General features: G+C 41.7%; 1 protein-coding gene across 1 annotated transcript; it reads right to left on the reverse strand.

Moving 5' to 3' along the window:
• Positions 1-23348: 23348 nt before the first annotated feature.
• On the reverse strand, positions 23349-42892 carry IRX4 (iroquois homeobox 4). The gene is made up of 6 exons (XM_083186313.1): positions 42529-42892; positions 38870-39019; positions 38171-38422; positions 37411-37517; positions 26604-26929; positions 23349-24577 (listed from the first exon to the last, which is right to left on the reverse strand). Exons 2-6 carry the CDS (start codon positions 38912-38914, stop codon positions 23829-23831), a joined length of 1479 nt encoding a protein of 492 aa, XP_083042439.1. The 5' UTR covers positions 38915-39019; positions 42529-42892; the 3' UTR covers positions 23349-23828.
• Positions 42893-72089: the final 29197 nt, after the last annotated feature.

A 72089-nucleotide genomic window follows, 5' to 3' on the forward strand; every position in this document is an offset into this window, starting at 1 on the left:
GATTGTTTGTTCATAGATTTTGAGGTCAGCTTTCATTTTTTTGAAGCATTCCTGGAATTGCGTATCTTTCTCTCTTGTTTCCAATTTCTTACCAATATCCTCAATTTCTCTCTCACATTCCTCAAGGCTGAGATTGCTGTGTTTGACCAAGATGTTCATGAGGTCTGTAGCACATTTTAATAATGTTGTTTCCCATTCCTTTTTGAGGTTATCACTCGCAAGCTCAAAGGTGGGGAAGACCCGTGGTCGCAGACCCCTTAGGCATAATTTATTTTTGAGGTAATTTTCGGTTGTGATTAAGTCCCAATTAACTCTTGTGTGTTTATACATATTGTTTTTGAGTTTCAGGAAATCTTCTTCCCAGCTGGTGTGTGGCTCACTGCTGTTGGCACCGCTTGGGAAGATATTCTCAAAATTATCCAGATTTTTGCGTCTTGTGCATAATTCTTCTTTCAAGTTGAAACTCATTTTGAATGCAACCACCTTTTGTATGTGTGTACTAAGTAAAAACTGGGTGTACAGGAACTGTAAGGTAATATGTAATAAATATTTGTGCTGGAACTCCAGAAGACTGTGAAAACAGTCACAACTTATGTAGAGGTTGTTTTAAGGGAGGAGGGAGGGGGAGTACTGGAAGGGAGAGGGAAGTGGAGTAGATCTGCACTGGTATTTATTAAATAGATGGGGAAGGTGATGAGCGATCTGTAAATAACTGACTAAATTCCAATAACAAGGAACAGTGGGTCCCAGAGCACTCAGACAATGTATGTCATGTGGTGCCTCTGTACGGGACAGTCAGTGGTGCACCCCGGAGTAATGATTGTAGTTAAACAATGCCAAGGGAGGAGGAGGAGAAAAGAAAACTCTGGGTGGGGGCACCCTTGTATTACAGATCAAGAAAGGTTATTCAACAATAAAATATAGCTTTTATTAGATATGCTTTAAAATACATGGGTTCCTGTACTGAAAGAAATTATATATAAAAAGCGCAGCAAAAATATGAAAAAAATATATAGAGACACTGGTCAGGCTCAAGGCATCGGAAATCCTCATTAATCCCCTGATTGACACCAGGTTGTGGTCTGTTTGTTATGGGGTAGATATTAAATCATTGGATTTTTATCCTGGACCAGTTGTTTGTCTCACAAAAAGGCAGGGATTGGCAGCAGTATGTCATGCAGTTGTGTAAAATAATGTGCTGACTTGTGGGAGCATGTGGATAAGTGTGGCATAAATATGAGCGGTACAGCAGGTAATGAAAGAGTGAAATACAAGAAAAGGAAAGATCCACTGGTCGAGACCAGTGGTTACCTGAAGAGACCCCACCGGTGTGGTACTAGGAGGCCGGAATGAAGTCTGCTGCTGTGCCGGGTATGTATGCGCTCGCTGCTGGCGTCCCTGCCTGGTGAAAGCCGTTCACGTGTGTGCACCACGTGTCCCGGCGGAATCCTCTGACGTACGTTTCGCTACGCTTGGTCACAGAGGTGTGTCCAGTGTACGTCAGCTCCTGTCTACTAATGTACGCTTCAGCCAATCAGTGCGTGGGCAGTGATGGTCTGCCCAATGCGACTGCTATGTGTCAGGGTGAATCCCGGAGCGAGGGTGCGTCCCTGGGAGCCAATGGGATGCCTAAGACGGCGGCCATGACACAGAGTGGAATCATTTACGCATTGTATGTTTAACTGTGCATGGGTCTTACATAATGAACCCCTGTGCGCTGGATAAAGATTTTTTTGGATAAAGTACTAGGAAAGGCTGGAATGACAGGTGGGTGGGTACACTGTATAGCGGTTGGGTAAGCTGTTAAAAGAAAACGGGTCAGTACACACTGGGGGAATTGGGGTAGGGATGATGTGGAAATTAATCCATATTCCATCTAGATGGTTGCAAATGATGGATAGGGATAATGAGTGGGAGTAAAATTGGGAGTAAAAGGGGAAAGATAAAAATATATAGATAATAACGGTTTTATGTGGGTTATAAAGCCTATATTCTACCGTTACATGAAAGGAGACATATAATGGCGGTCCATAAGGATTATATGTGTATATATATATATATATATATATATATATATATATCTCAGTGTGGCTTGTAGATTTACTTGTTCTTGACTGATAGTTCTTAAGATGATTATTTATACATATTTTATAACTTTAACGGTTCCAGGCAAGTCTCAAGGTTGTGGAGATCAGAGTTAAATGGAGATGAATGTCCATAAATTAGTAGGCATTGGATCTGATAATGAGATTTTTAATTGACACAGAGAGCATATCTATAGAGAAGAATTGTGGGTCGTGCAATATGTGACTAATGACACTGAATGGGGATGTGAGGAATGTAAATGGTGATATGGTGTTAGTGCCACAGTGTACTATGTGGATATGATGCTGTGAAAAATAATATGAGGAGGGAAAATAATGTTTATATTATAGTATATATACTCCCACATGGGAGTTGTGCACCGGTCTGTTTAGAGACTTTGAATATACGATACCTGGTGTTTACAGGAGGTCCCCCATCCCATTACTTACCAGGCCCAGTGCTGCTTAGCTTCCAAGGTCGGCCGTGTTTGGGCGGTCCAGCATCGGTTTGATCGTAGTTTTCAGATTCTTACAGGTGGTGGGTGTGGGGTATTGGTGCTGGCAAGAGGGTGATGGCTATCAAAGGCCATCACTAATAGTGATACCAAATGTGACTATAAAAATATTAATGAAACGTGAGAGAGGTGGGAGTACTTTATTTGTGAAGGTTACCTTCCATAGTGCTGGAAAGTGTTATGGGAGGGATAAATAAAAGGGGTGATAGTAGTAATATAGCATATAGAGGTGCCACAAGGTGAGTCTATAGCGCTCTGTTTGTTAGTGTCAAGGAAGTTCAGCCAGGTTGGTCTTTTTATAGGAAAGCACCGTAGTTGATGTTCTCATTCATTCCTATTGGGTGGAGTGAGTTCAGCTTGAATATCCATTTGCTTTCTTTCTTTAAGAGGGTATTCGTAAGGTCTCCGCCCCTAATACCCAGGCTGATTTTTTCCAGTCCAAATATTTTCAGATCCTTCCAACTGTTGTTGTGTTTCTTGTGAAAGTGGCTGGCTACCGTCGTCAGCTTCCTCATCTTGGTTTTGTCAGTGTTGGCATTGCGAATGTTTCCTATGTGCTCTAATATTCTTTCCTTCAGTGGCCTTGTGGTCATGCCCACGAAGACTGTATGTACTGTCTCTGCTTGTATTATTACCTACCTGGCTGTTTCGGCGACCAGTGGCGCCGCTGATGGCTGCCTAGGCGCTGTGCACCTCGGTGGGTATGTGTTCCCCACATGTAATGTTTTATTGTAATGTATGTAATGCCTTCTCCCCCTGCCCCCCCCCTTCATCCCTGCTTGTTGCTGCACTGTAAATCCACAAAAAATTCCTAGTGTGCGCAAGCATACATGGCCAATAAAGTTGATTCTATTCTATTCTATGCCCACGTATCGTTGTTCGCAGGGACAGGTTAGACAGTACACCACGTTTGGAGTATTACAGTTGATGTAATGTTGTAATTCAATTTTTTTGTCAAATTTGTCCTTGATCTGTTTGGTGTTGATGATATGTGGGCACATTTTGCAGGAACCGCAAGAGTAGGTACCTGGTGCGATATCCTTGCGTTTTTGTGATCGAACAAAGTGGCTGGAGACTAGTTTGTCCCGGAGGTTTCTGGATCGTCTCCAGCTCATTGAGACTTGGGGGCTGAGTTTTTGGGAGAGAGTAGGGTCCAGGTGTAGCACTGGCCAGTGTTTTTGGATCGCATTCTTAATTTGTCTCCATTCCTGGCAAAAGTTGCCCATGAATCTAATCGTCTTGTCATCCTTTTTGGTCTTCTTCTTGAAGATGAGTTCTTCATGGCTTCTGGTCGACGAATTCTTGGCGGCTTTTTTGATGGAAGTTTTGCTGTACCCCCTATCCTGGAGTCTTGAGGCCAGATTTTTGCTGAGTGTGATGTATTCTTCATGGTCCGAGCAGTTTCTTCTGAGGTGGAGAAATTCACCCTTTGGTATGTTTTCCACTGTTGGTGGAAAATGTGAGCTGGTTTGGTGCAGAAGTGTGTTGGTAGCCGTTTCCTTTCTATGGAGTCTGGTAGAGATCATATCTTGGTCGTTTTTGTAAATCATCAGATCCAGGAAGGGAAGTTGTTGTTGGCTGATAGTGTGTGTGAGATGGATGTTGAGAGGATTGTTGTTCAGAAGCTGGATAAAATCCAAGAATTCTTGTTGTTCGCCTTCCCAAATCATAAAGATGTCGTCGATATATCGAACCCACATCAGGACTTTCGAAGTTAGGTGTTCATTTTTGTCATTGAATACCAGGGTTTCCTCCCACCATCCGAGAAAGATATTCGCATATGTCGGAGCGCATGCTGCCCCCATAGCGGTTCCGCGAACCTGTAAGAAGAATCTGTCATTAAATGTGAAAAAGTTGTGTTGTAAAACAAATTTCAGGAGTCTGCTCAGTAGTCTATGGAATTCCTTCATCCCTTCTGTCTGCATGAAGTACTCAACCGCCTCAATTCCATGGTGATGATGGATTGATGTGTAGAGGGCCTCCACGTCAAGAGACACCATGTATTGATTAGGTTCTAGTTTTATGTCATTGATTCTACGGAGAACATCAGCTCTGTCCTGGACAAAAGATGGCAGTTGTAAGACATGGTGTCTGAGGTGCAGGTCCAGGAATGTGCTGGCTTTCTCAGTGAGTCCTCCGATGCCGGATACTATCGGGCGGCCGGGGGGGCAGTTGACATCGTTATGAACCTTCGGTAATAGATAAAATGTAGGAATCCTAGGGTTCTCAGTGTGCAGATATTGATGTTCTTTGTTCGTGATGACACCATCTTGTAGGGCTTGGTTGATGATTCCATTGTATTGGCTCTTGTAATTTTGTAGTGGGTTGAGTATGAGGGGTTTATAGCATTGTAGGTCATGTAGTTGACGGTATGCTTCCTTGAGGTAATCGCTTTGGGCCCACAGGACGACGTTGCCCCCCTTGTCCGAGGGTTTGATTATAACGTCTGTCCATCCATTTAATTCGGCCAGGGCAAGTCTTTCTTTGTGGCTGAGGTTGTCATGGCTTCGTCCACCCTGAAGTCCCTGTAGATGTATGGAGTCAAATTCCTTTGCTATGGCTCTCATGAAAACCTGGATCTCTCGACTGAGGTGTTCGTTGGGGAAGAAGGTGGATTTCTTCTTAACCTGCGGACGTTTTGTAATGTCCCATCTGTCTGATGTGTCCGGGTTAGATTCCGAGAATAATTCCTCTAAGGCCTGGAGGGCTTCTTCCTCCAAGTTGGTACCAATCGTGGGTCCCAGGTCCAGGTTGTCAGGCATTGGGATGGTGGTTATGTCTTGATCTTTGCCTTCGTACATCTTGGTCAATAGTAATTTCCTGCAGAAGAGTTTTAAGTCTTTTTCCCAGCCAAAGCGGAAAAAGTGTTCCGTGGGGCAATATGATAAGTATGAAAAGTACACAAGTACCAATTGTTTTATAAAGGTTCAACATTCTTTCCTCGGTACAACATAGAATGTATAACATTAAGTATTCCTCTTGTGCTCTGCTTTTTGGACCAATATTAGGGTCTTAAAGCAACGTATTCCTGCTAATATCTACATGGCTGAGAGACAGTTGACATACTTGTGGGTACAGTGAGCTGAGGAAATACATAAAATGTTTAGCGGTTTATAGACTTACATACTGTATTTACATGTTATGATCAAGGTAAGGGCATGCAGCAATTTGAGATATTTATGTTATTATATGATGTACTGTATAGTGGAACCTGCCTTCTCTATTTATACAAATTTTGTGGCCAATTTAAATGTAATCATTAGTCTCAGTTATTGGAAACTTTGCCACTTTAAAGAGCAACCATTTACTAATTCTGAAAGTATAACATTTTAGATTTCTAAAGCCCCATACACATGCTCCCACGACCTGCCCTGCAATGGTCACATTACATAATGTGTTATTTATTTACTGTTTTTTGGTTCGCTGCGCACATATTTTGATATTTTACAGTTTGAATGCAAGTTTTGGTTTAATTTGTTATAGTGGCTGTTTTATAAAGTTATGTTAAAGCCCCGTACATGTGGGGTGGCGCTGGCCTCTGTTCTAAGCGACATGCACACATCATGGCACACAAGTGATGCACACGCAATGTGTGCTAAGTGATCTGTGCTGATTAGGGTTTTGCGTATTGCTTATAGGCAAAACCCTGCGATCTAGCAGGATAGACAGTGCATGTAGACGTGCGGGAACATGCATCGCCGTTGTCTTGGGCCATACACATGGAGTAATGATGCACCTCTTAAGTCACTACCATGACTTGCTAATGACATTCTCCATCATCTGTACATGCAGCTCAATCAGAGGATGTCTCTAGCCTTGCCATGCTGCTGTCTCTCCGTCATTAATGAGGTTATGCTGGGTACATATCATCTAGTGTGTACCCAGCATTAGTCTAAAGTACATTTTTCTTTTAGCAATGAGTTTTGTAAATATTAATTTGTCTGCTGTGGCTTTATAAACCCTCCCAATGCAGCAGAACTCCTTTTGACAAGATGTTTTAATATAAATTTGGATTATTAATAATTGGATATTTATATTCTATAAACATACATGGACTTTAAGATTATTTCGAATTACACTTACTGTTCATAACCATTTATTACAGACCACAGACCACAAATAGTTAAGCCATTTAGCAATCATAAGTATGGGGCATATTTATCATAATTCACATTTTAATTGCAAATGTTATATTAATTAATATTATATGTCTATAGTAAATATTATGAAAGAGATGTGTCATAATGAAGATGTCAGGACAGAGCTTTCAATATAGCTCTGTACTAGTCTTTCACAATAGTGTATGCAGGGTGTCTAGATGGAGCATGCAGCCTGTGTCAGATGAACTGTGTGGTCAGTTCAGGTGCTGGCTCAGTGGCGCACGCAGGTGGGGGGGGTTTATGAAAATCCAGAAACCCCCCAGGAGTCTAAGAGCCCTATGCTGTAAGCTGAGGGTCCCCTCTTTCCATGGGTACAAGAATTTTAAAAATCGGCCCTTGGGAACCGGAGATATCTGTCTTCAAAATTTTGGTCCCCATCCAAGCTTGTTAATTGCTCTTCCCAGTCAGATATTTCAGGTTCTATTTGATATAGAGTTTTCCTGATGGTATATTCCAAAAGCTGGTACTCTCCTTTGAGGAACACCAGTAGCTTGTTTCTACTGTTCCCAGAACCAGAGATATCAGCCTTCCAGCAGCTGATCACTGCTCCAGCTCCACACACCTGGTATGTAGTTTTATATCCTCCTTGGCAGATTGCTCTGCCTCCTGAACTCTGATCCCTTAGTCCCCAATACCATTTGGTAGGTGGCATTTAATTCCATTAAAATTTAAGAAATCTATTTCCGGGAACTGGAGATATCTGCAGTCAAGCAAACTGTCCTCCCACCAGAAAATTATGAATAATTAGCCCACTTCACTATACACCCCTCCTCTGCATATTAAACATCCTCTTCCACCCTGGAAGTTATGTATCAGTGCCCCTTCATTCAGCCCAATGTCCCCTTCTCCCACCCCATCTCCCACCATCTGTGCAGTCAAGGGGTAATTGGTGGAAATTACTGATCCAGGCCCTACATGCTGAGGGGTTGATATAATACCCCCTACCACCCGCGGGACATCAAAGCTTCCCCCACCCCTACCGCTGGAGGATCGGTAGGGTCCCCAATACATTGCTATGCCCAGGGGGTCTACACTGCTGTTGATGCCCCTGTATGTATGTGTACCAACACACTCGCCATTCCTAGGAATGGGGTGCAAACAGCACCCACATCCCAGGGTGGGGTGCGGTGGCCTGTGACCACACACTAGTAAATACAAACACAGGGGGCCCAGCACTCACTACAACAAACTAACTCACCTTAACATTCAAATAATCAATAAATAAATAATGGGGTTTTAGTTCATGAATTGATCAATGCATTTAAGCTTGCAGCCCATCGCCAAGGGACCCCATTTCACTGCAAGTCCTACACTAACTGGTTTTCTTGGGAACCTGGCACCTGCTTACACATCATAGCTAAAATGAACATGTGTTTTTTCTCTGGGTTAATGCTCAACTGCCAAGTAACATGGCTTTTATAAGGTGAGACAATCCCAAACACAGCACCTGAATTAGTATTAAAGGGGCAGCTGTCACAGGTTTCAGGTAAATGAGCTTATCAAGGGTGCATGAGAAAGCTATGATCACAGTAACAGAGGTTAATTAAAAATCAACCCAAATATATAGATACAGAAGTACCAACACACTCGCCATTCCTAGGAATGGGGTGCAAACAGCACCCACATCCCAGGGTGGGGTGCGGTGGCCTGTGACAACACACTAGTAAATACAAACACAGGGGGCCCAGCACTCACTACAACAAACTAACTCACCTTAACATTCAAATAATCAATAAATAAATAATGGGGTTTTAGTTCATGAATTGATCAATGCATTTAAGCTTTCTCATGCACCCTTGATAAGCTCATTTACCTGAAACCTGTGACAGCTGCCCCTTTAATACTAATTCAGGTGCTGTGTTTGGGATTGTCTCACCTTATAAAAGCCGTGTTACTTGGCAGTTGAGCATTAACCCAGAGAAAAAACACATGTTCATTTTAGCTATGATGTGTAAGCAGGTGCCAGGTTCCCAAGAAAACCAGTTAGTGTAGGCAGGGGCGGATTTAGGGATGATGGCGCCCCTAGGCACAACAATGATGTTTACTAAGTAGGACAGGTTACAGGGGCATTATCTGCATGTCCTATCCATTTACACTCTATTTAAGATGGAATATAGTACAGTACAGTGGATATTTTGCAGTTATTGGTACATTTTGGGCTGACAGTACTATCACAGGCATCCAAGTGCCGCCCCCAAACATGTGCCGCCCCTAGGCCGGTGCCTCACGTGCCTAATGGGAAATTCGGCTCTGAGTGTAGGACTTGTAGTGAAATGGGGTCCCTTGGCGATGGGCTGCAAGCTTAAATGCATTGATCAATTCATGAACTAAAACCCCATTATTTATTTATTGATTATTTGAATGTTAAGGTGAGTTAGTTTGTTGTAGTGAGTGCTGGGCCCCCTGTGTTTGTATTTACTAGTGTGTGGTCACAGGCCACCGCACCCCACCCTGGGATGTGGGTGCTGTTTGCACCCCATTCCTAGGAATGGCGAGTGTGTTGGTACTTCTGTATCTGTATATTTGGATTGATTTTTAATTAACCTCTGTTACTGTGATCATAGCTTTCTCATGCACCCTTGATAAGCTCATTTACCTGAAACCTGTGACAGCTGCCCCTTTAATACTAATTCAGGTGCTGTGTTTGGGATTGTCTCTCCTTATAAAAGCCATGTTACTTGGCAGTTGAGCATTAACCCAGAGAAAAAACACATGTTCATTTTAGCTATGATGTGTAAGCAGGTGCCAGGTTCCCAAGAAAACCAGTTAGTGTAGGACTTGCAGTGAAATGGGGTCCCTTGGCGATGGGCTGCAAGCTTAAATGCATTGATCAATTCATGAACTAAAACCCCATTATTTATTTATTGATTATTTGAATGTTAAGGTGAGTTAGTTTGTTGTAGTGAGTGCTGGGCCCCCTGTGTTTGTATTTACTAGTGTGTGGTCACAGGCCACCGCACCCCACCCTGGGATGTGGGTGCTGTTTGCACCCCATTCCTAGGAATGGCGAGTGTGTTGGTACTTCTGTATCTATATATTTGGGTTGATTTTTAATTAACCTCTGTTACTGTGATCATAGCTTTCTCATGCACCCTTGATAAGCTCATTTACCTGAAACCTGTGACAGCTGCCCCTTTAATACTAATTCAGGTGCTGTGTTTGGGATTGTCTCACCTTATAAAAGCCATGTTACTTGGCAGTTGAGCATTAACCCAGAGAAAAAACACATGTTAATTTTAGCTATGATGTGTAAGCAGGTGCCAGGTTCCCAAGAAAACCAGTTAGTGTAGGACTTGCAGTGAAATGGGGTCCCTTGGCGATGGGCTGCAAGCTTAAATGCATTGATCAATTCATGAACTAAAACCCCATTATTTATTGATTATTTGAATGTTAAGGTGAGTTAGTTTGTTGTAGTGAGTGCTGGGCCCCCTGTGTTTGTATTTACTAGTGTGTGGTCACAGGCCACCGCACCCCACCCTGGGATGTGGGTGCTGTTTGCACCCCATTCCTAGGAATGGCGAGTGTGTTGGTACTTCTGTATCTATATATTTGGGTTGATTTTTAATTAACCTCTGTTACTGTGATCATAGCTTTCTCATGCACCCTTGATAAGCTCATTTACCTGAAACCTGTGACAGCTGCCCCTTTAATACTAATTCAGGTGCTGTGTTTGGGATTGTCTCACCTTATAAAAGCCATGTTACTTGGCAGTTGAGCATTAACCCAGAAAAAACACATGTTCATTTTAGCTATGATGTGTAAGCAGGTTCCAGGTTCCCAAGAAAACCAGTTAGTGTAGGACTTGCAGTGAAATGGGGTCCCTTGGCGATGGGCTGCAAGCTTAAATGCATTGATCAATTCATGAACTAAAACCCCATTATTTATTTATTGATTATTTGAATGTTAAGGTGAGTTAGTTTGTTGTAGTGAGTGCTGGGCCCCCTGTGTTTGTATATATATATATATATATATATATATATATATATATATATATATATATATATATATATATATATATATATATATATATATATATATATACCATGTACAATAAACGGCACTCAAGAGGCAGGGTACATCTGGTTTCAAAGATTTGGTGTATTAAAGCATGACACTCCGCTGAGTGTCATGCTTTAATACACCAAATCTTTGAAACCAGATGTACCCTGCCTCTTGAGTGCCGTTTATTGTACATGGTATACTAGAATCTCCGTCGGGCACCGGGGCCAGTTGGAAAATTTGCTTGGAGTGAGTGCCGGCAGTCTTGTATGGATATATATATATATATATATATATATATATATATATATATATATATATATATTATATATATATATCCAAGGGGTTGGACCGGCACTCAGGACTTGGGTATAGTCCAAATGATGTAGCTTGCCCTGGTGCCAACCAACAGGGCCTTGCAGCCCCTAGTAGATAGATAGACTGGAAATAATGGGCACTCAGGGACTAACAGAGCAGGTGAATGTAGGACAGGTTTATTGCCTAGAGGTCTAAGTTTCGGGGTCTCCCCCGTCGTCAGGACAAAACAACAATTATTATTTTGTCCTGACGATGGGGGAAACCCCAAAACGTAGACCTCTAGGCAATAAACCTGTCCTACGTTCACCTGCTCTGTTAGTCCCTCAGTGCCCATTATTTCCAATCGTTATATATTTTATATATCTATATATATATATGTGTGTGTGTGTGTGTGTGTGTGTGTGTGTGTGTGTGTGTATATATATATATATATATATATATATATATATATATATATATGTATACATTATTATATAATAATTATTATTATTATTTATATACATTTGGTCTATCTATAATACTTTAACTGACCCGGCATATACTGGGTCACCTAAGTGTCCATCTCCGTGCTTTGCTCCGCCCCTCTGGAAACCCCCTTCTGGAAATCCTGCGTTTCCCTTGCTGGCTGGAGACTTCAGATCAGCTGACCACACAACTACTTCCCTATCAGAGATCCATGTGTGCAGGTAAGTGTTTTTTATTTTCTATTATCACCATTTTTTTTAATGTAATCTCCACCTGTAATAAATGTATATAAACCTAAAATGATGGGCAATGGGTGAAAATCAATTAGTTCACATCTGTGTGCTCTCTTTTCATTCAGTACTACCTTAACAAGATGGCAAGTTTACAATTATTAGTTACAGTATTTTAGTCTTTCGAAGTTCATTCAGTTTTTAAGAGCATCATGGATCATCAATTTCAAAAGAATGTGTTGCAAGAATGTTCTTTGTTCTCTGTTATAGGCACGTTCATATGTCCTGGTTATTTCTATAGTACTAGTGGTCACCAATATCCATTTCCAATACCGCACTAACCTGTGTTATTGCTGGGTTAACTCGGGTCGTGGCTCAGTGTAAATGTCAATGAAAAATAACCATGTAGAGTGTCCTAGGAATCTGACCCAGGTAAGGTTGCCAAATAATAATAATAATAATAATAATAATAATAATAATAATAATAGTGATATTTATATAGTGCTTTTCTCCCAATAGGACTCAAAGTGCTGTCTTTACAGCTCGAAATACAAAACAAGCTTAACAGTGGATGTCTGTGAAATGCTTCAGTAAAAAAGTATGTCTTTAGTCTATTTTTAAAGGATTCTACAGTGGGGACTTCTCGCACTGTGCGAGGAAGAGAGTTCCATAGAGTTGGAGCAACAAAGTTGAAAGCTCGCCCTCCAGATGAATTCAGGGAGATTCTGGGTACTGTTAGTAGTCCTTCATCAACGGATCGTAGTATTCGAGTAGGACAGTAAGGAATCAGAAGCTGCTGCAGGTACCTTGGGCCCTGTTCATGTAGGGCCTTGAAAGTGAGTAAGCCAATCTTGAAAACGATTCGCCATTTTACAGGTAGCCAGTGAAGGGCGTAGAGAATGGGAGTTATGTAACTGATTAGTTAATAGATGGCATGATCTGGGTTATGCCTGAAAGCTGCTGACTGGCTGCCTATGCAGAGGTCCTCCACAAAGGAGTGTCTGTGAGTGACATGCAAGGCAGGCACAGGTTTAGTGTAAATGGGGCTGACCCAGAAATATTCTGGGTCCAAGGTGTAGTATAAATGTGGTCTGACCTGGGTGGCAACTGTTTCTAGCAACCAAAGGTAGATCTGAGTTCTTCATGGAAAAGTATAATGGCATCATTCAAATTGACTTTATCAACTGCTATGTCCTCTTTTCTCTTACTCCGATGAACCCTGCTAAACATTTCTGAGTGGTCTCTGCTTTGCCTGCATGAAGACAAAGATTAAAATCTTTAAACCACTAAGTAATTTATATTTCAATAAATATATTTTCATCTTTAAGACCTTTTACTTGTTACTTTACAAAGTCATAGAGTATTCAGTGCAGGGCATCAGGGTGCACCTGAATACATAAACTAGACTATTATACTTCGTATGAGTGGATGCCTCTATTCTAGATGTATTACTTACTGGGGGAATTTACTAAGATCGAATATGGTCGTTAAATGGTGTTCAGCTCATTTACTATCAGTCAAATTCAGCTGAATTGCTATTTTTAAGAATGGCAACTTCAGCCGAATTCGGGTGTAGGAATTGAATACAATATCGATAGAACTCGGCATATATGGCCACAGAGTTCTATCTGATCATCTAATGTACTATAAATCCAGGGCCGGTGCAAGGCACCGGAGCGCCCCAGGCGAGTCGGGGTGGGGGCGCCCCAGTGCCGGGGGGGGGGCGGTGGTGGTGGTACCTGTGTAAAAAACTTGCGGTGCCGGCGTCCCTGCAGTGCTGGAGCGGGCAGGAGTGTCCGTGCCGCGGGGGGTCCCTGCGGCGCTGTCATTATGTATAAAGCTGGTGGCGGCCGGCTGGGTCCCTGCAGTGAATAGAAAATAACTAGCGCTTCTCGCGCCGCCGCGCGCATAGTGATAGTTATTTTCTATTCACTGCAGGGACCCCGCCGGCCGCCGCCAGCTTTATACACAATGACAGCTCCGCAGGGACCCCCGCGGCACGGACACCCCTGTCCGCTCCAGCACTGCAGGGACGCCGGCGCCGCAAGTTTTTTACACAGTTCGCTAACCCTCCATGCTGGGGTTGAGGGGCAAACTGCCGCCCTCCAGGTGCAGGCGCCTTAGGCAAATGCCTAGAGCTGCCTAGTGGTGGCGCCGGCCCTGTATAAATCATACTGCTCATTTCGTCGATGAATTCAGCAGAGAATACAAATGGAAAATACTAATTAATAATTTTCCAGGCATATGTGGCTAAAGCCTGAACGGATCACTCAGATCCAGGCAGGCTTCTCTGTAAAAAGTAGAAAAAAAATAAGCCACTTAAGAAAACAGTATGTCCCCCTACAAGCATAACCAGGGGGGAAGGGGGGGGGGGTTGAGACCAGGGGTCCCACTATATTTTTATTACCAGCACCAGGTTCTTGTCTTAGCACCGGGCACAAACAGCCATCAAGGTAATAGCACAGCTGGGGAACACTTATTATATAAGGTCCTGCAGCCAAAGCATTACCTCTGTGACTGGTAAGCCTAGGCGAGGGTCCCTGGGGCAGCTGTTTGGATCTATATACAGTACATTAAAGGCTAATTACTCTAGGAGGTAAAGTACCGTCACTGACCACTAAAGATCACTTGATGGACCAAATAATTCCTTTGAGCGCTAAAAGATGACATTACAGAAATTGAAAGCAATTTTTGCAGGGACACTGATCTGTCAAACTTGCTGGATATAGAGGGTGGGGGCTGTGAAGACAGATATTTAAGGTAGGACCAGAAAGGGACTGGAGTTGGGGTGGCGAGTTAGTGTGCTAAAAACTGTCACAGCTCAAAGTGAAAGTACATTACAGAAGCCATCATTTTATCAGGCTTTTATCTAGTATACTACAATTTGTTAACACTTGTTCCATCATTCCAAGTATGAAAATCAATGTATTGCATCTTGGATGCTTTTCCTACTCAGTGGTTTGTCTAAGTTTCATTACCATTCTTTCTAATGTTAGTTGATAGGTTGGTAGCTAAAATGTGTGAGAAGCTTGTTCGTTAGGCAGTTATAATAAGGAAACATTAAGCTAAATTTAAGCTATTTAAGTAAGCAGTTGTTTGATATAAATAAATAGGTATTATTTGCAATAAAATAATTTCAGCATATTTAAAAAAATAATGAAAACTGGTCACTTATTCCCGTTTTTGTACATGTGCACATGCTGATACATGTGTATGCGCATGTGCAGTCCCAAACCATCACTCCCCTATGCAAATGTGCAATGGAGCATATGGATTAGTATGACCCTCTATTGGCTTTTCCAACTAGCTCCACTCCCTGCTTAATACTACCCAGTCACCTGTTCTGTTCCATCCTATCCCCTTATTCCTTCTACTCTGTCCCAATTAACACACCCTCTACATCCCACCCTCTGTACCCCAAGGCTATATTAATATCACCAATTCAAAATGGAGCTTAGCATACCAACAATTGGTATGTTAATCCCCCACATTGCTAAGGTGTACCACATCCTCTGGGAAGCCATAACCCGAATGTGTTGGGTGTTGGATTACCTCTGACATCGGATTCCTGACTATTAGATGCCTTATAGTCTGTATCCCAACTTATAGGGGCCATTCTCCTCATGGGCCCTATAGAGGGAGAATAGAACCTGTGGTGAGCGCAGTGAGTCACCAAGCCCACAGCATGTCATGTACAGAAAGCCCGCAAGGGGCTTTGATGCATTCACCCCCTTGTCAGAGTACAAGGTAGTCAGGATTCCAAGCTGATATTCTGACCGTCGGAATCCCAACTGTTGGTTGGCCATACCACACCCATGTAATTTGCTGAACAAAATTCCTTAGGTTGCCTTCCAAACTTTGTCTGGGAACCTTTGATTGCTGGGGAATGGAACATTAATTTATGTGCGGAAATTTAACATCTTGCCCAGTCTCTGGATGTCAAAATCCTACCAATAAGAAATACTATTCAAATAAGCATTATGTTTTTTTTTTTTTTTACATTTTTATTGATATTTTTGAAACTCCCTCTGCGCATACATCAGCCCCATCTGCAGTGCACATGGTTTTGCCCATTTGAGAAAGATTTTACATTTGCAATCAATTCCTAAACTAGCTCCAAGTCCTTGGGACACCAAACATTTCATGTTTTTCTAGGTCAACTGCGGATCTTTACAATGTGAGAGTTGGTAATACACTTGTGGAACTCCTAGTTGACCTGGAAAACAACCTTGGGTTCTGAGAAATTAGTTTGAAAACTACTCGGACATTCTATTTCTTCCTGCATTTAAAAAAATATTAGGCAGCTTAATGTCTCATGGATGAGAATAGCATATAAGGGAAAATGGCATCAGCGATGCATAAGGGTGAAGTCAAGGCATGTGATGGTACAATACAATGGGTATTAGAGAAGGAGGAGAAAAGGGAAAATAAAAGTGCAAGTGTGTACAGAGTAGAGATGTGCAGACTCTGATTCCAGAGATCCGAGCCCCCACGGACGTCATCATTCCGAGCAGCGCTCGGAGATTCCCGCCTGAGTCGGGTCCGTCCGCGTGGTCAGAACATCATCTCCCAGCGCCGGATTTTGCGAGGCTTTAAATAGCGGCTGCTGCGCCCGCCATCTTCACTCCAGTCTAGTAGTGGGTTTGGAGAGGGTGTGTTGGTGCTGCTGCTGGGGCTTAAACTTGAGCTTGACCTTGAACACAATATTTTTTATTCGCTGGGGCTGTCTCTCAGTGCTGCTGTGTAGTCTAACTGTGTACTTGTAGTACTACTGTCTCCTCTGTGCCGTCTACCTCTGGTGTGCTGTGTTGTAATTATTTTATTCGCTGGGGCGGTCTCCCTCAGTGCTGCTATGTACTCTGTTCGCCTCTCTGCTTAGCCACCCTAGCAAGGAGCACAGTCTAAAATCCAAACACAAAACACTTAGGAGGTGTTTTGCCAAAACCCATTAGAACCCAAAAACTCAAGGTAATCAGAACCCAAAACCCGAAAAGTGGCCGGTGCACATCCCTAGTACAGAGTACCTGCCCTGTGTATAAGGCTATGATTGAATTGGGCATTCCTGAGAGATAAAGGTAGTGAACTTACCACTGTACTCTAGTTTCCAGTGGATCTCTCATCATGCAGCTTCCCTTTGGGTGTTCCCCTCTTGTTAGTGCCCTCTCTGTAGTTTTGCCTCTAACAGCCATCATGTTGCTGGGTGTGGTATAGGGTTCCGACAGTCGGCAGTCATTAGCCTGACGTTGGGATCCTGACTGGCCGGACTCAGACAGCATGGCGAGCGCAACAAAGCCCCTTGCGGGCTCGCTGTGCTCGCCACGCTGCGGGCACGGTCGTTCGCTATGCTCGCCACCTATTCTATTCTCCCTCTTTGGGGGTCGTGGACCCCCACGAGGGTGGATAGCCGGTGGCCATCGGGAAACTATCTGTTGGTGTTTTAACAGTCGGGATCCCGACGTTGTGTAAATGACTGTCGGGATCCTGACTGTCGAGACCCCGTTCGTCACACCATGTTGCTGGAGGTCCTACTAATACCAGTCTGTTCTTCTCCAATGGGCATTTTCTGGATCTATCAACAGGTAAAATGTCTATTTGCTTGATTCATGCTTAAAGTAGTACTACCTATTACCAAATGTCACAGTTCATATACTTTAACTTTTGTATGAAATATAGTAAATTTTAATTCAATATACAGTAATCACTAAATACATGGTTTGGGGACTTTTGCTCACAACTGAATTAAATAGCCAGTGTTTTGTATTTTTACAAAACAACATCTATAATGTCATTAAACAAACTGGCTTTCTGCCTATGTTACAGATACCCCTTTCACATCACACCTTGGACCGGTGTAATTGCTCGGTTGCTGACATGTCAACCCCAGGTCGAGGTGAGTGTGAAAGCAACAAAGTTTATAACCCAGGTAGAACAACCCAGCAATTCAACTGGGGTTAGAAGAAGGGTTAAACCCGGGTCTTGGGTTAAACCCAGGTCGAGATCTTGGGTCCGACCCAGCAAAGTGATGTGAAAAGGCTATGAGTCATAACAATTAAAGCAGTATTTTGAATGGGCAGTTTGGAAAATTGGCAGAAGATCAAATTGGTGGCTTTTATTTAATTGGCCAACAAGAATGTTTGAGACCCTGACATTGTGGTTACTTGGTTAAAAAGTCCATGGAATGTCAAATACAATTTGACCATCCTACTCATGGTCAAATTGGTACTTAGGATAACTGATCATGTAGTAGTGTCTAGCTACCTTTATATGACTGCAGTAGAGGTACTTAAGATAACACTGTTTTTTATAATTCTCCAATCACTAAGATGTATCAGAGGGGTTAAGTACAGAGGTGTTAAGAATAGAGTAGTGACCCTTCTTTTCTTAACAATTTTAATTTCATGGTGTCTGTGACCTTATTTAACTTTAACACATAGAGAAGTTGCAGCACTCAGGTAATTTAAAATGCCTCAAGGTAATAGTTAAGCCATAGTTTGGAATTTAGGGGATTATTCTGGTTAACTCATTTTGGCAAATTCCTTCTTAAATGGACAAAACCATGTGCACTGCAGGAGGGCAGATGTAAAATGTGCAGAGATAATTAGATTTGGGTGAGTTATTTTGTTTCTGTGCAGGGAAAATACTGACTGTTTTATTTTTACACTGCAATGTAGATCTCACTTTGAAGTAAAACCCCACCCAAATCTAACTCTCTCTGCACAAGTAACATCTACCCCACCTGCAGTGCACATGGTTTTGTCCATTTGAAAAGGAATTTGCCAGAAGGAGTGAACCAGAATAACACCCTTAATCATACAATTGTACAAACAATTTTATCAAAGCAAAGCAAATGTACAAAGCAAATGTTAGCACTTGTTATATCAAACTGTGCATAAATTAGTCTAAGCAAAATGTTGAGTATATTTCATCACATATAACGGGTTAAATCCTCCTTCTCTTGTGAAGCAGGTAAAGCAAACAACATGTGATATATAATTTGATCTAGAAGCAAAGAGATATATTCACAATATATTCTCCACGTTAGAAAGTAATACAATGTAAACAAGACAATGTAATAATGGTGGGCACTACACCTGGATCTGCATGGATGGCTGATTGCTCACACACACACACACATATCCCAACCATTCAGATATCATGAGTGTATAGAGGCAGGGCCGGTGCAAGGCACCGGCGCGCCCCAGGCGAGTCGGGGTGGGGGCGCCCCGGTGCCGGGGGGAGGGAGGGGGGGGTGGTACCTGTGTAAAAAAATTGCTGCCCCGGCGTCCCTGCAGTGCTGGGGCGGTCAGGGGTGTCCGTGCCGTAGGGGTACCTGCGGCGCCGTCATGTGTATAAAGCTGGCTGCGGCTGGTGGGGTCCCTGTAGTGAATAGCAAATAACTAGCGCTTCCCGCGCCGTCGTGCGCATAGCGATAGTTATTTGCTATTCATTACAGGGACCCTGCCGGCCGCAGCCAGCTTTATACACATGACGTCACCGCAGGTACCCCTACGGCACGGACACCCCTGACCGCCCCAGCACTGCAGGAACGCCGGGGCAGCAATTTTTTTACACAGTTCGCTGGGGGTGAGGGGCGAACTGCCGCCCTCCAGGTGCCGGCGCCCTAGGCAAATGCCTAGAGCTGCCTAGTGGTGGCACCGGCCCTGTATAGAGGGGGTCAATGTGATGTTTAGCACAATTACTGTGTGTTGCATGTTATAAGCAATTGTTAAGGCAAGCTACAGTAAAGCCAGTACTGTATATACAGTAAATGCACATTTGTCACGTTTCAATACAAATAGCAAACATACTATAAACAATGAATATGTTTATGAACAAAATGATATCAACAAAACCAACATATAGGAGGAAGTTGTCAGTAATTAACCCTGTTCATTAGCCCTGTCATGTTTCATTAGAACGATGCTGTATGATACATGGAGCTTGGGGAACAATATTGATACTCCATAAACCTTTGTAAAGCATATTATCAATCACATAGTACCTAGTTCTGTGGTTGCTAATAAGTCAGGAATAAAATAGCTGGACTGATACACTGTACAGTTATTTGTCTTATGCTGGATCAATGTATTGCTTCTATAGGTCAATGTGACCCATGTATAGCATACATGTACACTACATCTCTAGCAGCACATGCTAATGTTATTCTAATTACAGTAGATAAGATATACTGTTATGATTTACATATTTAGCTTTGGTCAACGTGACTCTGAAATGCAACCTCTGTGACATTAATGACATGCATGTTCTCCTAGGACTCATTGGGGAAAAGAAAAAAAACTTAATTGGCTGCCTTTTAAATATCATTTAAAGGGTCTGGTTTCCTCTAGCTCTCCAATGGATAAGGTGTTGTGTCAAAGTCGATTACCTTGCTGGACGACTATCCCTTAAGTTACAAAAAAAATGGAACCATCAGCAGAGGTTTGAGAGGTCGATAAAGCTTTTAGATTTGGAGATGTTTTCCGGGGAGCCATTTCCTGCGGCTAAGAGTTGTTAATGGAGCTTAAGGAATTATCTTATGACTCGGGCTGTGAGAGCAGTTTATTTCTCCGCTGCTGTTCCCTTGTCGGGGCTGAATATGCTGCTGTCAGAGTCGCTTAATGAAAAGTAACGCGTCGCTGATTACAGTTTTATTTGGGCTCTATGTAAAAAGCGCTGTTAATTTAGCATCTTCTCCTCTGTGGATTTGAATTTGCCATGGCTGAGTGATTAAGAGTCTCTCAGTTTCAAAGTCTGCTTCTTACCACCTTCCTCTTTCTTATTCTATATTCAACTCTGAGAATCGAGTGTAATAAGCTGTTATATGCATGCCAGCTCTGCAGTTATATGGGTACTATGCTATGGAGCCCTTCAGAACAGTGTCAGCACCAACATCAGCAGGAGGGGAACTTATTAAAGAAGTCGGGGTCATTTTGCACTTGATTAAATTTGTAGGAATATAAGAATATAGAGAATATATTGTAGGTGTATAGAGAGATATGTAGAGAGAGACAGACAGACAGACAGACAGACAGACAGACAGACACAGAGAGAGAGAGAGATTACATGAACCTATTCAAGTTTTAATTCTAGGCTAGTTGTTATGTGATTCTCATGTTGGAATGTCTGAGTAAGACATCAGCAGTGTATTAATTGAGGAGAGACAAGCTTATGGGCCGTAAGAGATTTTATATAAACCCAGAGCTGTATTTATAAATCAATAAAATCCCACTGGTTTAATATAAGATTTTTTTTTTCTTCAGATCGCCCATGCTATCAGCTATCAGCTCAGCAGGATTATGAGGGTTGGTTAAGAAATATAAGTATAGATACACATACGTTTATTAACATGTACAACTGAATTTATCTGTCAAATAATATTCTAGAGAGCATTCAGCTTGCTTACTGAGGTTAATAAATGGTGTGCTTATTCCCGCACGCTATCGCAGGGGGTTTCAAGTAATCTATGTAGGAACTTTGTATCGCTGCTTAATATTGCTTTTTTTAGATCCTTGGCGTTTTCTTCTTGCGGTTATAATTGAGTAAACCGGTTTGATAATAATGTAAAGAATCATTACCAAGAAAGACTGAGGACAACAGAATTAAACATTGACTCTCATATGCTTCTTGGTGCCTTTTCTATTGTAACTCATTGTAACTTTTCTCTTGTGTGCTCAGCAGTATACAGGGAGAAACATGTTATTTCCGAACATTCTGTGCTGCATATACTGTACAGTGAGAGAGTAAAAAAGATAGCTAGCTAGCTAGCTAGATAGATAGATAGATAGATAGATAGATAGATAGATATTTGACACAGCAGGCCGATTTATTTGATATTTTATGTCTGTATACAGGATTTGGAGGATTAGGAAGCAGAAGGGTTAAACAAGCAGAAATCCAAGTATTTTATAAAGTTTAAAAGTTAACAACAAGGATATCTATCTATCTATCTATCTATCTATCTATCTATCTATCTATCTATCTATCTATCTATCTATCTATCTGCAAAGGCAGCAGGCCTGGCACAAGCGAGTGGCCAAGCTGTGATTGGAGTCTGTGCACTACTGACCAGGTTAGCATTACGATTGTACTTGCCCAAGCAGCCTCCAGCAAGCCCTCTTCTCCCAGGAGAGTACACTTTTTGCTATTACTGTCAAGTACCCTTGACTCTCTTTTTGCCCTTTTATCTATTACAAGAAATTCGAGTTCTCCTGCCCTTTTCACTTGAAGACGTGGCTTTCTGTAAAGCCTCCTCCTGCCACTGAGATCACAAGGTACAGATCCTTTAGAAATTGAGGGGTTTACTGTCAAAATGAAAATTTCACTTCAAATTATCTTGGCTGATGCACGTTTTCCAGGGCCGGGGGCTTCTCCCTCAGCCTTTTGACAGCTAGATCAGCGGAGAGGTTCAGTGATCTCGATAATATCATCCAGGGGAGCGAAAGTCAATACAATGACAGCTTATATGACTGCATACAATCCAATTACAGCTACCTGAACACAAGAGGAAAGAATCTGATCTACTGCTACCAGCTAGATTCTTTAATTGCCAGTCACAGATACATGGAAATAAGTCTTCCCAAATCAATGTATTTATGTGAGTAAGCATTGTCACTTGCAATTACGTGTATATGCCCTCCAGAGCAGAAGAATATACACACAAAAACATATATATATATTTTGCATGATTTTTTGCATGTTTTGAATACAAGTTTGCCATTGTTTGAGAGTGCCGCCTCCAGTCTTCATTTATTTGAAAACACTACCACTATATATATATATATATATATATATATATATATATATATATATATATATATATATATATATATAATATTTATCTATCTAGAGATCTACGTGTACAAGTTCTTAAAATTGATTCATACATTCTCACCAACACATTATTATCCATATGCACTTTATTAATCGGTTGTCAAGGTGTATATATGTATGCAATGCTTTCTTTTACGTGTGCACCACTTAAAAGCTCGATGTGTTTTTGGATTATTAAGAAACTTGGTGATTATCTCCAGTCACTCGTAAAAAAAGAAGGAAAGGAACACCGCAGCCTTCCCCTCTCTCTTGGCTGCACTCTTATTTTAATGTCAGAAACGGTAAATCATCTATCCTGAAGTGTTGAAATATTCATGCAAGTTCATGGAAACCCCATATAAGCTTAGGGAGGCATTAGACTCAAAACGGTGGTAAAAACATCACTTTGGGAGATGCGAAGACATTGTCAGGCACATCTATAGAGATAGAACTGAGGGGACTCGTGCAGGATAAAAAGGTCCCAGCGTTCAGTTGCACTGCATATTTACACACAAGAATACATCTATCTGAAAGGCGTTGGTAGATTTTATTTTAAGGTAGAAAATGTAAAAATGAATATTGTTTGTGTGTGTATGTATGTATGTATGTATGTATGTATGTGTGTGTGTGTGTGTGTGTGTGTGTGTGTGTATGTATGTATGTATATCTATATATATTTTTTTTGTTTGTTTAAACGTATACTGAAGCATGCACACAAAAAAACATATGCTCGTGCATTCTCAGTCCCATTAGCACTTCGCTGATAGTGCAAGCAGACAAAGTTTGCCTTTGTATCTCAGAAACAGACAATTTATTGGAGTGAACAAATAAAAATGCATTTTTTTAGGTACGCCCAACATGTGCATTTGTGTAAACTTGAAAGGAGTGCCGATTGTGAATCACTAATGACGAAAACCCGAAGAAAACGTCTTGATTAATTTACTAATCTAGCATGCTCTTCCAATAGTATGACAACCGAAATGTAATTTCTTTTTTGCTATTGTAAACTTTTGATTTGTAAACTGCAATTACTCCAACACATAGCATAGTCCATACTTTTAAATATTGATATAATTGTAACAACAACGAGACTGTTTATGAAAAGGATTGAAACAAAAAAAACAAGGGTTGAACGTAAATAGAAATAACAGTCAATTTGACGGGTTTACTTAATAACAATCCGATCTGATTGTAATTTTCTCTGCTAGACAGTCTCATAGATTCAACGTATCTAGAAAGTTATGTATGTTATGAGCAGAACATTTTGCTTCCAGATTTGGGGAATGCAATAAATTCCTTGGTAGTGTCATGTCCCTTAGTCATATTACTAGGATTCCCAACAGAACGTCCTAAAGAACCAGCTTCAAGAATGGTTCCTTTGGTGGTTGCCCAAGAAACGGAGGTGTTGGTGAGTGCCTGGTTCAAAGTACTGTGTCTGAACAATGGGTCGTGAAAAACTCCATCAACCCAATTTCTGAGACTGGTTACAGGGGAATCTTGGCGTCTGTCAATAACACAAACTGGGGTGGAAACAGCAGAAGAGGAAGAGGAGGAGGAAGAAGGAGAGGTCACTCCCTGGTGTTTAAGCATGCATGATGGATACTCAGTTTGATTTAAAGAGGTGGCTGTGTGAGCCAGGGACCATATTCTTGGTTTGGAATCCAGAAGTTGACTTTGTTGCTGAAAGCACAATTTGGATTCACAGCCTCTCTGTCTAGACCTCATTAAGTCTTGCTCACATTCATCAACAACACTTTTGAGGCAGTTCTTAGCCCTGTCAAGTTCTTGGTCTACTGAAGAAGCTGTTAAAGGCATCTTCAAAATAACATCTTTACAATGGTCATTGGCACAATCTCTTGTCCTCATTTGGTGTCCTTCTTGGGATTGATGGTGAAATGGCTGCTTTAGCTCACATTCAGAGCTTTCAGACTCTATTGTATCAAAGTCATCGAGGTCACTGAGTTCTAGATCCTTGTCTTCTCTTCCAGTGATATCTTCTACTTAAAAAGTAAACAGTTTCAATTAAAGCTCTAAAAATACTATTATTTTGTATGCAGAGCAAATTGACAATATTTATTACTTTCTTACCAGTTATTGTGTGCAAATATTGAGAACATTTAACCATTTACATAAGTATCTGCCCCAGTGGAATGTACAGTCTATGGGGTTTATTCAGAACTGATCGCTATTGTGCAAATTCAGAATCCTAATAATTATGGAATAAATTTGTATGCATAGGAATCATAGCGTGCATGTGTGTCAATTTGACGGACAGGAAGTTGACATATAGGGGTGGCAACCTGCAGATTTATGGGAGTTTTAAAAAAATGCATGGATGCCCAGGCATTTTAAGGGAGGGTGAGTGATGTCAGTGCTGGCCTCAATCAGCCGGTATCTGTCACAGAGTTGTGAAAGGGTCATATTTGCCCAGGCTGGGAAAATCATTTCGTGGTGAGTGAATTGTGTATGGCTATGCATCAGGAGAGATGATAGCGATATTTTAGCAAATCATTTGCAGCTTTACTCAGGGTGGGTTTTCACTCTGTCTGGGTGAGCAGCTAACCACTTGCAGTCATTTGCAAATTTGTAAATGAGTGAACATCTCTATATTAGTCCCTATATTTCCTACTATATGTAAATACACACATTTACACAAACACACTGCTACACTGTCATTTGTTTTGTACTGATTTTTGGGGGGATCTGGATGGAATCCTGGGTACCTGGAGGAAACCCATACAGGCATGAGGAGAATATGCAAATTCCTCACAGTTAGGGCCATGGTGAGAACAGAGCCCAAAACCTTAGTGCTAAGAGGCAGTAATGCTAACCATTCCACTGTCTGTACATCGTTTTATTATGCGGCACCAAAAAATTTCACAGCACTGTACAGTTGGAATAGCAGCTGACACAGAAACAAATTAAAAATAAAAAGAGCATATTAAGGTGTAGACCGAATAGATAGAAATATTGTCTAACTTCTACATTATCCTTATATACATATATATGGGATGAGGACAGCATCCCATTATTCAGAATGGCAGTGTTCAGTATACCAACCCCAGCATCCCAACTGCAGTCAGAAGACTGGTACTGGAACCTCAAAAGGATCAGGATGCCAGTGCTGGATTACTGACAGGGAGGTGGCAGGAAAAGGGGTGTTGGGTTTAGGCACTAGTGGGGGGATTTAGGGTTAGGCTTTAGGGAGGGGGATTAAAAGGGGAGTTAGGGTTTGGCTGTGGGGAATGGGGGTAAGGTTTAGGCAGTGGGGTATGGGGGTTTAGGTTTGGGCACTAATGTGGAGTGTTACAGTCAGACTGCAGGGGGGAGGGTTGTAGTGTTGAAATGGAGGGTCAGGGTGATGGAAATAGGGGAAGAGGGTTAGGACACTTAATGAGCCCCTGTTGGGATTCTCATTATCAGGATGTTTGGATAGGTATTTTGAAGGCTGGTTTCCCGACCGCCAGGATATCATATGCATCCTTTAATAACATGCTCCATTTTAAAAGATGGATGATAAATCAGCAGTCTTATACAGTGCAATATTAAAGAACTAAGGGGGTTATTCTAGTTCACTCGCAAAGGCACAATCACTCTCTAATGGACAAAACCATATGCACTGCAGGTGGGGCTGATGTAACATGTGCAGAGAGAATTACATTTGGGTGGGGTTTGTACTTCATACTGATATCTATGTTGCAGAGTTAAAAACAAAGCAGCCAGTATTTACCCTGCACAGAAACAATAAAACACCCAAATCTAACTCTCACTGCACATGTTACATCAGCCCCACCTGCTGTGCATATGGTTTTGTCCATTAGAGAGTGATTGTGCCTTTGCGACTGAACTAGAATGACCCCCTAAGACCTAAGGTTCAGATGGATAAAAGGATAAAACAAATGTTGCAGACTAGATGGGCCACATGGATCTTATCTGCCGTCAAATTCTATATTTATATGGTTCTATGTAGGTTTATCCAAATACCATATCATGTCAACTTTTTATAATACAAAAAGTACATACCTTCTATCTTTTTCTCATTCTTTATGTTGTCCTTGGAAGATTCATCTTCCTCATCTTCTTCATCATCATCATAGGGTTTCTTATCATCTGAGGACTTGTTTCTTGGTGGCCAGGTCATCTTGTTCTCTTTCTTCAGCCTCCTTCTGGCATTGGCAAACCAGGTGGAGACCTGGGTGAGGGTCATCTTGGTGATGATGGCCAGCATGATCTTCTCACCCTTGGTGGGGTATGGGTTCTTCCTGTGCTCCTGCAACCAGGCCTTCAATGTACTGGTGGTTTCACGTGTGGCATTCTTCCTGCGAGTACCTCCATCAATTGTGCCATACCTGTACAATACATTATCAATACTTATATTTTACATACAGCTTTCTTACTTTTTACGCTATACAAGGTATGTGCTAGAAAACACAATGACAATGTAGCATGAATTATTGCAATAAATCCATTAAAAGGGTAACATACGGTATATTACATTTTTGTGTAACAGTATGGTTAATATCTTAAAGAATGTATGTCACATTTTCTTGGATGTCTGAAGCCTGTTTTAAGAGGATAAATTTGAATGACCTTAGGGTATAACTGTTAATATAAATATTTTCTTTTGTGCTCCTTTATTAGCCATGTCTCAGGCTTTTGTTGATGAAATTGTAAAAACGTATAAAGACAGTGGATTGCAGCTGAATATTTAATGCACACCATACTGAAAGGTCACCGGCACTCATGTGGTCTTAAAAAAAAGGTTGAAATGGCTTAAGTGGTTTTGTGCTGCTTTAGGGATAATAGACACAGCAAGGTAAAACTGTTTTATATCCCTTCAGGGGAAGCAGATGCAAAGCATTGCATAGCACTGAACGCTGAACATATGAGATTGCGGAATTATGATTCACCTAATACAAAGGCATTAGATGGAAGGTGAGAAGTGTTAAAGTGCCAAGCATTCATACTGTATTATGATGTTCCCCAGCCATTAGGCGTTCTCACTGGGTGCAATGAGAGGTAGTCAATACCCTGTGAAATTCCAGGAATGATTACACTTTTTTTCACAGCAAAGAAAGCTATATTCAACATTCACTATAATATTGCATAGCACTGGATAAATCTAGCAACATTTTAACTGGCTGACAAAAATATCGAAAAAAGCAGAAAAGCAACTATATGGTTTTAGTGTTTTTCTTACAGATATACAGAGATAGATAGGTAGGTAGTGAAAAACTCAAATTGACCATGCGCAATGTCAACCATTTGTATTTCGATCATTTGACCATGTCAACATATTCACCATATTATATTATTATTATTATTATTATTATTATACTTTAATTTATAAGGCGCCATAAGTGTTTCGCAGCGCCGTACAAAGGAACAGTACAGGGAGACAAAACTTGGCATAACATTGCATAAATAACAAAAATAGAGTACAGGTAAAGAGCACCACAGTTCAATACACATTGCAGCTTAAATAGAAGTAGTGAGGACTCAATCAACATTCTACTAGACTGGCTTGTGGCCAATGATGGAGATGAGTATGTGGAAAAAGATGGTCACTGAGTGTTTGAGTATAGGATAGCTGTGAGTGAAATTTGAAGAGAAGAGGGCTTTGACAACAGCCGAACCATGTCGAACTAATGCTTTAAAAGGTAAAATTATTGCAAAACCCCATTAAAAGAAAATTATTTGGATATACAAGAGGTGTAAAAGTGTGCAGCTGCTGATGGGAGTTCTACAGATTAGGGTATATCTTGCTGGATACAGAACAGGTATTCAATTGTACATGAAAGAAAACAAAGGTTTAGTTGTACAGGAATGGGATATGTAAAGGTGGTGGTGTGGGGTACACTTATTTATCTGAACAATCTCTCTTTAACTTGTAGCTGTAAATTTACTAAGATTGGAGTTTTATTGGAGATTGAATGTTGCCCATAGCAACCAGACAGATTATAAATATTATCTTCAAGAAAGTGCTAAAATAAATAAGAAGTAGAATCTGATTGGTTGATATGGGCAACATCCCATTTTTTATAGAACTTCCTTCTTAGTAAATTTACCCCGTAGACTTTCAGAACACACTGATTTTTCCAACTTTTGAAGATGATGTTGTGAACTAGGCCATATATTTTGGGGCATATTAAAAATTCCAAAAAGGTTACCTGAGATGTAGGTATCTATGTGATTGCAATGCCATCATCATCATCATCATCATCATCAGTGTGCACTTTCATTAGCCCTTTAAATGTTGCATGAGAATCATCGAAAAAATGGATTTCTGCATCTGTAAAGTTCAGTTCTAACTACACATCTCAAACACATCTTCAGTCATCTTAGCCTAGGTCTAAATTCCCAGCTGTGCCCCTTCATTCAAAGCTGGACATGTGACGGAGCTGCATGTACTAATCTCCATGGGATTTAGAATATGTTCAGTCTGAAAACACACAAGATCTGTCTGCAGTACTGACTTGCTAGCAACTCAGTGTAGTCTCACTTCACCTAAGGAAATCCTTTTCACCAGAGGCAGAACTACCATTGGTGCAACAGGTGCAGTGTACTGGGGCCCCTGAGGACTAAGGGGCCCACTGCTGCCCCTATCACCTCCGTGCGGTCACCCACTGTTTTCCCTGTCACACTCTGCCATCCCCTGCCTCTTCTTGGTGCCTTCTTCCTATCCTTGTCACACACTGCCATGTTGCATATTGTAAACTTGGCTTGAGGTTGAGTAGAGGGGCTCAAAATACATTTTTGCATCTGGGCTCTCTACTCACAAGCTCCGCCACTGCTTCACACAGACATTAACAAGTGACATTATAAAGAAATTCAAAATCTCCACGGATTCATGTTTAATGTAAGGCATAGGTGAGATTAATTAAAGTTGCACTGTAAAGGTGCCAACACACTAAAAAGATCTACGATCTTAAGATGTGCGCATAAAATAGCCTTGAAATCTTTGCTCCGTCCTGGACAAATGATTTCAGGCAACTGCACATCTTTTTCAAAGATGTCTTAAGATCCCATGTGCGTTCCTATGGATCTTTTGTTAAATATTCTGATCTTTCATGCAAGTAAGATCAGAAGATTTTCGACCGATTATCGGTAAAAGTTTACCGATATATCGGTCGATTTCTCGGGTGGAGTTTGTATATTATTCACATACGTGCAGGGGTGCAAGTGCTGCGGTACGGGGTGTTACGGCGCAGCACTATATCATAAAGTGCTGGTACCCTGTACGCCATTAAAAGACACTGCGAATGCGCCGGAATGCACCATGATGTCATCTTGCATGCCGTGTTGGCGCTTAAACTCTGCAGAGTACAAGTTATCGCCGGCGGGAGTCCAGTGAGTGACGCAGCAAACAGGAGGGGGAAGACAGCAATGCAAGTCGGAGTCAGGAGACCTGTGGAGAGTGACAGATTGGGTATACTTACTAATACTGCGCTGCGCTCACATTATTGGCAATGACTGTCTGCAACTGAGGTGTTTTTCAGGCGCTGCTAAACCCTTTTGGTTCAGATGAAATATTGTTGGTTGGGCTTCGTCTCAACAATTTAACATCTGAACCAAAAGGCCTTGAGCACTGCCTGAAGCCTGTATGCTTTAATTGTTTGGAATGAGAAGACGAGGTTAATAAAGATGGAATGGGTGTTTTGCAGAATAAAGTTAAAAGATACAGATACAGTTTGCAGTGGTGATTAATATTTTATTAGTTTATAATTTGGAGCAAGTGGAACATGGGAACTAATGGTACTTATCCTAGGACTTTCAAAGTACCCACTAGTATCCTCATCTAGGATAAGTACCATTAGTCCACATGACCCATACCTCCAAATTGTAAACTAATAAAATATTAATCACCACTGTAAACTATATCTTTCAACTTTATTCTGCAAACACACAACACCCATTCCATCTTTATTAACTTCTTCTTCTCATTCCAAACAATGAATGTTGAGAGGCAGCGCTCAACTGATTGACTGGTGCAGGCAGACTGCTTTGCAAAGAAAAAGGGCTGTAAATGTGGTTATGCACGCCCCCTTTGTCATGTAGCCACTCCCACTAGTGTCACATGGCCACACCCATTTTGCTGTGCGCGGCACAGTACCACTAGAACATTATTCCTACTTGCACCACTGCGATACTCGCATGAGTTTCCTCCCACAAATGGCTAATTAAACCCCTTCAAAACTGAACTCTAGAGTGTAAGTGTATACATGGGCAGACTAGATGTGCCAATTGGTTTTTATCTGCCATCAATTTCTATGATTCTGTGTTAATGCTAATATGTTTATAACAAAGCAACATACTGTATAATGTCTTCATGAAAAAAAAAAACATTCTTCAACGTACTAATATTATGTAAGCAAGTTGTCTCCACCATAGCGAAATTAAATAGCAAGGATGGCTCTTGAAAAGAAAAAGAAACAAAAAGTAGTATTATTTCCCTTCTTCACCATAAAAATGGTGTTAGTTTGTGACAGCAGAGGGCCACAGTTATGATAGGGGTGGTTTAGGGTTAAGCACTACAGGGATTGTTAAGGTTAGGCTACAGTAGCAGAGATTAAAGTGATGCACTAGAGGGAGGATTAATTTTAGGGGTTAAGAATATAGGGCCTGCTTCTGGTTGGCTCGCTAAGCAGTGGTATTTCGCTGCTTAGCGAGCCTTCAAGCGCAACCCGACGCCTAGCGAATATCCCCGTTGCAGTCTCTGATAACTTAGATTTGTACCATCACGGTCCTAGAACTGGGCAGGCGGCTGATGTCCTGTGATGTGAGCTGCCTACCCCCGGAATCCAGGTGCCCGCCTGCTCTCACATGGGAAGCCTAGTGTTTTCATGTTCACACCCAGTGTTTTTGTGGGTACGCCATGCAAATGCCCCTGCCCGCGTTCATCCCGTTCCCACTGTGTGAGTGCCATGCCGACTATGCAAGTTAGTGAAGGTCCTCGCACAAAAGCCCTGCACATGTGCATATGCGCATACGCAAAAGAGAAACATCAGTCCCCGATGTGAACATGCCGTGGACCAAGCTGACCAGAATTAGGGCCATAGTCAATGCTAGAAGTGATGCAGGAATCTACATAAATCATCTTAATGCCAAAGCCAGACCCAGAAGACACCACTAGAGCTGCTGGGCAGGCTGTACCATGTAAGTCATCATTCTACAACCAGAAATGTCAACACTAATAATCATGTTGACATTTCATTAGTGTTGGCCTAATAAATGTCAATGTGGTCAGTGATGACATGCTGTATCTTGATATCATGATCATATCATGACATTATTAATTTCAACATTTGAATCACAACGATATACATACCTTAACCTTAAAGTAGTAGGAAGTTGGCCTTTAATGAAATATATTTTATTGCTTATACTTTGGACATTTTGTGATTTTTCCACAAACCTTCAAATATTGACACGACTTTTTACAGAATTGTGCCTAGAGCTATTGAAGTGAGTGTACACTTGTACAGAAAACTCAAAATGCATCGGTACATACATTTTTTGCAGTACACAAAGGATTTATGTAGAGCTGATAACTGGTAGAAGCACCGCTCTTTTTAAATACTTGCAGGGAAAATGAAAGGTGTGGGAAATGTGTCTCTCATCTATTTAATTGATGGAGGAAGGAGTTAAAAAAAATTAAACATTTATAGTAAAAATGTAAATGATAGCATGATCAGTGGGGTATTTCCTATTAGACACTTGAGGCACATTCCTAAGGGCAGCACTTGTTTGGGAGAGGAATGTGGATGCTTGAGTTGGCACTGTCAGCCCAAAATGTACCAGAATATTTATTCTGTACTCCATATGCCATCTTGAATGGAGTGTAAAGGCCCCCATACACTATGCGATTTGGGCACGATTTTGCCCGATTCGGATGAATCGGGCCGTAAAATCGGCCCAAATCGCATATGGAGACATGACCTCCGACCCGATGCGCGGCCCCGTGCGCATCGGATCGGAGTCGGCAGGTCGGACGGGCTGCACATAAGATTTTCTAAATCTTATGTGCTGCCCGGAGCCGTGCGGGGACTGCAGCTGGCGGGGGGACCTACCAGAGCCGGGTGGAGGGATCAGGGGAGCGGCGCAGGGAGCAGAACACTTAAAAAAAAGCCCATACAAACGCATAGGAAGCCATTGATCGCTAATTGGCTGAGAGAGGTCTCAGCCAATCAATGGCTTCCTATGCGTTTGTATGGGCTTTTTTTTTTTTTTTTAAGTGTTCTGCTGCTCCCGAGTCCTTCTCCTGCCGTGCCCGGCCTGGCTCCCTCCCTGGTACTCTGGGGGAGGTGTATTTGGTACTGTTGTGTATAGGGGATGCCTTCACCCCTCAATCAGCCGCTAAGCATGATAAATGAAATCAGAGGTGACTTCTGGCATATAATTATACAGTAAATTGCAGTCATTTAAAAATCTCACATAACAGATTATTGTAGGTGGGGCGTAACTAGATATTTGTAGGCCCCATAGCAAAAGTTTGTAAGGGCCCATATGTACAAACCTATAGGTATAAATGTATATAACACATGTAAATTACACAGGGAAGATGGGCACCCCTCAGCTCTAGGCCCCACTGCAGCTGCAGCCCCTGCACCTATGGTAGTTATGCCCTTGACTTTAGATACAGAAGGTTATTTCACATACAGTGATATACCTGATGATAGCAGTAATTTGGCCTCGTTTTGGTTGGAATAAAGGATTGAGACAGCCAGACTACAGCCAAATCATTCACTGCTCAGGCTGACCAACAAGATTGGCTCATGTATGGTTAGTTTAGTGGGTCAAAGGTATGAAGACAATGAACATCACTATGGCAGATTAGAAGTGAAGACAAATCCAGGTAAAATTACTTCTCTGATAAACAGCATGCCTAGTTGTAAAGGCCCCCATACACTATGCGATTTTGGGACGATTTCATCCGATTTCGGCACTTTGTGCCGATAATCGGATGAAATCGGCCCAAAATCGTAGGTATGTGACATTTGATCCGATCCGATGCGCGGTCCCGTGCGCATCGGACCGGATCAGGGAGGTCGGACGGTCTGTACATACGATCACGTCCGACCTCCCTGTATGCATATGCCTGCCACCTGACAGGCATATGCATACAGACACCGGGGGAGTAGTGGGGGCGACCAGCGGCAGCAGTGGTGGGGGCGGGCAGCGGCGGTGGGGACGGGCGGCGTGTGCGGTGAGCGCAGTGTACTTACACATAGCAGCAACGGCGGGGACGGGACGCGCAGTGGCGGCTATTATATTTTTAAAATACTTGTCAAATGACCGGCCGCTCTCTGATTGGCTGAGAGCTCTCCGGCCAATCAGAGAGTGGCCGGTCATTTGACAAGTATTTTAAAAATATAATAGCCGCCACTGCGCGTCCCGTCCCCGCCGCTGCTGCTATGTGTAAGTACACTGCGCTCACCGCAAACGCCGCCCGTCCCCGCCGCCGCTGCCCGCCCCCACTACCGCCGCTGGCCGCCCCCACCACCGCTGCCTGTCCCCACTACTGCCGCTGCCCGCCCCCACTACTGCTCACCGCCCTGCAGCTCCCCGGGTTTTTTTTTACATGGGATAAATCGCATGCGATTTATCCCATGTAAAAATGGCACATCAAGTGCCAAATTGTATGTGAGCCTCCCGGGGAGCTGCCGGGCGGCTCGCAGGTAAATTGGGTCCGACTTGTCCCTAGGACAAGTCGGCCTAATGTATGGGGGCCTTTACAATATGTTGTTGTAAAATGTGTTACATTACTCATCATACAGTATCTTGCAGATATTTGTAGTCTATAAAACTATAAAATATAGAAAACATATAAATATAGAATATATTGCAAAGTGCAATGGAATATACTGCACTTTATAAGAAACTGTAAATAATAAGTAACTGTAAATATTGCACTCATCTATGGGTTTTATTTGTGCAACGGTTTACAAAGAGCTTAATTGTCAGAAAAGAAAATATTTATAAACTTAATAATAAATCACAGTAAAAGTCTATGACAATACAATTTACTTATTGTTGGATTGGCAAGGATATAAATTAGCTTAAGCTTAGTATAGTGGTTGGTGTGGCCAGATACATGCAGTCATTTACACATACACAAGGGGGATTTAAGCCCAATTTCTAAATGAACTGACTAGATAGCTTAGATATTAAGCACGGATCGCTCTGTGGGTATGCCACCAGGCGACGGCCATACACAGTCACGCGTCTCACCATCACTTGAGTAGTTCTTGACTACATCTAGTAGTTCTTGACTACATCTACATCAAGTTCTAGTCAATCACCAGCCTGTGCTAACCAGAACACTGATTTGCACAGATCACCCATACACACATCACTACATGTATATGGGGGATCTAGCCGCTGGGATGTTTAAGGAAAGTTGTACTTCCACAGAATGCTCAGCATGGAGAGGCATAGACATCTCAACGTGAGCATGCCCCTTAAGGGTTATCATTGCTTCATGTAGACAAATGTAATCTTCCTGTACATGTGCTTAGAAATAGACCTACGTGTACTCAGAATAAAATGTTTTCTGTTGTTAAAGTGATAGATTCATATCTATTATGAGCATACACTCCAGGCCTTTATACAATTTGTTACTACCCTTTCCCCACTCCCACATGCCCCTATTGCCTGGCTACAATGACTGCCCACTATAACATTGTCTGCATGAGCAAGCACATCATGGGCCTAATTCTGAGGTGGGAGTAAAGCAAAAATGGAATTGAGCATCTGGACAAACCATCTTGCAATGAAAGGGGTGCAAATTCTTTATTTATGTATGGTATGCAGGGTAAATACTCTCTCTTTTGTATGCAAACCCCAAAAAGGTTTGCAGACACTTTAGATTTGAGATTGGGCGCCCCGTTTTCAATCTGTTCCACCTGCAATGCAAAACACTTTTCCAAGAAGATGCACAGTAATTGGGCCTGCACATGACGAGATTTTTCTGAGCGATCTGAGCAATGGACAGTAGATCACTCAGATCGCTCAGGACACATTGATGTGTCTGTGCTGAACGATGTCAGGGCCAGTGTTCTTCGGTGAGAACACTGGCCCTGACCGGCGATCTATCTATATTTATTCAGCATGCTGGAGCTTATTCACTGGGCGATAGTGATGCACAGAGCCGAGCATTGCTATTGCTATGGCCCCTATGCACAGAGCGATGTAGGGGCAATTTCTAAGCGATCTAGTCAAATTAAGTCAGATCTCTTAGAAAATGCCCTCACATTGCCCCATGTTTAGGCCCTTAACTTGCTGTTTCTTGTACTCTTCTCAACTCACAATCAGGCTCATAGGGACCGTATGAGCAATATACTGTATGTCAGCATATGCTCACTCCTGTTACCATAGGAATGTACTGGTGAATAAACAATTACTAGGGTATGTGGTGGGATATGGGGCAGCTGTATTACAGGAACACATAAGTTACTCCACTGTGATAAGTTATTACTTTACCTCACTGTGCAGACTTCTAAATTATAATGTTTAAGAAACTTACTGTAAATGCTAAGTCATACTGCTACTTAGTCATACACCAATTATTCTGTAAGTAAAAGTTAAGGTTGTGTTTGATTGCTTCACATTAACTATTCTTTAAAAGCAGAATTATTAACATGCCCACTGCTATAGTATGTGAGATTACACTTTTGTTCTATTGCACATGTTTCTTTATATGGTGTGCTATATAATTTTATACTGCAAATGCAAAACACGCAGACCACAATACTTAACAATAATGAAAAACAACCAAAAATCACACACATACAAATGCATACAGACACACCAGTGCACTAACAGGAGTGAAGTGTGCAGCACTATTGTGTAGTCTAGTGTCACAGATAAACCCCCATTTCACTGGGACTTAAAGCAGATATTTCTCAGTACAAAAAAAGTAATTTGTGTCCTTTATATAAATGTGTGCAATTATTTCCCAGCCAAGCTTATTATGTCTAACTTACGATAAATGTGGAAAATAAAATGTCTGTATGCTTCATTTGCCTAATAGAATGGTACTACTATTACTGAGAACTGTTTTGTTCAAAACTGATTGTTTTCCCAGCATTTGGTGCTACAGTTATTTGAATGGGAGTTACTTTCCATTGGCAGTAAGCAGTCCATACTGGGATTCTACATTTTGACTATACATTATGTTTTATTCTCTTAGGTGACTATACTACTTATTTAAAAATATATTTTTCCTTTATTATACAGTAACCTGGTTTTATTATGTAATTTACCTAATATGCCTTAAATAGTATACTACAGTATGTCCATAACATCTCATAGACTTATAAGAAAATGTTAATCTTATCTGTGTAATCAGCATTCTATTGTATTTGTTCCAAATCTGAGTATGTTTAATGTTCGTTACATTTTCACTTGAAAACTGGTGAAATGGGAGAATGTCATGTGTTAGGTATGTTTTCAGTAAGGCAACTGTTTTGCTACATTATTCTTCTCTCTATAATTCATTAGAAGCAGTGACATCAGCAACTGGGAGTCAAAGAGGCATAAGGGGATAGGAAGTCATATATATATATATATATATATATATATATATATATATATATATATATGCACACACACACACACACACACACACACACACACACACACAAACACAGATGTATTCTGTATATTATACAACAACACAGATCTACCAGATTGGGTAAAAAACAGAAGCTCTTAAATCCTAGTCTTGGTGATTCCATGGCAGATAATGGTGTGTCCAGTCACAGTATGATGAGTGCATTGGTTCACATGATATACTGTAGTAACAGAATTCCATAAGTGAATGGTTTACCTGTCATACTGGTACTGGCTGAGGGTGTGATCATAAGGATAGTAAGCAGCAGTCTGGGCAATGCCCGCATGTGCAGATCCAGTGCCATCTTTTGAGTCCAATGTGTTCTGTAACATTAATTCAAGTATTCTTTATTTAACAGAATACACATACAGATCAAACACTAACAGTAGTAGATATCACCTATTGTATCCTCCAATTCTCACTGTTATCAGACCAACACAGACACTGTTTAATAATATTAATATAACACATACTGCTAAATACATGACAAATCAGCTCATTTCTGTGACACAATTGTATATTGCTTACTGCTCCTGTGGATATATAATAAATAGATGCATTATACACATCTTCCAAAACTCATTCTATTGTTAATATGTTTATAGATAAGAGAAACAATTCATACACATTTAATACATATTCTGCACTACAAAAAAGATAAAAGAGCTGACAACATCCATCTCATGCTGTCATTTTGTGTTTATCTGTTGAGAATAGAGAAGATAAATACTCTATGCTAATCTGCAGAATAGCTGTAATACTAGGAGATAAATGTAGGAGCAAACGGGGTGTTCTTTTTGTTATATCTGTTCTGTAATAACTGCATGTGTGCTTGTATACCCCTCTCTCTCTCTCACACACACACACACACACACACACACACACACACACACACACACACTTGTATACCTCTCTCTCACACACACTCACACTCACACTCATAATGTCTATCAATACAAAAGTTCTGTGACCTTACCAGTGAATAAAAAGCTGATGCATCAGTACCATATGTGACATAGTTTCCATAGCCCTGAGAGCCTGTATAGGGGTTCCCGTAGACTCCTAAGGCAGCTGCAGAGTTCAGCTCATGCCTAGCGGTGGCCAGTAACCTGCTCTCGTACACAGGACAATAGACTGGAGTCTGGGCAGAAGCTGCAGCAGCTGTATCTGATAGAGTCCTTCCACTGGATTCACAGCAGGTAGACAATGAATTGGTGGTCATCAGCAACTACAGAGGAAATGGGAACAAATTCAAAACGAGGGAAATAGAAATGCTCTAGTCTAGCCCATGAGCAAATCTCCACTCAACTTTCTCTTCTCCATTAATAAAAATATAAAAGAGAGTGATGTGTTATGTTTTACAAATGATGGCAAACATATTACAATGATAGAATACATTTTAAAAGTTACATATTCTCCCAATGTAGTTCTAGATGTGCATACCATTGTCATAGCTTGGAATAGTATAGTATAATGTACTATTGTAGATTAAAGTCTTGATAAGGAAGTGTATATCCGTCTTTGCAAATTGAATGTACTTCCTTGTCCTACATAATCACCCTCTTTCCTATCCCATCTCTATAATAATAGATAGCAATTCTATCTCACTGTCAAAGTGCTGTACTAAAGGTGCTCTGTAATATTTTAGCCTGCACAGCCCAGAAACGGCTCTTACCTGTGGCGTGGTCGAGTACGGATACCCAAACTGAGGATATGACATGATACATAAACTCCCGAGTCGTTGGAAAGACAAGAGAAGTGGATTCTGTGGCTTAGCTTTGCTCCCTTCTGTAACAATTGATTGGTGACCACAGGTTCCCAGATGCTTATAGGAGGAAGAAGAATACCATCTTTAATTTTTTAACCCTTTAATACATCAGACTGCGCAATGTGCGCTTAAGTATTTCTTCTGACGTCTTGAAATAAATTCAGATATTGTAAAAAAAGAAAAGAAAAAAAAGCAGGTACTGTATATTGTAACAAAACCATTTGATGAAAATAAAACAAGAAAAAAACACACACAAAAACCTTCAAATGAAACCCAAGAAGCTTTAAACAGTGCTAATAGTGACGTCATAAAACCCTTTACTTGCCAGAACTCTTTTTTTCCCCTGTATACTTGGACGCTGTGCATCCAAGGGTGCAAAATACTGATATACAACGATTGCTTTTATGGATTGTTCAAGTGATCTTACAAGCTAATTATAGGTGTTCCTACAGCACTTGTGCAACTAGAGAAAATGAATGATTTGATTTAAACAATCTCTGAAACACCCATTAATGATTTTCCCCCTTACTCACTGAAGGGTGGTAAGCACTTTTAATTAGAAATTAATTAATGAGCATCTGTTTCTTTCCACTTCACACTAATAATTAGTCTCAATTACAAATGAGAGCAAATGTTGGGGCATAAGTGTGACTTTTCACTAAACTCCAAGGGCTGCAAAATTGAACTCAGTAGACAGCTTGGCATGTGAGGGACTCAGCACACTGTGGGACTAGCTGGCATATAAGATGCTATTTCCTTTATTTATTTACTGAGTCTTTAAATTTTAAAACCACGTAATTGAAATGAATACCAAATTCTAGGACATTAATCACTGTTATCCAGTTGATCAGTGTATTTGATAACGGGAAAAGGGAACCTATATTTGCAGGCGATAATAACCTGAATTGTAGTAACTTTACACATTGACAATGTATTGGATTATAGCGGACTTTACAACTAAATTAAAGAAGAAATGGATCTGTTTTATGTGTTTATTTTCTATAACATATACTGCTTAAACAGTACTGTTCTAATTTATTTGCAAAAAGTTAAATGTATTATTTTGGTCTGACCCTGTGGTTATGGTATGTATAGTTTCCTAAGTCCACTTTACAATAACCACCACTGTAAAACTTCCTCGTAGGATTACATAATAGTGACTACAACATTTGGAAATAACATACTACAATATCACTTCTATTACAATGTAGGCGAATGTAACACTTGCAATACTATTGCCATATGCAGCCTTTACTACACATGATAAACTGTTTGCTTTGAACGCTTGCATTTATCTGAAGCGTGCAATGTGAGTTGTCGCATAAAGGGTTACCCATGACGCAAAAAAAAAGGCTTATATCAAAAAGTGCGAATAATTAGTGAAAGTCATGTATGCCCTGACAGGAAGGACCAGTACAGTGGAGGTACAATTCTTCTATCCAGAGTGTGCTGACTTGCTCAGATAGCTTCCTGGGTTCAGACATGTGGATAGCCCCAGGGTCACACTCTAATTAATGACGGTGTTCTCTTCTTTTCCCCAGCTGGAAGACTGCCTCCCAGAAACGAATCTGCCCACTCTTGACAGCTCGATTGAGGGTGATTGATGACTATCTGGAGACCACTGTACACCTAATATAATATATACTTCTTAATTGCTTTAATTTACAGGCAAAATACTTGTCCCACGATTACATTTAAATATATAGCAACATGAATGCATATCAATTATATCACTAATGTAGTTTATAAACTTGTATTTTTCCAAGTTCAATGGACATAGTTACAGTATGCAGCTAGTCATGTTGAAAGTTCAGATATAAGAATAAATTATTCACTGTACTCTAATATATAATTGAAAATGTGCACTTCCATAAAAATTATAATTCAGTGAGTTCAGTAACATTGTACAGTTACTATGTTTACATAAATTAATAACTTTGTGTGTGTGTGATATATATATATATATATATATATATATATATATATATATATATATATATATATATATATATATATATATATATATATGTTGGTAGTAGTGGATCAGGAAATATTTAACATAATTTATGTCTGTATTACACTTGATTCAACCAAAGCAGCAGGGTCATTAACATTTAAAGTGACGATACGATAAGAGATCCTATTCTGAGACCCCTAATACAATTGACTCCTGATAATAGCATATGTAATCAACACAGCTGACAAGCATGGCATTTTAATAAGTGTCTTGCCAGGCTACAAACAATCTGATCTACATAACAAACCCTGTCAAATAAAAATTCACCGAGAAGCTAGAACACTGAAATAAATACGAAGAGTGCTAGTATAGCACTACTATAGCATGTTCACATTAGATTATTCAAGCTCAATGTTAAGTTGACACTCACTGTACAGATACCAATGATATATAAACTTTATCTATATGGGTGGTCCCATAATGATTACATGGTAACTTATGTTATGAAAGGAACTTTATATAAAGATTTTACGGTTTCCAGGGAATGATCACAACAACTCCACTAAGTTACCATTTAGCCTTTCATTTTACAAACATATGGCACATTAGAGCATGTCAATGGTACAATGGCGAAAGACCCTGCCTGGGCCTGTGTATATTTGTCATCCAGAATCACACTAGACAAAGGTTGTACTGGAGACTTGTCTTTAAGGAACTTGAGTTCTGTAAACACACATGTTAACCTTTCCTCTGCACACTTATCCTGATTACACATATTAAGGCACTCTGCAGACTGTACCTTCCATTGTGGACGAGCCAGTGACAATTGAATACGATGTAAAAATGTGTCAAGTTCTATCGGAGTACAGAACACAGCAGACACACAACTAATATCATACTTTGAAAAATCTCATATGCCGACAAATATGTGTGTGTGTGTGTGTTCATTTCAGGATCAGGCTGCAAATACCTGTACCCACTAGTACGTACAAGCAATAATCGCTGCTTATACTCTGTCTGGAGGTTATACTTTGACAAACATTTGTTCACTTAGCATAGACTAGTGAAGTTGCTTTAGGGTGCGGACAGTATGCTTTCCCAGACTGCAAATTCATTACAAAATACTGTACAGACTGGCCATTGCCATTACATAAAAGATAAAGGTAGACCAGATACCGAATGTTTCTTAACTACTGTATATCATAACCTAGCTGATGTACTAATTACGTGCACCTCATCAAAGTCTCAGAAAGTTTCCACGCAGATAAATGACAGGCAAGGGTATATCCACTTTAGTAAACTATTAACCTATTTATCTGTTTTCACCCCAAATTAGTACTTAAAATACATGCACACTCCTTGCATTCTATGAATGAGAATGAAGAGGAATCTATATCTTCCACAGCAATTGAAATAAAATGTGCAATTTCTATAAGAGTAAAAAGGGTAATAGTCATTGTAAAGAGCTTCAATAATGTTACAATAATGCAGTAAGTTACATACGAGAGAACCTGGTGTCATATCTCTGATTACACTAGACTGCTGATTAGAATCTTCACCACTATAATCACCGTTGTTATTGTAAAGTAGCACATGCAATGCACTGTACCTTTGGCTGCTGCAGATTGTATCTAAATGTTCCTCTTTGCTGGCTTTCCGGAGACTACAGCTTTCTTCTCGCTTGCGCCGTCTCACTTGGTAGGGAGCTGCATGGGAGTAATGTAGACATTTCTGTGTGTATCATACCTGACTAGAGTGGAGTAGTGCTCTCAGTCCCCAGGCACCGCAATCACTTCACTAACCCTCTGTACTGGAGTGACGTTAAACTGAACAGCTCCACTGAGCACAGTCTCCTCACTGATTAACGCTTCTCAGCACCAGCACATCACAGTTCCTGGGCAAAGATTCTGCTAGAAAACTTTTCTATCTTTTAGAAGATCAGCAAAGTAGCTTTTGAACAGTCCATCTATCTATCTATCTATCTATCTATCTATCTATCTATCTATCTATCTATCTATCTATCTATCTATCTATCTATCACTTCTTTCCAATGTAATAATCTACTTACACAGTACTTGCGTTCCAAGATGTGCACATTAATCTGGTACCAAAGATTTTCTGCAGCATTCCTATTGAAGTTTACTATAATCTATGCCCATTAAGCACCACTATGTAAGTAAATATAAAGACGTGTCATCTTCACAAGACCTGAAGGCCACATTTCACTTTTGTCAGCAGAGGTGTTACTATATCAAGTTGCTTTTACATTCATATGGTATTAAGATAGAAGATGGACAAATATAACATTTTCTTCATAGCTGACTGTAATAACATGGCTAAAATATTGAATTCAGCAAGACTAGTGGGCGCACACACACACACACACACACACACACACACACTTTATATATACAGTATCCTCGTTTATATGTAGATTTACAGTGTTACTTCAGTAACTTTTCTATGCACTATAGGAAGTTGGAGAACTTGTATTTATAGAAGGAAATGGACAGAACTTCGTATAGATGATCAATCTGCGGCTAGTATAAATCTGCCTTGTTACCCCCTGCCCCCCCCCCCCCAAAAAAAAAGGGTACAAAACTTATGATTTGCTATATTAAGCACGATCCCCATTCATCTTTTCTGTGCAGCTATACAGTATACTGTCTGTTTACAACCTGTAGGGACAGTTCCTTATGTATGTATACTATTGTAACAAAGCTGCACTTAGCCTATGTACTCATCGGCCCTGCCAGTCCACTTTCACAAGTCCTGAGTGGATCAATGTGTTTATTTCATATTTACAGGAAGCAGATAATAAGCGTCCTTAGAACTACTCACATAACACAGCTTTCCACAAGGCAAAGGAAAACAAAGGCTACAGTGCACAGCAATGCAAGCTATAATACAGCACATAGGAATTGCTTATAACATTACACCTTTCTCCAGAGTTTACATTACTGAGCCTAGGGTGAACCCCATCACTTTTGAAACCGTGTTGAGAACCCTTATGTAATCTCTGAACAGAAATTCTGATGTAGCTACAAAGGCTGAGCCTTTATGGCTGAGCCCACATCATCTATCACCATCACAAACACAAATGATGACAGGCTGACAAATAAATGAAAGCTACTGCTGGCATGTTATACTTGGAGCACTGTATATTTTTATTTCTCCCATGTACAGGTTCATGCAGTGATCACACAAATGCGCACCTGGTAAAATAAATCTGACAAAGATTTCTTTTTTATAATATTCATACACTTCAATTTGTTGTGTTGTCCATAACACGTAAGAGCCTCGAGGAGAACTTTATCAGAATCATCATTCAGCTTGCTTGGGTTGTCTATGGCTGTTCTATGTGTTCTTATAATTCGAGGCTACAGTTTATCACTGACATCTCCCAGCTGCCCATCTATTAGATATAGTCATCTATTGTATTATAAAGACACTTGATGTGTTTATTGGTGCAATTATTTATTTATCTTATAAAATAAGTATCAAGGAAGATGTAATTATTTAGCAGTATCAGATCGGTTGTATCTAAAGTGCAAAGATCAGAGACCCGCAGAGATGACTGATTCTGTCTGGCTGTATACGTGGTATCAGTTGTATGTAAAAGGTCACGTTGGATGTTATTTATCAAGCGTGCGCAGCGGGGTGCAAACAGCAAATCGATTAGAGGGGTTGCCTAGGATGCACTTATATATATATATATATATATATATATATATATATATATATATGTGTGTGTGTGTGTGTGTGTGTGTGTGTGTGTGTTCCCTATACCTCGCTTCCCAGTGTCACACTACTGAGCTATATTGCTGAGATGATTGCAGTTCGTCCAGGTCCTAGTGGTATGAAGCACTTGTAAGGGTGAGCGTGTCTAATAATAATGTGCTACAAAAGCTAATATTGCAAAGCTTCCTATGCACTGCCTGAAGTAAAAGGATTTACAGTGACTTGTTCAAGGTCACCCTCTAATGACCCATATCTAATACCAAGGTTGTTAAGACTTCAGTCATTGTCTTCTAACTAAACTGATCTTGAAAAAAACATGACCTCCTCTATTGTATACCCACTTGTACTCACAAATGTAGCCATCAATGGGAAAGTTACACCTCTACCTTTGGGTTCAGATACGTTTTAACTTTTCTTTACTATAAGCATGTTTTAGCAGAGCAAACAGTAGTATGCCCTTAGTAATTAGCTGTCCATTGTAATTAGCAGCTCTATGGGATTATTATCAAAACACTTAATATGTTTATAAAATAAATGCTAAACTGCATACTCTAAAGGGAGAAAGCTCCATTCGAAACTGCCATCTTAACTTTCCCTAATATATTTGGTGCAATAACCTATGCACACTGGATCTGAAAAACAAGCGAACAAACAACAAAACATTTTTAGCATAAAATAGGTAGAAAGGTAACAAATGATTTTCGCACCATTAATAATAATAATAATAATAATAATAATAATAAAAACAACAACAACACAAACTACTTACAGTCAGGACTGTTATACAAAACTAGTACCCGAGTTTCTTACTGAGAATGAATTGCAAAAAAACCCCCACTTAAATACAAGTGAAATGATGTACTGGATGTACAGAGATAAAAAAAAAAGAAAATAAATATTCTCTGTGCGGAAAATGCTGCTGATCTTGGACTTGACCGCATTACAATAGCTCATTGTGATTTACATCAAACTACAGCCTCATTTTACACCCAGTGATTCTACTCATCCTTCTAGAACTGTTTGATAATCTTCTTGCCCCCCCAACCATTCACAGTAAGGACATAGGAAATCTGCAGCGATACACAATACACATCTCTTATACCTCAATACACCACAATTACGTGTTTATGGCTTCATTATCCTGAGCAGAACTTCACTAGTCTTGTACTAAGAAGAAAACATTTCCAAAACATAAATTAATGACAGCTTTACTTCATATCTGATATCCTAGCATGTAAACTACAGTTAATTAACCAATTAATAGACATCACTTTTGCATTCATTCTGCTTGTCCTTGTAAAATATAACACAGTACATATAATAAAATAAAAGATCTTACCGTCCTTTACAAGTGTTGAAGTCTCAAGAACAATGTATGATTTTATTTAAACAATAGCTAGAGGCTGACAGTACTGCTTCCATTGACCAAGACATGACGCGTTTAATTATTGTTACAGTAAATCACTCTCCACTATGCTACAGGAATTAGTTTCTTTAAGAAAAAAAATTTTTTTTTTCTTTCCCAGATTCAATTAATTGAGTGAAGCAGATAAAAGGCGCATGTACTTAATGACTGAAATGAAACCCTAAGGGTTTTCTATCTGGAGGAACACAAAAAGTATCACTTCAAACAGCATCGCAGAACTCCGTGTTTTCATTGATACCTACACACTTCCCCCACGACCTATTTTAATGACCTGGGTGCATTTATATTTAGACTTTCTTTTTTACCTTACTTAGAACAATACATGAAATGTCTAATTTTGCACGGTGCCAGTCTGCACAGACATTTTAATCATTGGGAGTCTGCAGCGAAATTGCATGGAAGTAATTTTTGGATTACAATAGATGTAGCAAAGAATGCTGAGAAAGACGTTTATTTTATTTACTATAAAAAGAAAAAAAGGTCATGCCATTCTTTACAGCTTCTTTCACCCTGAATAAAAGAGTACATGACCTGTACACAAGACTTAATAAACATCAACAGCATTCAATTAAAGCAACAGTTACTGACCATCCACTAAATCACCTGTTAGGAGTGACCTGTGTTCCCTAAGAATGGGAAAGCCTTGCTACAGCACACATCAGGTTTATTCAGAACACTGACAAATATATTTAATGTTTTTTTTGTATTAAAAGAGCATCCACATTCAGGTATGTCATATCAATATGCTATAATATGATACAATGGGAAAGACATGGGAAATTATTATTATATCTATTTATATTGCACAATGAGTTTTTGATTTATATATCAGTATTTCTTCTTGGCATAAGAAAGTTGTTGGAAAGCATCACTTCTCTCTTTCTGTGTAGGGACATCAACCTACAGTACATAGTACATTATATTCATAAATGTATAAACAACTTCTACTGTCATAGTACCATTTGTCTTGTTTGTTATGCTGGAGAGAGGTATCAGTATAACTGGTCCTGCTATATTGCTTTTCAATGTACAGCACACACTATCTTTTTACTTCATCCTCACATCGGTACTTGTTTCCTAGCATGGCACCCGTCGGGTCCCATCGCATACCATAACTTAAGGTATGCGATGGGACCTGACCGACCCGATTTTGGTCTTTAAACACGCACTTTTTAATGCACTTTGAAAATTGGTCGCATTGCATGCCATTATAATGGCATGCGATGCGACCGACCCGATTTTTACATTGGAACCAATGTAAAAAGGGTCCCTGAGACCCTATTTTACATTGGACCCAATGTTAAATGCCACCCAGACCCGATCTTTAATTGTAAACCCACCCCGATGGTGAATTATGTGAAATGCCCCCCATTGTTAATGTCACGCCAGGATCAACGTCAACCTGAAGCGTGGCAAGCGCAGCGAGCCCGCGAGGGGTGGCAGTATGCATCCTCCGACCTTTTCATACCCCCACTATCCATGTCGGCGCGGAGTTGATTTTATATAGTGTGGCGAGTGCAGCAAGCCACCGAGCCCGAAGCGTGGCGAGCGCAGCGAGCCCCGCGTGGGGACGCGTAATACATCTGAAGTAATGCGTGTCCCCTCGCGGGGATCACTGCGCTCGCCAGGCTCCGGGCTCGGTGGCTCGCCACACTATATGAAATTAACTCCACGCCGATGTGGAGAGTGGGGGTATGAAAAGGTCGGAGGACGCGTACCGCGGCCCCTCGTGGGCTCGCTGCGCACACCACGCTTTGGGTTGATGTTGATCGTGGCGTGGCGTTAACAATGGGGGGCATACAATGAAAAATTGGGTTTGGGGGGCATTTAACATTGGGGCCAATGTAAAATCGGGTCTCAGGGACCATTTAACATTGGTTCCAATGTAAAAATCGGGTCGGTCGGGTCGATCGCATCGCATGCGATTTGGTTGCATGCGATGCGATCGACCCGATTTCATACAATTAAAATCGGTGGCACCGTGCTAGGAAACAAGTACCCTCAAATCTTCACCCTTCATCGGCTGTCATGGTATTCAGCTATCTTTTGGGTACCAGACAGTTAGAACTGACACTTTTATTGACTGTGGGGCTGCTAGGAATTTTATAGATTTAAAATTAGCTAGGGCACATCTCATTCCCATACTACCTCTTCAGGCAGCTATTAAGGTTTGCAAACTAGATGGTAGTCCTAGAAGGCAGGTATTATATCAAGCCCCATTGATTATTCTCTCCCTAGGAAATGTGCAGTCAGAGAAGCTCTCCTTGTTTGTTGTGCATTGTCCAATGGCTTTTGTCATCCTGGGGTTGCACTGGCTCAGGAGACATACGGTAACCCATCTACACAGGGCCACCAATAGGGGGGTGTGGTGGGTACAGCTGTCCCGGGGCTCAGCCTCTGGAAGGGCCCGGGCAGTTCATTTTGCCCACTGCAACCCCTCCGACTGCCTCCGCTGCACTGCACTCAGTGCTCTGAACAAAGCAGATCCCATAGCACAGGCTTATTCAACCCAGGACATCGGTGGGCAATTAAAATGCTGCACCAGCTTTTGAGCCAATCAGAGCTCACATACCAGCAGCCAATCAGAGCGGCTGCGAGTGCACAAGCTCTGATTGGCTCACCAGCCGGTGCTGCATTTTAATTGGCTGCCGACATCCTTAGTTGAAGAATCCTGCGCTCTGAGACCTCCGGGCTGCAGCTCAGTGGAAGGGGAGATGGGGGAGCAGGAGCCGGGTTACAGTAAGTCAAGTGAGGAGGGGGGGGACCCAGACTGGAAATGAGTACTGGCCCCCAATATTCCTTATGGTTCCTTAACGCAGCCCTGCATCTACATGCTTACAACTCCCGGTTTGTATGATGCAGCAATATATTCGGCTGACGTTTTTTTCTAAAAAAAAGAAGCTGATATCCTACCTCCACACAGACCATATGCTATTAATTTGATTCCTGGATCTGACAATGCTTTCACATCACAAACCCTGCTCTAACCTGGTATTTGAAAAATTTCTGTAATGGGTCTGAGCTAGCTAAACCCCTTTCACATCACATGGTGGCCTGGTTTATTACTGGATTATTACCAGGTTGGTGCCTTTCACACTGAACCCGATTCACCCATAGAATACAGTGTAATGTAATATGTAATGAACTTTAATGGCTCACATATGTGTATTATAGCTAAAAATAAACCTGTTTGTTGATGTTTATGTACTGTACCATTTACAAATGTTTTTTATATATAAGATAATTCTTTACAGTGCCAGTGATTTGTCTGGCAATGTTTGCCTCCCCTCTTATTCTAAGCAACTCCCTCACCTCCTCATCAGTCCATGTTGCCATAACTCTATGCTCTATAATGTAGAAATATGCCAACAAAGCTTCTCCACTACTTCAAATGCTATTTCTCTTGTTTCCTGATTCAGGATAGTGTCATCAGACAGGGAGACAGCCTATCACCTCCTTTTGCAAAATAATGTGTTCAAAATACGGGGTTTGAGTCTTTCTCAGTAGGATCCTTCTTTTAACATGGTTTGAAATACTGTTTTTTTTTCACCCAGTATTTTGACTATGGAGCTTTCACACTGCACCTAGAACCGGGTTGACACGCTTAAAAATCGGCAATATACTGTGTTTTAGCTGTGGTGTTAAAGGGGTACAAGTTACCTAAAGGTAAGTTATATTCTCTTTCTTTGACCAAGGCTAAGGCCATTGAAAGCCATATAAAAGAGAATCTTGACAAAGGGTTGATTAGGCCCTCAAAGTACACAGTGGGAGTGGGGTTCTTTTTTGTAGGAAAAAGGATGGATTGTTATGTCTCTGTTTTGATTTTTCAAGAACTCAGATTACCATAAAAAAATTCCTAACATTTGCCTCTCATATCCGTACTCTCTGAACAACTTTGCCTGGTTACAGAAGGAACCATTCTCTTTCATCCCATAAGCGTGCCATAAATTCCCTTCTCAGTAAGCTGGCTGGATGTGCGTGCTTGTCACATGCTCGCAAATGGGGCACATGAGCATGTAAGATGCGCACACATCCCACCACTGTGCTGAAAGGTGAATTTACAGTGTGCTGTCAGGATGAATGAGGATGGCTTCATCTGTACCATCTTCTCGAAGATTGATCTTTGTGGGGCATGTAAGAGATGGTGATGAGTGGAAGACAGCCTTTAACACCCACTCAGGCCACTATGAATATTTGGTAATGGCCTTTGGGTTGTTGAATGCCCCTGCAGTATTTTAAGATTTTATTAATAATGTCCTTCATTGGTTTTTTGGGGTGTTTGTCATAGTATACCTGGATGATATCCTTATTTACTCCAGATCTGTTGAGGAACATCGTATTATAGAAACTCAGTGAGCATAGCCTGCTTGAAGTTTGTGAGTTTGACGTCCACAAGATCTCCTTCCTGGGTTACATAATTTCTCATGAGGGACTTCAAATGGATTCAGTAAAACTGCATGATATCCTGGATTGGTGCAGCATGCCAATCTTTTGTCCATCTGGAGATTCTTAGGCTTAGCATATTATTATCAGAGATTCATTCTAGCCTTTTGTCCATAGTGGCTACTATTGTTGCCCTCACCAAAGAGTGAGCAGACACTTCTTGTTGGTCATCCCAGTCTCAGCAGGTCTCATGCTAATGCATTGTTTGGATGAATATGACTTGTGACTAAAAGCCCAGAGTCGCCGTGTGTACACAACGTCCTGGGCTGGAACTATAGAGCTATAGAGACCAGGACCCATCTTGATTTTTAAACATAAGACCAACACAGCACCATCCATGGATGAGATACAATTTCTTGCTGGGGTTAAGCTGGAAGTGTTTACCAGGTTTTAACCGGTATGTGGTCATTAGGTTGAAAGTGTCTAGGTCGACAGTCAAAAGGTCAAAATCTATTGGTTGACAGATAAAAGGTTGACACATGAAAAAGGTTGACATGCATTTGGCCAACATGGTGAAAAGATCAACATAAAAAGGATGACATAGTAAAAAGGCTGACATGAGTTTTTCATAATTGAAAAAAAACAACAACTGTACCATCCCAGTGGGCATAGAGGGAGAATATATTAGTATACCAAGCTCATTGAGGCACCATGCCAGAAGCATGGCGAGCGCATTTAGTCATGCAAGGAAATCTGGTACACTTTTATGGTGTCCATATTGACCTATGTGGATATAGACACAAAAATAATCGACCTTTTTCCATGTCCACATTTTCCACGCCAACCTTTTACCATGTCAACCTTTTTCGTGTATTGACTGTTGACTAATAGTGGTCGACCTTTTGACGGTCAACCTAGACACTGTCAACCTAGTGAACTATACCTATTGTAACCAACGTTTATTAGAATTAGTTTGTAAAATCCTGTTAATGAAATCACTTGAATGTTTTTGAGTTATATATCTGATATACATCTTTTCCTGGACCCTGGGCCCTTCTATTTATATTTTGCACTGTGATGGCATCATTGAAAACCACCAAATCTATGGATCAGAGGGAATACATACAAAATCCCGGGAAGCGGGACCATTTGTGTACAGCAAAAAGATAGAAAACCATTAGGTCGACACCATTAGTTAGACAAGCAAAAAGGTCGACATGCCAAAAGGTTGACACTGCCATTAGGTTGACAGTGTCTAGGTCGACAGTCAAAAGGTCGACACTGGGTTTTTCACAGTTTTTTTACCCAAATGTTGATACAGTCGACATGGACACAGTTTGAAGTGAACCGCAGCCCCTCGCATTGTGCTTCGGGCACGGTGCCTCGCTGCGCTCGGCACACTATTTTATTCTCACACCTCACCCTAGTGGATGGTAGGGCATGAAATACTGCCTGTCGGCACCTGTCGGCTCAAAGAACAGTGGCAAACCCCATGTCGACCTTTTGACTGTCGACCTAGACACTGTTGACCTAATGGCAGTGTCGACCTTTTTGCATGTCAACCTTTTTGCTTGTCTAACTAATGGTGTCGACCTAATGGTTGTCTATCTTTTTGCTGTAGACAAATAGTCCGGATATCAAAATCCTGGCGGTCGGAATCCCGGCGTTCAAAATCCCGACGCTGGAATCCCGACCACCGAAATCCCGACAAGGGAGTGACGTGGATCGCCCCCCCCTTGCAGGCTAGCTATGCTCGGCACAATAATTTATTCTCCCTCTATGGGAGTTGTGGACACCCACGGAGGGAGAAAGTGTCGGGATTTCGGTGGTCGGGATTCCGGCATCGGGATTTTGAACGCCGGGATTCCGACCGCCGGGATTATAACTGCATCCCGATCAGAGACCTCTAGCCATCACGGCCATATTTCTGAAACCATGTAAAGTGGTCTGTATGGAAATCACCACAGACCTCTGGGGAAGTGCAGAAGTATGACATTACACGCTGCTACTCATGCTGAACAATGGCTACAGAAGCAATTCTTCTCAAATAAACACTTCACATATAACACTGGCAAGACAATGATGCTACTTCTGATATCGACATGCATCTGCATATTCTCAGATAGGTATGAGAATCTGGTACTGTTATGCTTTTTTAAAAATGTTTGTACATGTATTGCAGGTGGTGCCATTTTCTGCAGACATTTATATTACAGTAATATTTTATTTCACTGCATTTTAATACTGTATTATTTTCCCCTGATTTAAACTACATTTTTAAAAACTTGTTTTTTTCCCAATAAATTGAAAGGGTGGGATTAAATGTACTTGTAACTATATAAACATGATTCTGTTTATGTAAATATATTTTTAGGATACTTTTTTGTAGTAATACAAAAAAGGTAAATAAATGTTTATTTTATATGAAATACTTTTTTTAAATTTAATTTAAATAAAGACAAAAGGTAACCATTAATTAAAAAAAAAACTATATATATTTTTTAACAATTGTGAGAACCAAAACAAAGCTTAATTTGTCCTGTAACCTGTGCACTGGGAGCTGCAGAGTTAGGTGGTGAGGGTTCTGCTCCGCTGTCCACTCCTTTTCTTGACCATTGTGAGACTAATGGTTGATGTGACCCACATTTTGTCTTGTTGGGTTAATGCACTAACTGTTGATGCACTAACCAGCCATGATCTGGCTGGTAGTGTGGTGCTTAGTCTCCGCCACCAGTTGCACCAGCAATTTTACTTCTCTTTACAGGGTCCAGTAATCTTAGTTTTAAGTTTAACATGTATGAATAAATCTTGTATAGTAAGTATTTTTTATAATAATATAGTAAATGTAGTATAAATAATAATTTTGTACAGTTAATGCCACGATACACTACTGTGATTTGGTCCAATTTGACCTGATTCTGATGTATGCAATTTTGATAAATCAGACTAAATCGCATGTGTTTGTCATCCCATCCGACCCGCTGCGCAGTCCCATGCACATTGGATCGAGCCCTACAGCTTGAACCTACTGCACATAGGATTTATCAGATTTGACCTATCAGTGGTTGCTTTTTAATTCTGCAATGTATTGGGTCCGATTCTGTAGGTGTGTGCTAGCACACACCTATCTGCAGATCTGGGTGGCAGGCGGGCAATGGGCGGCAGCCAGTGAGCAGTGGATCAGGCAACAGAATTTTAAAATAAACTTGTCAAAAGACTGGCAGGCCACTGATTGGCTGAGAGAGCTCTCTCAGCCAATCAGCAGCCGGCCAGTCTTTTAACCGGTTTTATTAAAATTCTCTTGCCCCCCAGCAGCTGTTGCAGCTCTGTGGGAATCTTTACATGCGATAAATCACATGCAATTTATCACATGTAAAAATGGCACATTAATGCCAAATCAAAAATGAGCCATCCCAGGGAGCTGCCAGGGGAGCTCAAGGGAAATTGGTTCTGACTCGTCCTCAGGACAAGTCAGCCTAATATATGGGAAATATGAGTAATGCATATATAGGTTAAGTAGGCTTCTATAGTAATTTACTGTGTGTTAGGTCAGTTAAAATAAAATCCTCTTAGAAGCCATTTTACTGTAGAGATTTTGGTTGATTTAGTCTACCCAGTAGTGTTCAAACACTGAGAATTGCAGTCCTCATGTCATCAAAAAGCCAATCACAGTTGTGTGTGTTCATAAGATTCACTTAGTTGCAAGTGTGTTATCATTTCAACCAGACAAAAAATTGAGTGTGGCTAAGCTATATCTTAGTAACTTGCAAAAGAATGCAGCAGTTTCTGCATGCCCTGCAAACAACTGGAGCTCATATCCTGCTCTTTATTTGTTCAGTTGGAGCACCAATAGAAAGCTAAAGCTGAAGCAGAAGCAGATCGTGCTGCTTGAGAACTTCCACAAGAAAACTTGGCATGAGTAAGCAGATCATTTTTTTCAAAATGTGAATATGGTAATAATTAGCATAGTTAACAATACTAGAAGAGTCACAGTGATGGGAGTGAAAATAGTTGGTACTTATGTAATATCTGGGCTCCCGTTTTTCTTATGAGACCGCATCCCCTCGCGGGGTTCGCTGCGCTCGCCACGCTTCGGGCACGGTGGCTCGCTGCGCTCGCCACACTATATAAAATCAACTTCATGCGTAGTTGGATAGTAGGGGTATAAAAAAATGGGGTGCGTTTAACATGGGAGCCCAGATAATACATAAGTACCAAATAGTTTTAGTTTGTACATCATATTTCACACCCCAAAGATGCCTATGTCTTAAGTATGCAAAATATGATTTTAAAAACTCTAAAATAGTATTCTCCATTCTGTCTGACGTTGGTGAAAATTGAGTATGGTCTCTCTTTGTGTTATTAAGCCATTTATAAATACATGCATTGTGGATTTTTCACATTATCTAGGTATGCAAGTTTGCAAGTGCACCTTGGTCACTTGGTCACACCTTGTTGAACTGCAGGCAGGTCAAATGTAAAAAGTGCAGAGATTAAGATTTCAAAAGGGCACGTCTAAACTCCAGTCCAAATATAAACTGCAATGTAAAAGTAAAGCTGTCCAGTATTTGTCCTTTTTTTGAGACAGCCCCACAAGCAGGCTGCAGAGTTACATTGTGTGTGTGTGTGTGTGTGTGTGTGTGTGTGGAGATGTGGAGATGTGAATATACACAAAGCCTATTCACTGAAGAGGGGCAGGGGACATGGCTATAAGCCCCCAGGTCACTCAATATGGGCACTAGTCCCCACAACAATGATAAATAGAAGTCATGGCTCATGATTTAGGCATTCCTGTAATGTATTGCCTCCTTTTGCTAAGATCACGCCCCCTTTTTGGATTCATGCCTACGGCACATGCTAGAGTCCCAACTTGGCCTGGTGCAATATAGGAAGTATTCTTTGTGAGCTACATGCAAAAGCAGCCAGTAAAGAACTTGTCTGCTAACTAAATAAAGACATCTATGTATTTGCAACCCTTGCATTGACAGTTGATTCAAGTTTAAAAAAATGTTTTCTCATTTACTATGCGCACTATCACAATTACTGTGTGCATGATGTTCAAGGCCAACATTGTCACAGAAATAGAAAATGTATGTATTGGCTGTGCCAGATCTAGGATCCAATCTGACTTCTATCTGTGGAACGGAAAAGGAGAAATACATGGTCCATTTTACACAGGAAGGACTAATAGAAACTGGACATCCTAGCATGTTGTTTGATGGTAGCTTTAGATTCGATCCAGTCAATGGAACTGAATACCTGGTCATCTAAGATACAAAAACCTAAATAGACTTCTAGATGGTGTAATGTCATGGATGCCAGTGAACATGTGAAAGTAGCATGGAAAGTAAGCACACATTGTTGCCCCTTTCAGAAGTCATAGTCCAGAGCATTAGCATCCTTGAAACTAGTGCACATGGACATGTGTGGACCAATGGTGGGATGATTTGGAATCTCTACTTTAAGAATATCTGCATACTTCCTAAAAGGCAAAAGTGAAGTAATAAGCAAGATACAAGTTAAGTGAAAATGCAAATGGTCCAAATGATAAAAGTGTTAAGGACTGACAATGGTAGACAATATGAAAACAGCAATCAACTATTGTTCTAAAGTGGAATGGCATTTACCACCAACTAATAATTTCCTATACACCAGAGCAAAATGGTGAGAATGTGGGCCCAAATAGAAGAACCGTTGATTTAGGAATAAACTATGCTAAATGTTGTGGATAAGTTATTCTGGGCAGAGGCAGTTCTATCTGGGTTATTCTTCAACAATCTCAGTGCCAGTTAAAGCAAAACATCTTTGGAAGCATGATCCGGTAAAAGGTCAAGTGTCAATCATCTCCATGTCTTTATATGTAAAGAATATGCCCATATCCCTAAATAAAGTAGATGCAACTTAGGGCAAAAATCAGTCCCATGTATTAGCTTTGATTCAGATTGTGGGACAAAGCTCATGTCAAGTCAGGAGATATAGGTTTTTCATGTAGCAGCTTCAATGAAAGACAAGTTGTATATTGCAACACTTCTTAGATTTTGGAGGGTTGGGTCTACAGCATGATGGTTGACAGTCATTAGATCAACATCATTAGGTCAACATGGGAAAAGGTCAACATGGGTCTAAGTCTACATGGGAAAAAGTCTACATGGTTATTAGTTAGACATGTCGATAGTTCAACAGGTCATTAGTTCGACAATGTCTATGTCGACAGTCAAAAGGTTGACATGGGGTTTTCACTGTTTGAAAACTGTTGTGAAAAACCCAATGTCGACCTGCTGACTGTCGACCTAGACATTGTCGAACTAATGACCTGTCGAACTAACGACCTGTCGAACTAATGACCTTTCGACCTAGAACCATGTCGACCTTTTCCCATGTTAACCTAATGGTGTCGACCTAATGACTGTTGACCATCATGCTGTAGACAAAATGACCGTATCCCGATTTTGGATGCTAGACATTCTAACAGCTATAATATAGTCAGAAATGGAGATTACAGTAATAACTGATTTATAACAGAGCAGGAGCTCTATGAGAGTAGTAAAGGTAGACCATCTAAAAGATACTGTACAGTGAAGAACTTCATCTGCTGTGAACCTCAACAAAAAGCAAAGTCAAGCTGTGATGAGGAAGATTAGAATTTAGCCATAGATAAAGAATTTATATGTTTAAAATACAATGACACATAACCATTGCGGACAGGCTGAGTAATCGCAAAACAGTAAAAAAAACAAGAGGGTCTTCTGCAAGAGCTAAACAAAGGTCTTGCTCACTTCGTTGACTTTTTGCTAAGGATTACATGCATAAATCTTGAATATGGGAAGATATTCTCGCTTTTTGCAAGATACTGTAAATTACACTAGGTATAGTCATTGCTATATCTACATCATAGGGTTTACTGCTATACCAGCTAGACTTTAATTCGGCCCTTTAATTAACAAAATCAATACATTAGCGAAAACAAGTGGCTGCTCCTGGGACATAAAGTTTAACAGTGTACTGTTAAAAAAATTGTGTTTTTGTGTTCTAAAACCATACCTCCCAACATTTGCAATACTCAAAGCAGGACCTGAAAAGGGGCAAGTAAGTATGACCTTATGTAGAGAAGAGGAGCCTAGCACTACAAACCCCATTTTTTAAAATTTTTAGGGGCAAGCCCAGCACTCCCCTAGTGAATGGGCAGCCCCTAGCTCCCTCCCTGCACTGAAGAGATGGCGTGTAGCATCTCTTCAGTAATAACCGAACTCTGGCTCTTTCCAATTGCCCCCCTGCCCATGGGACATTCCCACCATTGGGGAGGGACAGCAGGATAGTGTTCAAATAGCAGGACTGTCCCACTGTAATCAGGACAGTTAGGAGGTATGCTAAAACTGATCACTGCTTATAGTATTTTATTATTTATTTATTATTTATTAACAGTTTCTTATATAGAGCATACATATTCCACAGAGAATATTTGAACATTCACATCAGTCCCTGCCCCAGTGGAATTTACAATCTACATTCCCTACCATGGCACATATGTACTCACACACAGACATTATAGGGTTAATTTTTTGTTTGGAGCCAATTAGCCTACCAGTATATTTTTGGACTGAGGGAGGAAACAGGAGCACCCAGAGAAAACCCACTCAAGTACAGGGAGAATATACAAACTCCACACAGTTAGAGCCATGGTGGGAATTGAACCCATGACCTCAGCGCTATGAGGCAGTAATGCTAACCATCACACCATTCGTACTGTCCCAAAGTAGAAAAGCCTGTTTGTCATAGTTGTGAATGTGGATTATCTATTGCTTGCAGGGCAAGAAAGATTGTCAAAATAAAATTGTTGCTAAGTAACAAGTTCAAACTAAAAGACCTTGGGCCAGTGCACCAGCTGCTGTGTCTGAGGATCATACAGAATATAAATGCTAGGACTGTTACAGTCGACCAGCAATAAGTACTGAATATTTTGCTGGTCAATACATAACGCAAGAAATCGAATCTCATTTTTTGCATTATTTATATATTAATATATATATATTATAGAAAGTTACTTTGATGTGATATTTATTGTATTTATCCCTTAGAAATGATCATATTTAGTACATTATTAGTAATTTTAGATGACTGTCCCTTAGAAAGGTGGGCTGACCTCATATGTGTGCAGTTACTCCAGTCTACCATCTGAGTTGGACTGTCCTATCACCTATCATTGCTCTAATTCACAGACACTGTGAATATTCCTGTTTCACAGCAGTCTGTGGATAAAAACCAGCTCACAGACAGTGTAATTGGTGCTTTCAGAGCCTTCCTGATGAGTTGTGGACAAATAAAGCAAAGGGTATTCTGTCCAGTCTGCCTATCACCTATTTATTCATAGCCTGTCTCCATCACCCTCTTTCTCTCCTATCATCAACTGCCTTAACCCAACAAACACTGGCCTGTGACATATTATGGACTTGGGCTGGGCTTTTTGCACCTAGGCTCACCACACACTGTATACAATCATGCAAAAAGCATGTGAGCAGTGCTAAAGCATAAAACTAAATTGAAGTACCGCAAGTGTTTGATAAATATTATACCTTTACTAATAACCACATAAATTATACCCTGACTGTAAAATACAATATTAAAAACACATGGAAAATAAAAAGAACGAAAAAATGATGGTGGTTGTAATGAACATAAAAACAATCTCAGGTCTCAGGAAGCAATTTAGATGCAGGTATGGTCCGTGTGGAAACTAGTCCCAGGTAAGTGCACATTACCAGAAATTACAGTAGGTGCCAACGTTTGGCTGGTGGGCTCCACTCCCCATATATGTGACGTTCTCACTAGTTGTACAGAGTTGTTTAACAGCCGCTGGAGGTAAAACAGTTGAAGACCCGCAATACCTTGGACTTGTGTCCTCTCACACAGGTGGCCAGACTGGATTGAGCCACGCGTTTCGTCACACGGACTTCGGCAGCCCTCTGACGAAGTCTGTGTGATAAAACGCATTGGAGCGTGGCCTGCCGATGATCTTTCATATATATATATGTGTGTGTGTGTGTATACATAAATATATATATATATGTACTAAATATTGCTGAACTTGTGAATTTGAACAGCCATTGAGTAAGTGCCATTTTTAATAAGTGCAGAGTTATATCCAAGAAGGAGTTACATCCAGGAAGGGGTTAAACGAGGTTCCAAGAGGCTTCTGTCCTTTCTGTTTCTGTTTCTGTTTTTTTTTTTCTTTGCTTGAAGCCCAGGTGCCTGACCTGTTAAAGGGTCCACAAAGTGCAGGTACAGTGTGCTGCATGATCTGAGAGTGGGCCACTGAGGAAAACGTGCAACTAGAAGAAATTACAGAGGAAGCGGACAGATACAGAGGGGTGTGTCAGCAGACTGCAAGACAGCCAGTATCAGCAGGAGACCAGAGGACAAGATTAGAGCCCTACTGTCGCTGCTGCAGACACATCAGGTGTGAGAACACCAGGAGTGTGACACAGCTGCAGGAACAGATAAGTATCAACTTTCTTATATTTTGATAGAAATTAACTTGTAGTGTGTAATTGCATTGTAATTTAACTTTCTATTGTATACTAGGGGGTTAGACGCAGGGAGGTAGATAAAATGGGTGGGGCCCAGATTGAGAATCACATTCAGTGCATGTCGTGCAAGATGTATGTGCACCTGGAGCAAGAGTCCCAGTATGAATACATCTGCACAAGATGTGAGCGAACTTCCGCCCTGGAAGCCCAGGTCACTGATCTAGAGTGGGCCGTTCAGCGACTGAGAGACATTTACAATCTTGAGCAAAGCCTAGATCAGTCGTTCCCAAACTGTGTGCCGTGGCTCCCTGGGGTGCCTCGGGACACATGCAGGGGTGCCCTGGGTTGGTAGTCCAGGACCAACTCAAATTATTAATGGTTAATTATTTATAAGCAAAACCAGTGCTGGTGTCTGCCAATCATAAAATGTGTACAAATAGAAGCAATTCCTGCCCTTTTCCACATAACTGACCCTAAGAATCGCATATAAATCCAATCTAATTAAAATAAATTTGGCCTAGGGGTGCCGCGAAAAATATTCTTATACTCTAGGGTGCCGTGATTAAAAAAAGATTGGGAACCCCTGGCCTAGATAGAACGGTGGAGGAGTTGCAGTTGGGGTCACTGGTAGAGGAGGAGGATCAGGCAGCCAGCTGGGTCACAGTTAGAGGGGGAAACAAGAGGGACAGGAGGGACAGGCACTACATCTCGGATCTATCACACCCAAACAAATTTGCCCGGTTGGACGAAGTTTCTGGGGAGCATAGAGACGAAATGACGGAGCTGGGGGAGACTGCTCCCTCTAGCAACCAGAGGAGCGGTCCCTCTAGCTCAAATGGGATGACAGTTAGTGAGGTACCAAGGCAGATAGTGGTGGTAGGGGATTCCATCATTAGGAGAACAGACAGGGCAATCTGCTATCGGGACCACGATCGCCGCATGGTCTGTTGCCTCCAGGGTGCTCGGGTACGGCACATCGCGGACCGAGTCGACAGATTGTTGGGAGGGGCTGGGAGCAACCCGACGGTCTTGGTGCACATCGGCACCAATGACAAAGACAATGGTAGGTGGGATGTCCTCAAGAAAGAGTATAGGGAATAGGTAAGAAATTAAAGGCGAGGACATCTAGGGTAATTTTCTCTGAAACATTACAAGTGCCACGCGCTAGCTCAGGGAGGCAGAGGGAGATCAGGGAGGTAAATGTGTGGCTTTAGGACTGGTGTAGCAAAGAGGGATTTGTGTTAATGGAACACTGGGCAGACTTCTTGGTCAGGCGCCATCTTTTTTGCCGTGATGGATTGCACCTGAACGAGGAGGGGGCTGCGGTGTTGGGGAGAAGGATGGTTAGAGGGTTGGAGGAGATTTTAAACTAGGTGTCGGGGGGCAGCAAGACATTATGGGACCATCAGGGAGATAAGCCGGACTGGGATCAGGAATCATATGGGGGAAGGAAATGGGGGGGGGGGGGGACAGAGACACAGACAAAGTCCTGGGACATAACAAGGGTATAATCGTTGGAAACTCCCAGAGTGCATCAGGAATGTCATGTAACAAAATGTTATGTTGTAACAGTCACGTTACCCCATTACAGTTCTTAGGTACAGATGATCTTAGTATACGGGAAGGAGGGAAGGACAGAGGAAGAATTCCCAGAACTATAAATAGGGCAGGCAGTGTGCACGGTGGGGAGGGCTGTAGAGAGTCTATTGAAGGGGAGAGGGGAAAGAGGAAGCTGGTAAAGAATTCAAATGGGTCCTGGGGTGAAACTAATCACAATATTAGAGCCATATCTAAAAATAAACATAAATTAAAATGCTTACTGGCTAATGCAAGAAGCTTAGTGAGTAAAATCAGGGAGCTAGAAACGGTGATCAGTAGGGACGACTACGACATCATTGGTATTACAGAAACATGGTGTAATGAGACGCATGACTGGGCATTAAACATGGAGGGATATACACTCTACAGGAAAGACAGGGAAAATAGAAGGGGCGGGGGTTTGTGCCTATATGTAAATAATAACTTAACATCATGTGAGAAAAATATGAGCACAGACCTAGAAGAAGACAGCTCGGAGACAGTGTGGGCAGAGATAACCGACAATAATAAAAAAACAAAAAACAAAATTAGGTACTTGTTTCCTAGAATGGCCACAATCTTGTCCATCGTGTACCTTAAAGTTAACTGTGAAGTTATACGCGTCCGCTCGCCACGCTTCGGGCTCGGTGGCTCCCTGCGCTCGCCACACTTTATATTCTCAACTCCACGCCGACGTGGATAGTAGGGGTATGAAAAGGTCGGAGGACGCGTAACGCTCCCCTCGCGGGCTCGCTGCGCTCGCCACGCTGCGGGTTGGCGTCAATTGTGGGGTGGCGTTGAGGGGGTAAAATTGGAGGTCTGGGGACTACTTTACATTGAATCCAATGTAAAATAGGGTCCCAGGGGCCCTATTCACATTTGATTCAATGTAAAAATCGGGTCGATCGCGTCGGTCGCATCGCATGCGATTTGGTCCCATGCGTTGCGACCGACGTGATTTTTCCGACACGATCACCCCGATACAAATCGGTGTGGCCATGCTAGGAAACAAGTACCCAAAATTATAATAGGGGTATGCTATAGACCACCAAATATAAACGAAAGGGAAGAGTCTCTTCTTTTAAACCAAATCAAACAATCATCAAATCAGGGTCAGGTATTAATTATGGGGATTTTAATTTACCCGACATTGATTGGGAAAACGAAACAGGTAAATCAGCAAGAAGCAATGGGTTCTTAAGCTTAAATGGAAAAAAATGAGCGCTAATTTGAATGAGAGTACTGTTAAAAAGAAGTAAGAGTAGTGTTTAAAAGAGTAAAGAGGAAGACAATAAGAAGAAAAAAAAAAAAAAAAAAATGAAAAAAATATGTATATAGCGGCACCTGAAAAGAAAAAAAGGGTTAATGAAAAAATGCTTACGCTCCTTTGCAGGAGTGTTTTGGTATAGGAAGTCCGTGGGGAGCCCTGTCTCTTGCCCTACCTCTATCCAACTCGTGCGTTCAGGCTGCAGCGAGTATGGAGCTGGCGGCGGTGATGGTATGAGCCGCGTCTATGTGCGCTCCGTTGCTGCAGCGCGTCAGCGTGTCGCGGCGTGCTTGGATGGAATTCTTTGCCGGACTTGAGCAGGATGGCGGGGTGCAGACGGCCGGGTCTCCTCTTCTCCACGGGCAGCAGGGATCAACGCGTTTCATGCGCAAAGCGCACTTTTTCAAGATGAATTCTGCTTCATATGTTTGTCTCTTATATTGGAAACTTTATTGATAAAAACGGATGTGGTCACAGGAGATTCGGTGGGAACCACATGGTCTCAGTAAGAATTGAGACTAATAAAAGCCAATATTTCTTTCAGGCTATATTTTGTGCACGTTAGGACACCAAACTTGAGACGCAGACCTTCAGTGGTCGACCCCGTCTGCACCCCGCCATCCTGCTCAAGTCCGGCAAAGAATTCCATCCAAGCACGCCGCGACACGCTGACGCGCTGCAGCAACGGAGCGCACATAGACGCGGCTCATACCATCACCGCCGCCAGCTCCATACTCGCTGCAGCCTGAACGCACGAGTTGGATAGAGGTAGGGCAAGAGACAGGGCTCCCCACGGACTTCCTATACCAAAACACTCCTGCAAAGGAGCGTAAGCATTTTTTCATTAACCCCTTTTTTTCTTTTCAGGTGCCGCTATATACATATTTTTTTCATTTTTTTCATTTTTTTTTTTTTTTTTCTTATTGTCTTCCTCTTTACTCTTTTAAACACTACTCTTACTTCTTTTTAACAGTACTCTCATTCAAATTAGCGCTCATTTTTTTCCATTTAAATTGCAAACTTTTATTGAGCAGCTTTTTCTCAATAGCGCAAGTGACCCTTCACCTGGTTCTTAAGCTTACTTAAAGACCAGTTTATTACACAAACGGTAGAAACTCCAACTCGTGATGAGGCACTCTTGGACTTAGTATTAACAAATAACACAGACTTAGTTTCAAACACAAAAGTAATTGAACAATTAGGGAACAGTGATCACAATATGGTTTCACTAGAAATCAACTTCAGTAAATGACATCAAAAAGGATCTGCAAAAATACTAAACTTCAGAAAAGCGAACTTTGAATTATTCAGGGAAGCCCTAACAGGAATTGGGTGGGAAACAGTTATGGAGGGAAAAAATGCAGAGGAAATGTGGGATACTCTAAAAAAGGTGCTTGATTCACTAACTATTGAATACATTCCTAAAATAAATAAAGGTAAATTCAATAAAAAAAAGCCACCATGGTTGGACAAAAAAAATAAGGTCAGCTATCAGCAATAAAACCAGAGCATTTAAATTCTATAAAAATAACTTGAATGAGGAGGCGTTCGCAAAATACAAAGAATCAAACAAAACTTGTAAAGGGGTAATCAAAGCAGCTAAAAGATTATACAAAGAGCGCATAGCCACTGAAAGCGAAACCAACCCAAATAAGTTTTTTAAATACATAAATAGTAAACGTTTAATTAAGGAAAACAGAGGCCCACTAACTGATACTAGTGGAAAAAGTGTTACTGAGGACAAGGTAAAAGCAAAACTGTTAAATGAGTTCTTCTCATCAGTATTTACTAAGGGAGAGCAGACTGTGGAACGAACATTTACCACAAATGGGACAAATAAGCCAGATCTCATTGTGGATTTCACGCCGAAGGAAATAGTACTGAGGCTAAGCAAACAAAACAAATAAATCCCCAGGGCCAGATGGGATTCATCCAAGGGTATTAATGGAATTAAGGGATGAACTAGCTACCCCCCTACATTATATCTTTAGCAAGTCACTATCGTCAGGTATAGTACCAAAAGATTGGAGAAAAGCAGAGGTAGTGCCAATATTCAAAAAAGGAAAAAAGGAAGATCCCGCTTATTACAGACCCATTAGTTTAACATCAATTGTGGGTAAACTATTTGAAGGATTTTTAAGGGATGGTATCCAGGAATATTTAGATCATCACTGTCTACTCAGTACTAACCAACATGGGTTGGTGAAAAATCGTTCATGCCAAACTAATCTACTAGGGTTCTATGAAGAGGTTAGCAAAAACCTAGATAATGGAAATCCTGTAGATGTGATTTTCCTAGATTTCGCTAAAGCATTTGATACTGTCCCACACAAGAGATTGATTAACAAAATGGAGAACCTAGGATTGGGTGAAAATATCTGCAGATGGGTAGGGAATTGGCTATGTAATAGAGAACAAAGAGTGGTTGTGAATGGTGCCGTATCAGATACGATACCGGTACTAAGTGGAGTGCCCCAGGGTTCGGTTTTGGGGCCCATTCTGTTTAACATTTTTATTAATGATATTGGGATAGGGTTACTCAGCAATGTATCCATCTTTGCGGACGATACAAAACTTAGCAAAGTCATCAAATCATCAGAAGATGTCACCATGCTTCAAAATAATCTTGCAATTCTAGATGAGTGGGCAAAAAAATGGAAGATGAGGTTCAATGTAGATAAATATAAGTTTATGCACCTTGGGAGACACAACCAGTGTGAAAGTTACAACCTTAGCGGGGAGGAACTGGGTAATTCCATACTTGAAAAGGATCTAGGAGTCCAAATAGACAGCAAACTGGGATGTAGTGCCCATTGTAATGTAGCTACAAAAAAGGCCAACAAAATTCTGGCATTTATTAAGAGGGGAATGGAAACTAGGGACTCAAGGGTAATTATGCCACTGTATAAAGCATTGGTAAGACCTCACCTCGAGTATGCAGTGCAGTTCTGGGCCCAACACTATAAAAAGGACATCATAGAATTAGAAAAAGTCCAAAGGCGAGCAACAAAGCTTATTAGGGGAATGGAGAATTTAAACTAGGGGGAAAGATTAAGCAATCTGGGACTATTTACATTGGAAAAGAGACGTTTAAGGGGGGACATGCTCAACATGTACAAGTATATCAAGGGCCAATATAAGGAACTGTCACACATCCTCTTTTCTACTAGAAAGGAATCTAGGACACAAGGGCATGAGTATAGATTAGAAGAAAAAAGATTTCATTCAGCTAGTAGAAAGAATTTCTACGGTCAGAACAGTCAAACTCTGGAACTCTCTTCCCATAGAGGTGGTAACGGCTGGCTCATTAAATGCGTTCAGGGCAAAGTTGGACCAACATTTACTGGATAAAAACATCCATGGGTACAAATAAGAAATATAATCTGTCTGTAAAATATCAGAACCTACCAAATCAGCAATGGATATCTATACCAGGTTGAACTAGATGGACGCAAGTCTTTTTTCAGCCTTACCTACTATGTAACTGTGTAACCTCAGGGTTAAAGCTTCAAGTCCAGGATTAATGCAAGTCCAACAAATGACTAGAGGATGATTGCCACTGAATATGTACTTGAGTCATTGAATTTGCTAGAAGGTCGTAGAGTTGTGGCAGTGGTACCAGCCAACAGATGGGCATACCAGCTGCAGAATTTATTTAGGTAAATAGTGGGAAAATGGGAACAGGGAAGGCGGCAGGTGATACCTCTAGAATGTAGCACCTAGCAGGTAAATGAGTATCACACCCTATCATGGTCTATTTTTCTTTACAGGATATAGCAGTGATTACTCCACATCAGTCTTTCAGCTAAGACATCGCTTCAGGTAACTGTTACGTCATGTAAAACCTGTGGACAGGATGGGAAGACGAGACCACAATAATGTAGTAGAGATCTGGCAGCAAGACCAACCAGCAGGTTAAAGAGTAGAAGTGAGCAATTGTGATCCTTAATGAATTGTTTTATCTCAACAGGATTTACCACTTCTTACATTCATTACGATTATGGCTGCAATAGTCAGTAGGATTACCGATAATGAATCCATGTAGACACTACAGTACTATTTTTCTGGAAAAATAGGTCCAGGAACTCCAGGACTGGGGGTGGATCATTTAAATAAAAATAGGGAGAGAGAAAGAGAGAGAAAGAGAGAGAGAGGGAGAGATGCATATATTGTATTTAGAAACAAAGCCATTTGGTGACTTTTTTTTAAAAAATTCAGTAATTTTTTATTGATTTTCCAAGGAACAGAGTGCCCAAACAGGCAGACACATTGATACATGAACATCTTGCATCACGTAGAAGATATACTACAGCATGAGTAGCAAAGAGTAAGTACATATCAAGGACCACATTTCTTGCAGAAGTTATATAGCGAATATACCCGAAGGCACCATTCGGGTAGGTGTCCAACATATTGAGAAAGGAATATACTTAATGTCATATTGTAATAGGATATTTAGAAGTACTTGGCATAAATTCCCAACAGAATAGCCGTATAACAAATAGAATGAAATAACAAAATAGGCTATTAGTATTGACGTGTCAAACACAAACCAACATACCTCCCCATAAGCCCCAAAGCAACCCTACCACAAACCCCCCACCCTGTACAACCCACTCCCAACTTTAGGCGTACCTGGATCCTATAAATTTACCTACCCCTACCCATCTAACTACTATGGATTGTAGGAGAAGGCAAGTTAGTGGCCTTTAGCTATGGTAGCAAAACAAAAAGCTAACCTACCTCTCCCGTTTTACCCAACCACCCACCCAACTAACCCACTAACATTTTACGTATCTAAACTACACTATACTATACCGAAAATTACCCCATCCACCTTGCCCACCCAGCTGGAGGATATCTACCATATGGACCGACTGGGGCAATGTAGTAAAGGTAGCTCACCACCAAAAATACATTAAATAACCTAATACACCCCCCCCCCCCCCCCATAGTCAGATAATGAACAAATAGACTGACTAGGGCAGTGCCATGGCATTTGATTAAAAAAAAAAAAATTAAAAAATATACAGTATATATAACTAGGATATTGCCATACAGCTATAATGTAGGAGAGGGTCCCATCACATTCAATGTTAGGCAACATGACATTATGAATGAAAATCATATAACAGGATACAGATGTCTGAAAATATAGTGTGTCAAAAAATACCAGGACATCACATGAGCAAAATCAGCTGTGGCAAACTCAACCCCCCCACCAATAACAGGACATGAGGGTAAAGGAATATCACAGCAACTACATTTTGGCAAGGTTAATAGCACTAAACTAGAGGAGATGAACTCCAGAAAAAGTAAAAACAATGGGTGAGATTTAATAGGATGAGAGATTCAGAAAGTGAGAGATTTGGGAAGAAATCTCCAGTTTTTTTAAAAGTGGTGTGACCGGACGCCTGCCCTTAGCTCTGGCTACGCCCTTCGGGTCCACAGATTGCGGTACCAGGTCTCACGGGACCGTGCCAATTGGGGATTCCCTGTTACCGTCAGCAACCGCCTGTTACTGACTCCGCCCACTACGCAGTGGGCGGGGTATCGCTGCCACCACCAGACTCCTTATACGTGGCGCCTGGAACCACGGTTACCTCCTCAGGACCAACCGCTGGCCCCTGAGTACTACCTGCGGGAGTGTATGCGTCGACGCGCTGCTGACACACTCCTGGCTGGCGTCAGTGGCTTCCCCTCTGGTTCACGGACCAGACCTCTGCTTCGGTAGCTGGCAGAGCGGAGCTTGGAGGACGCTGGATACCTTTACCCAGAACAGCCGGAGAACGGAATTATTGCGGTAATTCTGTTAGTCGCAAGATGGCAGAGACGTCTTGAGGCAAGAAGATGTTTATTTGCTCAAAGTTCTTAAAAGAACTCTCTCCTAGAATAGGAGAGTGCAGCATACAGCAGAATGTTTACAGCAGGACAGGTAGAACAGAGTACAACTTTGGGCTCACAGAGCCCTGCTTATATAGGCAGAAAACTCTTTGACATTGTCAGATCCTCCCCCATACATTTACAATTTGCATCTCAATCTGATATGTTACTTCCCGTGCATAACGAACCAAGATTACATACTACAAAGGATAAATCCAATTTCCTTAGAATATATAACTTTCAGGAACAGGGGAGATATTTATCTCCTGGTAGCATGTTTACATAACGAAACACAAATGTCTGTGCCTCATCAACACCTCACACACAGGATGTCCTGGGCTCAGGGACCCATCACATATGGTACACAAATTTCCTTATCACCTTTTACACAGGGCTTCAGACACAGAGCCTACTCCCTGCTGTGTTTTGGACACTCACAGACCTTCTGACAAGAGGGACAGATTAGCATTTCATTTCCTCATTACCAAGATTTGCTAAATTCCTTCCCCCCAGAAATGTACAAAGTGCATTGTAAGTCCAGAATGCATTCCTCAATATTCAATACAATATACACAATATATGATGCAGTCCTAGCTCAGTGCCAAACATATATTACATAAATACATATGATATGTGTGCCGGGTGCCCAGCTCAGTGCTATAACTTACATCAGCACTGCAGCAGGGGTCCTGTCCCAGCTCAGTGCTACTCATACAGTTTAAAACAGGGCAAGTGCCCTTGTTCTGAATAATGGCCAAGCACGGATAGTTAACCCCTTCAGTGCTGTAGCCGCCATTAACCCCGTGTGCTGGGCTCTCCGGCCACACTTCTCCCCCCCCCTTCAAGCGGGAAACCAGAGGGCCATGTCCCAACGACTTGGCTCCTGGTCCCGCAGCCCATTTGGGGGTTACTGGGAGTGCCTGGGGGTGTTGGCCCCAGCCTAGACAGTTTCTCCAGACTGCAGTGGGCCATATCCGGTTGGTGCTGAAAGTCCACACAGTCACCACAGTGTCCAAGTCCAAGGCCCCACAACAACAGTCTGTCTGTTTCCCCTAATGAAGGGAGCAAACCTTCATCAGGTGGGTGTTCCTTCACCCCAGTGGGGTGCCAGTGGCACCATCTGTGCCAAAGCTGGTCTGCTGCATACACAATTGCCACCCAGTGTGTCCAAATTGTGGCATACCCCACCTCCCACCATGGCAGTATTCTGCTCACACAAGCCACAGGGTGCTCCTGCCCACATGGCTCCTCCTGGCTCAGTACTGCTGCCAGTCCGTGCAGTGACGCAATAGTCCGTACCACAATGTCCTGGTAATAAATATGCGTCATCAGCACTGGAGCTGGTACCAGAGCCTCCTTCAGCGACTGGAATGCCAACTCACAAGCAGGTGTACATTCCACTGTCTTGGGAAGACCCTTCCTAGTCACTACTGTAAGGGACATCACTACCAAACTAGAGTCAGGGACAACTTGTCTGTAGGGCCTTACAGTTTCTAAGGTCAGTACCTGTCTGGGGGCTGTGGGCTGGGGACAGCCTCTGGTTGCCTCTAACTTCACTGGTCTGGGCTTACCCCTGTCTCCTCCCACACTATCCTCCAGGCACTGCACCCCTGTCACTTCTCCCGGGCACCCGTCTGCAACAACTGTCAGACCTGCCCTCCTGTCCTCCTCAAAGGACCTACGTCTTGGGGAACCCACCCTCTCTGGTGTATCCCCTCCTACCTTCCTGATTACCCTGGGCCTGAACCCTTCCTGCCCGGGCACACTCCCCACCCCCACCCCATCAAGGCCGCTGCGAGCTTGGCACCGTATGCCTGTCAGGGATGGGTCAGAGAGCGGAGCCTCCTGAACCCCCTGCCAGTGCCCCTCACTTTCTCCTAAAGGGGGACACTCTACAGGGGCATCTAGGTTGGGATGTCTAGGGTCATTCTGGTTTGGGTCAGTCATGGACAGGTCAGTGTGGTCACTCATACTCACCGCTGGAGTTGGCAAACCACTAGGAACAGGAGCATCGCTGGGTACCCCCACAGGATACAACAAGCTGGCACACACATCCTCCGCGTTGCTAGGGGACGTAGGCACACCAGAGGCAAAAGGCATGCTGGGGAGATGCGCTGATCTAGCCGCTGTAGTCTTTTCCTCTGGGCTGGTTGATGCTGTGGTTGGCTGTGCTGGCAGTTGTCTGGCCGCTGTGGTCTTTTCCTCTGGGCTGGGCTGTGCTGGTGTCGATAGTAAGGACTGTAGTCTGGCAGCTTGACTCCAGGCGATGGCGTTGGCAAATGTAGTAACGATTCCACCCCCAAGATCATTCCCCAGGACTACATCTGTTGGGAGGCCATCCATGACGGCAACATCTCGCAATTCTGGTCCAGCCCCCCAATCCAGGTAGACTCTGGCCATTGGCACCTCTCGCTCCGCTCCATCTGCCATTGTAACTTTGGCAGTGCGTTCCTGCAATACTGCAGCAGGATCAATCAGTCTGGGGCTCACCACAGTGATTGAGGCCCCAGAGTCTCTCAGGCCTTCCCCCTGCAGGGGCCCCACTTGGACCGACTGCAGGTGCCGCCACATATTCTGTAGAGGCCGCATGGCCATGCAGGAGACTCTATCAGCAGAGTCTGCCTGCTTCTCACCACACTCCATCGGACTGACTGGAGGGGGTACAGTCTCTGTGGGCTCATCTCCACGGGTCAAGCAAGCAAGCCGGGATCCAGCATTCGGATTGGTAGCGCGAATCTGGGGTGCCGGCAGTGTGGGACAGTTCATCCTCAGATGTCCGATTTTCCCACAGCTGTAGCACTTCTTGACCAGGTGGGGCTCCGATGATCCCTGATTACTCGCAGGGACGCTGCGGGGCGATTGCTGGCCAAGAGCACCCGGGTTGGAAGATGCTTGCTTTGGGGGGCGATGAGCTGAAGAGGGGTGTCCCCCTGGTGGTAAAGTCCTTTGTAGTGGGCTGCTACTTGGGCGTTTCAGCCCCTGTGACCGAATTGCCACATACTTGTCCGCTAGCTGGGCAGCCATCTTAACGTTGGGTGGCTCCCGATCTAGCACCCACTCCTTCACTTCCTGGGCACACCTGCGGTAGAACTGCTCCCTGCAGATCACATCAATCAGGGTGTCCCAGGTTGTGGCCTTTGATTCCTGCACCCACTTCACCAAGTACTGCCGCAGCTGGGTGGCAAACTGCTCGTGGGTGCTGCCCGGATTCTTTGGCAAGTCCCGAAACTTTTTCCTGTAGGACTCAGGAGTTACAAAAAACCGTTGGAGGAGGGCCTTGGCGACAACATCATAGTCCCCACAGTCCTCATTGGCCACTCCTCGATAGGCCTCCAAGGCCTCTCCATGCAGGGTGGGCACAAGGTGTC

Source organism: Crinia signifera, chromosome 5, assembly GCF_055691185.1.
Source record: "Crinia signifera chromosome 5, ASM5569118v1, whole genome shotgun sequence".
NCBI classification, from domain to species: domain Eukaryota; kingdom Metazoa; phylum Chordata; class Amphibia; order Anura; family Myobatrachidae; genus Crinia; species Crinia signifera.

Excerpts from the sequence above, each read along its gene's own strand:
- IRX4 (XM_083186313.1), bottom strand. The coding sequence starts at position 38,914 with ATGTCATATCCTCAGTTTGGGTATCCGTACTCGACCACGCCACAG. Across the intron at positions 37,518-38,170 it reads CATCAGCTTTTTATTCACTG|AACACATTGGACTCAAAAGA; the intron begins GTAAGGTCACAG and ends TTAATGTTACAG. Across the intron at positions 26,930-37,410 it reads AGCCAGTACCAGTATGACAG|GTATGGCACAATTGATGGAG; the intron begins GTAAACCATTCA and ends TGTATTGTACAG.